General features: G+C 39.6%; 1 protein-coding gene across 3 annotated transcripts; it reads right to left on the reverse strand.

Annotated features, from left to right (window-relative positions):
- Nucleotides 1-7,148: 7,148 nt before the first annotated feature.
- Nucleotides 7,149-60,183, reverse strand: MAFK (MAF bZIP transcription factor K). Of its 3 annotated transcripts, none has more exons than XM_053694884.1 (3): nucleotides 60,057-60,183; nucleotides 44,670-44,749; nucleotides 7,149-14,078 (listed from the first exon to the last, which is right to left on the reverse strand). In XM_053694884.1, the coding sequence occupies exons 2-3, from the start codon at nucleotides 44,703-44,705 to the stop codon at nucleotides 13,644-13,646; spliced, it is 471 nt and encodes a 156-aa protein (XP_053550859.1). In that variant the 5' UTR covers nucleotides 44,706-44,749; nucleotides 60,057-60,183; the 3' UTR covers nucleotides 7,149-13,643. The 3 variants fall into 3 exon arrangements, with proteins under 3 accessions (XP_053550859.1, XP_053550861.1, XP_053550860.1); XM_053694886.1 differs by having other exon boundaries at nucleotides 59,994-60,067; XM_053694885.1 differs by lacking the exon at nucleotides 60,057-60,183 and adding an exon at nucleotides 48,552-48,641.
- Between the last annotated feature and the right edge of the window lie 11,906 nt (nucleotides 60,184-72,089).

The raw sequence follows: 72,089 nt of genomic DNA on the forward strand, positions 1-72,089 counted from the left end.
GTATCTAGTATTGGAATAATCAGAAAATTGACATGAGGCTATCCTGCCTGGAATTCGGATTGTAAGTAATTAATGTAAGAAATGATGATGATTCTAAAAAAATCAGGATATGGGATATTTAAAATCTAGCAAACATAAATGTTATAAATGGTTGAGTGAATCTGTTTGCCTTGTCTGCTGCCCCCTGATGGACAAAATCCGGTGTTGTGATGCAGGTATAACAACCAAAAGATGATTGGTTGTTACAAAGATGCATCTTCTTGACATACATTCACAAGGTGAACCAATCAGAAGGGACAAGGTTCCAAAGGGCCGCCCATATTTCTCACCTATGATTAAACAATATAAGTGGTAGGCAGGATAGGAGAAAGAGACTGGCTGCTAAGGATTTTTGCAAAACTGACTGAAAACTGTTGCGTGGGAGACAGTCAAACTATAAGCAAAGTGGGCCATACTTTTTCTTATCAATTGCCATTACACTTATTTTTATGAGGTGACATTATTCCTATTAAGAAATACTGGATATCGATTGGTGTTCATCTTGGTAATGTATTAAAAGATTGCTGTAGTAAATAAATTTAAAGAGCAGTTTGTATTTTAGCTCATATTCATAGCCTATGTATTGTTAAACATATATCCTTAATGCTAAATTGTTTCATCTGTGCAAATAGAGTTATAATTCAGAGTTTGGCTATTGGCACAAATAATATATATAATTTCTGATGTTTTAATATTAGTGTATATTGTACTATTGTTTAACTTAGCACTGTAATTGTATTGCTGAATGTAGTAGCTGCTACCGTAAGTCTCATTGTGATATTTTAAATGCTGAATGAAAGGCTATTGTGAATAAGATTAACGTGTATGAACTCTGCATAGCATATTTTAATAGTTTTTAAACACGTATAATATTGATTCATATTCTGGTTCCCATAAATATATTTAAATTTGTTCATAGATATTAACTAATAATAAAGAATTCAGGAATTTATATTAATTTTATTGTCTTAAGTATATGCATATTTGATTGTGGGTTCAGTTTAAAGAAAGATTGTTAAATATATTGTGTTATAACCCAGCCATATACTCAGATATTATTTGGAGAGTACTGCTAAGATTCTTATAAATATACTGACAACAGGATGCCAGGGATGCAGAATGATGCCACTGAACACCAAGGGTCAGATACCTGAGAGCAGTCAGAAAAGTCACTGAATCCAGGGAGAATCCAAAAGAATAGTCAGGGTACAATGCCAAGTTTGGTAAAACAGAAAAGCAGTTCAATCTTACATAAAATACAAGGGAGATCAAATATGGTAGTCAGAGAACAAGCCAAATTCAGGAACCAGACAAGAAATTCAGGCAAGGTCAGAGGCACTAACAGGAAAAAGATGAAAAACAATGTCAGGGCTGGGAGTGGTCTGTGAAACAGCCTTTTATAGGAGATCTGATTGCATAACTACCAGCAGCTGGCAAACAGGCGGAGCCAGAGAGCTATCCAAAAACTCTGACAGAATAAAAAGCCCTCTGTTGGGGCAAGAACAGAGAAATAGGCTGTGAATCAGGAGCCCAGGTTCAAATTCAGGCACTTCCAGAAAAATGTGATTGTATGAAGGAGGAAGATTTTTGGTTTCTTAATTGACAAAAAGGGATTAAAAAAGGACTTTTTGTTCTATTTTTACCATAGACTTCTTGTCCTGAATGAGAACGTCAAGACCAGCTCTGAATAAAATCTTCCTCAAAAAGGAATGATAAGTCTATGCTTGGACACTCTGTTTGCAGACAATCACTTAAATTAAAAAAGCCCTTCTGGTCAGCACTGCTAAAGTCATATAATTGAAATAAAACAGAATTATGTCAACAATGGGACCACGAATAAGTGCATACTTTTGAAAAGCTTCATCCACAGTCTTCTGAGATTTGCTCAGACAAATTGTAATGCCAAAGAGCAGACGCAACTGCTACAGAAGCAATGCTTGCTGAAAAAAAAGGTGTTTTGATGAAAGGTTACCAATTTCACGTTTATATGGTTCCTGAAAAATGTACTGTCCTCTTAGTGCGTTTAGCTAAAGCGAATAGCACTATCCACCACTGGAAACTTTCCCCAAAGCTCTACATTAGAAGTCAGACAAGGGAAATTTAGAGGACAGATAAAGAAAAGACCAGGCTTTATTTTAATAAGAGCCCCAGGAAAAGGAAAAAAAACTTTTGTAACTTAGCAGAAGGTATAAAAATAAAATCCAGTTGAATGGAAGGTTTTTCTGCAGATGATTTAGGGTCTTTGACACCTAAAGTACATAAAACATCTTTAAACAAATAACTAAGATGTTCAAGCTCAAACATTAGAGGTAGACTCTGTCCTTAACATTAAAAAAAAATAAAAAAAATCTCCTGTTCATCATAAAAACTCCCCTTCAAAAAAATAGCCTGAGATATCGAAGTCTGAAAGCTATAAAAGCTATAAGGGTATCCCTAATGTGCTCTGATTATATAGAAGAACCTGATATCGTAACTTTAGGATGACTTTCAGGCATAGAACTTCAACTACAGAGCGCACAAACCTTTAAATCCTGCAAAATAGAAAATAAAATTGTGCATACTTGGAGGAGGCATAGCCCTCACGACTACAGAGAAAACAAACCTTTAAATCCTGCAGCAAAAGCTGAAGCACTCCTTGTATTGAGGAAACAGAGGGAGGACATATTCCTTTAGAGGCAAAAGTAACATTACACTTTTAGAATGCATAATGAGATCCCTTCAGGTGAGCTGGTAACAATCCTGCAAAATAGAAAATAAAATGGTTATCAGTGGATATACCCTCTAATTGATAGTGTAAGGTAGTGGGGACAAATTTCAGTATGCTCCATGAAAGAAAACACAAACAGAAATAATGTTTGGAAACAATGTAACTGGAACCATATAGAATAAATTCCGAGACCTATGAGACAGACAACCTTGGGTAATAAATATTAAAGGACCACTAAGCACAGCAGAGTAGCATAAACACAACCACTTTTCTTTAACAAATGCTTAAAGGGACACTGAACCCAAAAATTTTCTTTTGTGATTCAGATAGAGCATGAAATTTTAAGCAACTTTCTAATTTACTCCTATTATCAATTTTTCTTCACTCTTTGTATCTTTATTTGAAATGCAAGAATGTAAGTTTAAATCCCGTACCATTTTAGGTGAACAACCTAGGTTGTTCTTGCTGATTGGTGGATAAATTCATCCACCAATAGAAAAGTGCTGTCCAGAGGTCTGAACCAAAAAAGAAGCATAGATGCCTTCTTTTTCAAAAAAGATAGCAAGAGAACGAAGAAAAATTGATAACAGGAGTAAATTAGAAAGTTGCTTAAAATTGCATGCTCTATCTGAATCACAAAATTTGGGTTCAGTGTCCCTTTAAGCACAGTTTGAATTTCACAAGTGTATATTTTTTTTTTTGGGACAAATTTCAGAGTGAGCTTAATTTTCCTTTCTATTGTATCATGGGGCAGCCAAACACAGAATGCATATATGTATATTATATAAATCATGCACATGCTCAGTAGGTGCCTTAGAAAGTGTGCATATAAAAGTGCATATTTAGATAATGAATGTGAACTGGAAAGTTGTTTAAAAGTGTGTGTTTAATTTTGACTTTAGTAGACCTGTAAAGAGAAATCCTCCTGGTTCAATATTCATAATAATATTGCACTGCATAAAAATATGGGCCATCCTAATACTTAATAAAAATATCTGACCCTTCAGTAATGAGACAAAAAGGAGCAGTTGAGGAATTTCAAAAGAACACAGATACTCCCCCTCACTTTGCCACAGTTAAATCCCAGGTCAATTAGCTGAATAGAAATTGCAGCTATTACTAGATAAAGTTTTAATAATTACCAGACTAAGTATAAAAAGTCTATGTAATAAAGGTCTTTTACATGTGTATGTCTCCTGGCTATGATGTACCTCAAAATTGGTGTACCTACTAATAGCCTGTGAGCTATGTGAGTGCAAAGAATGGCTGCACTTACCTCAGATGCACCCAATCTACCATGCTGCAGAAAAGATTGCTTCCAATAGAGAGCCCATCCAGTGCTGTGTACATCACAGCAGAGGGATCTATGTAAGGAGTATATCAACGACCCAACAGGAGGAGGTTAGGGGACCGGTCCCCAAGACACATGTGGCAGGCTTGTGACTAACTCGTTCCCTGAGAGTGATTATGTCACTACCCAATACTCCAATCTCCCATCTTTCTCTAAGTAACAGCTCTCTGAGGGGGAAAATGGGCCTCAAATCGGTCTGAGGACACCCCTCATTGAAGAATATGGAGCACCTTAATTCTTCTCCTTCCGCCTATGCAAAGAAAAGACTAGAATACCAAAGAGGTTGGATGGATTAAGTGCTTTTAGATGTTTGGTAATCTTTGCCTCTTCCTAGTTGTAGCACAGGAGTAATGGCTCATGGATTCTCACCCTCTTATGAAAGAAAAAAAAAAAGTTACAAGGGTTAGTTACAATCTGGTGTCAGGCAAACTCAACATTGAATTCAATAGAGGATTGTCTTTCATCTAATTTTCTAGAAGGCATTTATCAATTTGATCCCTGTACTAATTAATAAGGGCTTCAGGTTGCTTGTTCTCTCCTACTTATTGCTTGATGAGGACGCGGATGATTAGGTCTTGTAAGTTCATGACTAAGATAGGTGAGATGTTTTATTGCACATGTAATATGACAAAAGTGCCATTTATAACCACAGATCTCTCAAAAAAATAGTTTTTTGGCATGATTTTCCTTTCAGGAATTACTGGTTTTTGAATCCTTGTTCTGAACAATAGATGTTTTTTCCCGACAAAAGTTTATTTTGTCCCTAAGACCTATGGCTGCCATTGGACTTTTTCTGAAAATGGTGTGAGGCCAACTGCCTTTGTGTTTTCTTACTAGTTCCTCAGGTCTAGAAATTTGGAATGTACATTTGGATCCTTTGTGAGGATCCGAATGGAGACCTAGGTGGCTGCTCATGCCATTTGGATTTTTTTGTTGCAGAATTCTAGTGTAAGATCTATATTTTCACAGATCTTAGTGTGGTGATCTTTCACTAGAATCAATCTGGCTACGAAAAGATCCAAACGGCACGAGCAGTCGCCTACTTCCGAATTCAGATCCTTTGTGAGGATCTGAATGCACATCTCTAGAATTTCTTCTACGATGGCTTGAGAAAGTGGATTTGTTACTTCCATAATACACTCCTTTAGTGTAATGGATGTTTGGAATAGTAATCCAGCAGAGGTAGTGCGATATCCCAGCATTGCCAGGGTTAGCCTGAATTGTTTTTTGGTTTTGTGTAACATTCTGTCTGCTTCTAGCCCTCTATGATCAAAAGGATCCCCCTGCTGGGTATGGAGCTCAACGTTTGCTTTTGGTGGCTCTAGGATAAAGAATATGGCCTATAGGAATTCCATCTCTAGATCAAAGTAAGGTGTTGTAACGGGTCATGTGATCCAGGGGGGCTGGTTTTACTACACAAAGTAAAGGTTTAGGGTTATAGTTGGATATAACCTAGATTCAGGCAGAACTCTTTGGGATTTTATTTGAACAGTAACAAGGACTTAAGGAGTTCCCTAAGGCCTATTGTAAGTTTATTAGGGATATTTGCATAAGTGTAGGTTCTGTGTTTTAAGTCACATTTTATTTGCAAGAACTGTATTTTGCCTGTCATGTTTCATGCAAATTTGGCACCTTGTAACATTTATTCATCTTTTGTCATTAAAATATCAATAATCCAATTCTATCATTTTGCTCTAGTATCTGAATTCACAAACTCCTGGTGACAAGGTGGTAATCATATTATCAAACTGTTAATTGTGTAGGTTATTAGTAAATTTGCAGCATTTGCTTTTCTGAGTATTACTGGAGTGTAATTGGGGTTCCCCAAGAAGCCCTTAACTAAAGTTCTTGGGTGATGGCAGCATAGTTAATCTAGGGTGGCGCAGGCAGGATTTGGGGGTTAGTTTGGTGTCCCCTTATACCCTTGTAGAAATATAGGGAGATAAGGTAGCCAGGGGCTAAGTGCTTTTAACCACCTTCATACCTACACTCCACCCACAGTCACAGCTGGGCAGATAGACGTAGCCGTGACAGTTACCATAAAATTAATAATTCTGCACACAAGTATTTCTTACTTGAAAATATCCTTTAAGATACAACGTTCTTTGCTGTGGTCTCCATATTTTCTTCTTGATACATTGTCCTTATATATGTATATGGTATATGTAGCAGATCATGTCCGCCGCACATCGATAAATGCTGACAGCTTACAATGTAGACATTTATCATTGCACCAGCAGTTCTTGTGAACTGCTGGTGCAATACCGGCCCCTGCAGATTCGCGGCCAATCAGCCGCTAGCAGGGCGTGTCAATCAACCCGATCCTATTCAATTGAGTTGATTTCTGTCTGTGGCCTCAGAGCAGGCTGACATGTTATGGAGCAGCGGTCTTAATACGGAGCTTGATAAATTGACCCCATTGACTAAAATCACTTTTGTCCGTGGCTCATTTGTTTCAGAATTGAATAAATACGTTCTACTCTTCATTATCCGATACTCAGTATAAGACATTGGTTAGGTCTTCCTCCTTTTCAATCAGAGGTAGGTATTATATTAATTTTGACAATTCTTCACAGATTTTATAGAGCTCTTAAATACTACTCTTTTTTTTTTTTTTTTTTTTTTTTAAATATCAAAACACATTCAAATGCTTCTCTTCTCCCTTTTCCCCCCACTCTGATCATCTTACAGTATAAAAAGAAACACTCCACTGATAAATATAAAAGTGGATTCTGCTAGAGCTACAGCTTATTCTTCTGCTGCGTTGAACTCTCTGCAAAGCTACTAATTGTTCTCCGTTCTATACTTTAACTAAAGTTTATCATTTCCATGTCAGCGTTTCCACAGAACGTTTTTGGAAGATGCTTCAGATGCATCTTCAAGAAACATCGCTTTCAAAAGCATCATAAAAATGCTTAAGCTCTGTGACACTCCTAGGTTCCCCGATTTATCAAGAAAGCAATTATGTGGCAAGGTCAGCAAGTCTGCATACATTTTACCAACAAAAACACTCTTTATACATATAAAAAAACAAACTAAAAAACACAAATGTCAATGAGAACTCTTTATTGGAAAGGTACAAAAACCAGTCACAGCAGTATTATATACAGCAATAAATTACTTTGTGGCTGTCTGATAAGAAGAAATTGGTGCACACATACAGTACACAGGATTACGGTCTGGACATACAAACATAAATCCACAATTACTTGGATATATCCCAATAATTTATTTTTTATATATGTATAAAAAAGCAGCACAGGAAAAATAAATATTGAAATTAGCCTACTGAATTACAGAGAGAAAAAAAAGGTCAGAAGGCGTTCAACTCTAATAAAAACAAATATTTTCTTATTTAACATAAAAGCAAAATAAACTGCTCTTGTGGTTTGTCTTATTCTAAAAGACCCCCAAAAAACTGATATGAGAAACAAAATCTTGGTGTAAGAAAAAAAAATAAAAAAATAAATAAAAAAAATCACATTTTAAAAGAGAACAAAAAGAAACAACATTTTACTGTGAAATGCTTTTGACATCCATTGGTGTCGCACAATTTCACAACATGGGACAAAACAAATTAAATAATATAACAATGGAGAGAAAAGCAGATACAAAAAAGGTGCTTTCACTCTTACAAACATGTGCAATAAGTTATTATAGACGTTCTTTCCACCTGACAATCACTATTTCACTTTAAATAGACTTTAGAATATCTGTTAATAAACGAGCTGGAAGCCACATAGAGATACTGATGGCTAATTTTGATGTTGCTATATCACCTACTACTCATCATTTGTAAGCATTTAACACAAAACACCCAGCTTGGTGAAATGCATTATGCTTAGTTTAAATGAGAGAAGAGGGTAAAGCCATTACAAAAAAAGGTTTCCAGACAAAAAAAATAAATGAAAAATATTTTACTTTTTTCACACAGAGGCTTCATATTACTTACCAAAAATTCACCAACTATTACATTGAAACAGCAATTGAGTATGTTGGCTTAAATATGTACTTTTTGCCAATATTAAGGCAAACAAACCATTTAACAGTTGTATTAAGTGATATTACTTCAGATTAATAATAAATTAGCTTACAGTTTGTACTGCAGCATGAATGACGCATGTCAAAGTTGCCAAAACTCCAACATATTTGGTTTCTCTATGAAACCAGACAAAATAGTCTAATTCTCTGGCAATTACAGATTCTTACTACTATTAAGATCCACAACTCTGAAACAGACTTAAAGGGAACACCACATGGTTGTATATCAGGTTCAACAATACACGGTGGACAATGTAATTTAACAATATAAATTAAATCTGTCTTGAAACCGTTGTACACACATAGATTACTTGCACATGATGAACAGACTGCATTACAAATCACTTCTTGGACATTTCTGGACCCACTTTACTACAAAAATGTATGATTTGCAAAGGACGTTCAATAAAAACAAAACATAAATCACAGATATTTTTTTTTACATAGCTTTAAATGGATGTACAAATGATAATTTAGAGTTTTGTAACTGGGAATATCAAGTTCACTCAGTAGCTGAGGTATGCAGAGCAAAACAAGAAGATAGATAATTATATATACTTTTTTATTTTTATTTTAAATAAATGCCTAAAATAATAGTTTATGGAAAAAATGTATTGAGATGGGTTATATAGTCATAATCATGGTAGGTTAAAAGGGCAGTTAAACACCAAATACATTTTCTGAGCATAGTATTGAGGTTTTGCCCCGCCTCCCTCTAGTCAAGGGTGCCCCCATGTTGAAATCTGGAGAGTTGCTGCACATGTGCAGTGTAACCTAGCTTCCATGATGGTAGCACTGATGATTAGAGGGAGGTGCATGATATGTATTTAGTGAATAGTGTCCCTTTAACAGTTTCACCATTCAAATGGACTTTAGAATAAGTAAACTAGGACATGCTAGGTTTTCCAACATAGTAAATAACGGCTCTATCTTTAAAAGGCATTCTATGACGTATCCCATAAACAAGTACTACTCAAAGAACTGTTAATAAAAGTAATCACATTTTATAGTCATTATACCTAGTCTAAAAACAAACAGAAAGCACGCCAATTGTTCTATCCCTTTAACCAATCCCGTCAACAGATGTTTTAAATAACACAAATAATCTGGACAGTGAACATGAGTAAATCAGGGACTAAAGAATGAAAATGCAATTATAGAGGCCTTGCCTGTTTCTGTTAAACAATGGCAGGTGGGACAGTTTACCTGGCAGCTACATTTGTCAAATACCTATTCTGTTGTTCAGGGATGACATCTGTATTCCAGTTTATGGGTAGAGTTAAATGCTATGCACTAGCAGGCACACAAATGTAAAAAACAAAACAAAAAACAAAACACAACATGTTTGCACCAGTTGGCGTGTAAAAAGGGAAAAAAGATGAAAGTTCTAACATACTGCATTGTTGGTATCATCTGTACGTCCACAAAATGCATGCTCCCAATAAATTCTCAGATTAGGCATTTTTACAAAACTACAATTGATTTAGTTTATTCACCAAAATGCATTGATTTTCTTTGTTTATTGGGGCTTTCCCTTTACATTAACCTTTTGGCTCTCAGGGAGGTGACAGTTCGTTCAGCAATGGATGGGTAAATATTTTACCAAATCGAAAAGATTTATTCAGCATTATAATTAATTCTGTGAAACAAACAGGAAGAAAATGAATATCTCCTAGGAGTGCAAGTGTTTAACCATCTCTAGAACTGGATGTCCTGAGCAGCACACTCCTGTACAAAAAGACATGAGTGAAAGGGACACAGAAGATCAATACCTTAAACATAAAACAAAGAATCTTTAAATACAAATTACATATAAAATAACAAATAGTTAAAATACACACACATCTACAATAACAGAAAGAGAAAACGATTGAGTATTCTTAATCTCATCCATGCTACAGCACAGTGAATGTGGGATTCCGCAGAACGGAAGAATTAAGTTACTCTGTTTAATTTAGGATTCCAAAGTCAAATCTGGCTGGGGTTTAGAGATCAAGAGGGGGGGATTTGCTTTCTCCCTCCTGTCACTAAATAGCTTCACAGTAACCCATATGTTTGCATCATCTTCCAATAAAGAACTGCATTATTAAAATTTGTAAAATGATTTTTCACCCTTAGAAAACTTCTATGATAAAACTTTTTTTTTTTTTTAAATCTCTTTAAATATTTCCATATGTTCCTTATGGATATCCAATATGGATTACCTACCATTTCCATGGTATCAACAGCATAATGATGCCCAAGTCCCTGTTCTCCCTTTGTCCCTCCCCCTCCCATGAGCTATGACAGGGGAAGAGAAGTCACTGTTTTCCTTGGGCTAGCACTTTAGTAGCCAAATATTTGGCACACGTCAAACAAAAATACAATTTGAGGAAGAAATACATGCAGCAGATAGCGGCTACACGTACGTCTTTAAGTAATTTTAATACAAAAAAAAGAACAAAAATGAAGTTTGTTAAATTATGCAAAGGCTGATACACCTTTATTAGTACGCCATGTATCCTGATCTTTAGAGAAGAAGGCTGGCTCTATGGGTGCAACTTCCAAGGAGAGCAGGATTTTCTATACAGCTGTTAGTGTGGTACTTCAGTTATACAAAAACCTTAGACCTTTGTTTTAATGTCTTTTGAAGTCCACCAGCTACTTATGTGTTGACATTCCTTTAAAGTATATGGTATTGCCCAGGGAATTTGCTCCAATTCATGAATCCCTTGGCTACTATAGACAGCTGCACTGTGGCCATCTCTGGCAACCAAGAAGTAATAAGCTCAAAGACCTTCAGAAACATAGTTGAATGATTAAAGACCATAAAGATAATTTCTGACAACTACAAAAATATTAGCCCTTTTTTAATGGTGAGGGGAAGTACAGAATAAAATATTGTTGCAGACAAAATGTTAAGATTAATACTGTGGAGATTAGCAACTTGGGGGAAAAAAAAACAAAAAAAAACAGCTTTATGAAATTATATTTTAACTTGTTTTTTTCATGGTGTACTTGATATTACGATTTTTTGCAACGCTAAGTGAGGCAATTGTATACACTTTTCAAAAAAAGGTTAAAAATACTACCACCCTAAATGAAAAAATAAAATAAAAAAAAAAGATATATAAATATAATGGACAAGTGAATTATACAGAAACAAAATAATCACTGTGGTTAAAATAAAGGTGAATCAAAGTACTCCCTAAAATAAAAGCATGCCAATTGCAATCCAAAACGTCCTTTCCGAATAAGCTCAGCTAAATTGGGCTCCATAGTTTATGCAATTTCAGAGCATATTAGCATTCAGGAACATTTCAAACAAAACCTGTGAAATGCGTTAAATACACAATAAAATATTCCTTTTAATTATCCAGTAAAGTCCCTTTTCAATCAAGCCAATAGCCCTTTAGTTCCTCAAAAACATCTTTGGTCTTGGACAAAGTCAACAATGATACATAATTAATCCTCTCATTGGAAACAAACTACATTAAATTTTACAAGAACCACAGCCCACTGCATTGCAAGTACTGTAGTGGAAACATACTACTATTTATTACCCAAGTTATATTTGCACCTTCTATTGATGGAACAACATACAAAACGCCTACATATGCATATACCAAATGAAGATTGTAGAATGTTGATCCACACATTAAGTATATTCCCTTTATTCATACCAGCCTGCTGAAACAATACACTTCTAAAATAACAACCATACAAAACTTTTTTTTTTTTTCTTTTTTTTTTTATCTATAAGCCACCAAACACCACCATGTACCACATATTAGTCCTTCAAAAACCTGCATGAAACCATAAAATTAAAAAGGAACACTGGAACACTTTCTAGATCCATCACAAATCTATATATTCACATTCAGAAGAAGAAAATAGTATCAGACGTTCAATTCCCATGTTTCTTGCCATTTAGTGCACCAAATTGCCAAACGAGCAAAGACACTTTCAGCATATTGATGTTAATATTTTTATTAATTCTTCTAAAATAATGCTATTATTTATATAGCACCTATCTCACCACCCATGGTGGCTCAAAGCATTTAGCAGCTGGCTATTTGAATGTTAATCTGCATTTGACAAGTAGTTATTGCCCATCTTAAATTTAGTACCCTAGAAAGGGTGAAAGGCTGAGTCAACTTGGCTTTAAATCAAACTTGTAACCTAGAGCTCTAGACAGGTACTGAATTTCACCCCTACACCAATGTGCTGAGCAGCATAATAGAACACACATTTTATGTTAAAGTTCTGTCTTGAAACTACTACTTGAGTCATAAAAGCCGACTAATTGTAATAGTAAGAAACAAATTGGAATGTCCAAATTACATGAGTAAACTTCTACACATTTCCATGAAGGGCTTTTTTTGTGGTTTTCAGACTTACTGGAAAAAAACAATGTTAACTGATTCACTTTAGTTTTGAGAGGTAATTGGCTTACAGTGAAGCAACTTACAGAAAGTTCTGTTAGTGGTCTCTACTCTGTATGCTTTTAAAGCAATGGCTATAATGTAAACATAATAAAAACCATTTGCTTACGACAAATCCACTGCACAATCACTTTACTGCAAGTTACTGAATACAAGAAACAGTTAAAAACTGTGTTAGGGTCTATCTTTAATTTGAAGTGTGGTTAAGTGATAGACTTTGAAGCAGAAATCCTGGTACTAGTAAAACAAATTCCCTTAACTTGCCCTTGTCAAAAACAACAAAGTAGATGCATTATGTCATAAAAATGTAATGTACAGATTTGTACATAATCAATAATATATATTTATAAAAGAAAATAATATTAAAACATAATCCTGAGTTTTGCGATAAGACAAATCATTGTCAAAGTACTTGTAAAAACTTCCCTACAATGACAAGATGCATTGGCTGAAGGTTGTCTCAAGTTAAAACTGGCTTTTTAAAAGTAAGACTAGGCAACATGAACCACACAGTGGTTCCACAAGCCCATCAAATACAAGATCTAGCTCTTAAGCAATATATAAAATTTGTCTGCTCAACTGTAAACATTCATTTTATATTGCATAATATATTTCTCAAAAATAAAAACAGCTTTTTTTAACCTGGCTTCCCAACTCAGCAACAATAAGTGAATTTTAGAGAGCATTATTAATGAAGGTCTTTAAAAAAAATTTTTAAAAAAAAATATCAAAAGTTTGAGAAAAATAAATAATTCCACATTCTCTATTTAAATTTCACTTTTTGTTCAGCAATGAACTTATGTTTGCGAAGGTTTCAGCTTACTCAGAGACAACGAATAATCCTTTTTACATTAGAAAAGATATTCGTGTATTATTCAATAGGCAAATTCCCTGGAACAATTGCATCTTGGCCATAGAGCTCAGGTCAAGTGTTGCCTCTGTACTTCATGTTGGGATGTCTAATGGAATAAAAGGCAATGCCTAACATTAAATAGGCAAGAAAGGAATTGAGAAACTATGTAGGTGAATCCCATAATGTCCCTTTCAGAACAGGCTGCAAGTTCTCTCCCCTCCATGGGCACTAGGATGCTGCTGAGTATGGTATGGAAGCTGATGAAATGTCAGCTGATTTCACAATGGTGATGACACTGGTGGTGGCAACCTTGGTTGGGGTGATAGGCCCTCGGGCAACAGTACGTGCGAAGGTCTGGAGAGCATCGTACTTGGATCTCAGTGCATCCAACTCAATCTTCATACTGGAATTTTCCCGGGCAAGCTTATCAACTTCTTCTTGTAATTTCACACGCTGCCTCTCAAGCTCCTCTTTCTGGGTGACACGTTTAACTCTGCAACTGGCAGCGTAGCCGCGATTTTTGAGTGTACGTCTACGCTGCTTCAGACGAATGATTTCTTCTTTAGTGAGACCTCGGAGGTGCTGATTTAGCTCCCGCACAGACATTGACACGAGTTCATCGTCGCTTAACACTGGGGCGTTCTCTCCCGCCTCCTTCTTTACCTACAGAAATGGATCTTCATGTCATTATTATAGCAAAGGAGAAAATCATAGCTAAACCTTAAATACATGTTCTAGCAATCAGAATGTGGTAACAAGTCATATCAATAAAAAACACATTTAACATTTCATATAGAGTAAATATACTTTCATTCAGTATTCAGTTACAATTATTGCCATAACACAATACTGATATGTTTAAAGGGACACTGAATCCCATTTTTGTCTTTCATGATTCAGATAGAGCAGCAATTTTAAGCAAGTTTCTATTTTACTCCTATTATCAATTTTTCTTCATTCTCTTGCTATCTTTATTTGAAAAAGAAGGCATCTAAGATAAGGAGCCAGCAAAATTTAGGTTCAAGACCATGGACAGCACTTGTTTATTGGTGCTGTCCAATCAGCAAGGACAACCCAGGTTGTTCACCAAAAATGGGCCGGCATCTAAACTTACATTCTTGCTTTTCAAATAAAGATACCAAGAGAATTAAGAAAATTTGATAATAGGAGTAAATTAGAAAGTTGCTTAAAATGTCATGCTCTATCTGAATCACGAAATAATTTTTTTTAGGTTCAGTGTCCCTTTAAGCTGCTAGAAATTCATATTATTCTATGTTGAAGAGACGTATAGATAGGTAGCGTGCACGTCTGAACTGAAGCACTACATGACAGGAAATAGTGCTGCTATCTAGTGCTCTTGCTAATGTATAACAGTGTTGCAAAACTGCTGCCATATAGTGCGCCAGATATGTGCACACTCCCATCCCTGATTTTCAACCAAAAAATAACAAGAGAACGAAGAAAAATCAATTATAGTAGTAAATTAGAAAGTTGTTTAAAACTGTATGCTCTATCTGAATCATGATTTAGGGTTTTATGTCCATTTAAGCTGTCCCTGAGACAGAAACTGCTACCAATAGATAGAATACTACAGCTAACTCTGAAACATCAGTAGATAGAAAATTTTACATTCTCTTCATTTCTGCTGCACATGAAGATGAACAATAAATAGTGTAATAATGCAATATTTCATAAGCAGATGCACTAAACAACTAAAAACTATATGATTTTATGTTTTTGTACGCATATTTAAAGGGACAGTACTATAACTTTTTCCCCTTTAACGAGTTTTCAATTATCAATTTTAGCTGCTAGGGAATATTTTTTCCAAAAATCTACTTTACTTTAATTTGGTCATTTAAACAATAGCTGTTTTTACCAGTTGAAATCACCACTTACACTGGAAAAAAAAAAAAAAGAAAGAAAGATTAATTTACAGAAAATCTTTGTAAACAAGAGGCAGCAGCAGAGGTCGGCTGCTTTTGCCTGCTAAAACTGCCACCTATACTGAAAATGTCAATACAGCAGTATTGGTTATAGAAAAGCTATGTCAATAAAAAGCTAAAGACGAAATTACACTCCCATTTTAAATTGCAGAACATTGGCCTTTGTATATAGAAACAGAAATAATGTAGCCTTTGTGTATAGAAAGATAAAGCTTTCCTTGCAAGCTCCACCTATTTGAATGTGTTGTATTTTCATTTTTCAATAAGGAGAAGCAGCTCGTTAGCAAATTCACATTAATTTTTATAATCTGCAGCTGGTATAACAAGTCAATTGAAACCTATTAATAGGAAAACAATTTTATAGAACATTAACACTGATATCTTTAAGGGCCATAATACCCAAATGTTTAAACACTTGAAAGTGATGCAGCATAGCTGTAAAAAGCTGACTAGAAAATCTCCCCTGAACATCTCTATGTAAAAAAGAAAGATATTTTACGTCAAAAGTTCCTCAGTAGCCACCTCCCATTGTAAAGGATTTCTAAGCAGCATTTTAGTGTGTCTGTCCTGGGACAGCTGAAAGGATGAGCCTCGTGAACTCTCATATTATTTCACCAATCAGGTAAAGGAAGCTTACTATGAAATCTCATGAGAGTTAAGTCAAATCTCATGAGATCACAGTAAGAGTTCATGACCTCAGCACTGCTGATGCTGATTGGCTGCTGTTCATTTCTTCATTTTTTTTACCTGCAGCTGGGAGCAGGTGAAGTATAACTTTTTACACAGAACTTACTCTGCTGAGCTGAGGAAGTTGTGAGGTAAAATATCTTCCTTTTTTACATAGAGATGCTCAGGTGATATTTTCCTGTCAGCTTTTTACAGTTATACTGCATCAGTTTCAAGTGATTTAGCATATGAGTATTATGTCCCTTTAAGTAAACTGTCGTCATAAGTAAGCCATACAGTGAACTTATGTGAATTAACCTTAGAAGATCCTGAACTTCATGAGAAAAATCAATACGTAGCATAGTAAAAGTATTTACATAATAGCACAATAAGAAGTCAAATAAATGTAATTCAGAAGTGTAAATGTGCCATCAAGTGTAAATTAATAATCTGTTTATAGATCCAGAGAAATTTACCACAGTACTATGAGTACACAACCACATATTTCTAATTTACATGCTAAATGAACACCTTAGTATAAAAATGACATGCTCTAATTTGTTAGTACTTGTCATTTTTGCTCTACTCGCTATGGAACTTCATGTGTTTAAAGACCCACAAAAAGCGTTAAACACATAGGCAAAACCAACTCATGAGTCAAAAGCACTTCAGCTCCCAAATGAGACGATCTATGTATTTAACACATTTGTTGGCATAAGAGTTCCACAGCCAGTTGTGACAATCTACTTGCTCTAACAAATTATAGCATGACACAACGTCCCTTTAAAGATAAATAGCATAAATAACAAAAGGATATATTCTTTAGCAGGTGACAAGTTTAGGATTCTATTTACAAAATGTACAAACAATGGATACTTCTTTTTAAAATGAAGACAGCATAGGTATTCCAATAAGTCCCAGTATATTTATTAAATGGACAAAATACCAAAATTAAACTTTCATGCCCACCTGATTAAGTCCCTCCCACCCTTTCCCCTGTGGATAATCTTTTTTTCTTACTTATAGTATAGTTTAAGTTGATTTTGTCTAATATTTCTGTTAAATCACCTGATTTACAATCTTACTAGTGGGATATATGGTATACATACAAATTGTCAGGGTGGATTTGATTTAAATCACTAGCCAGTTATATCAGAAAATTACAGATTTAATTAGTTATATACCAATTATTGGGAGGTAAACATCCCCAATTGAATGGGTTAATTATTCATATTGTATCAACTTATCAGCTATACTTTATTGGAAGGAGAAAAATACCTCAATAATAAATAAAACAATTTAAATTGCTGTTTAACTAAAACATTATAGGTTTCACTTTCATTTTTACTACTCGCCCCTCCCTCCTCACACTAAGGTCCTTGTGCAGATCTCTTGCACTACAGACAATCCTCTATTTGTTGAGCTTCTTGAAACTTAGTGAGGGGTTGATTCTGTGTGCACTGGATTGCAGGGGAACAATGGGAGTAAAGGGACAGTAAAGTCAAAATGAAACTTTCATTATTCAGACTGAACATGCAATTTTAAATAACTTTCCAATGTACTTATATTATCTAATTTCCTTTGTTCTCTTGGTATCCCTTCTTGAAAAGCATACCTAGGTAGGCTAAGGAGCAGCAATGCACTACTAGCTGCTGAATGGTGGCTGCATATATATGGTTCTCATTGACTCACCCAATGTGTTTAGCTAGCTCCCAGTAGTGCACTGCTGCTCCTTCAACAAAGTCTGAAAGTTGTTTTAAAAGTGAATGCTCTACCTGAATACATACATACATATATACATACATACATACTTTATGCTTACCTGATAAATTTATTTCTCTTGTGGTGTATCCAGTCCACGGATCATCCATTACTTGTGGGATATTCTCCTTCCCAACAGGAAGTTGCAAGAGGATCACCCACAGAAGAGCTGCTATATAGCTCCTCCCCTAACTGCCATATCCAGTCATTCGACCGAAAACAAGCAGAGAAAGGAGAAACCATAGGGTGCAGTGGTGATTGTAGTTTAAAATTAAAAAATACGTGCCTTAAAATGACAGGGCGGGCCGTGGACTGGATACACCACAAGAGAAATAAATTTATCAGGTAAGCATAAAATTATGTTTTCTCTTGTAAGGTGTATCCAGTCCACGGATCATCCATTACTTGTGGGATACCAATACCTTGAATGATGGAACTCCGAGGAATTTGTTTAAGATCTTTAGATCCAAAATTGGTCTGAAGGTTCCCTCTTTTTTGGGAACCACAAACAGATTTGAATAAAATCCCTGTCCCTGTTCCTCCTTTGGAACTGGATGGATCCCTCCCATAACTAGGAGGTCTTGTACACAGTGTAAGAATGCCTCTCTCTTTATCTGGTTTGCAGATAATTGTGAAAGGTGAAATCTCCCTTTTTTTTGGGGGGGGGGGAGCCTTGAAGTCCAGAAGATATCCCTGGGACATAATTTCCAACGCCCAGGGATCCTGGACATCTCTTGCCCACGCCTGGGCGAAGAGCGAAAGTCTGCCCCCTACTAGATCCGTTACCGGATAGGGGCCGTTCCTTCATGCCGTCTTAGAGGCAGCAGCAGGCTTTTTGGCCTGCTTACCTTTGTTCCAGGTCTGGTTAGGTCTCCAGACCGTCTTGGACTGAGCAAAAGTTCCCTCTTGTTTTGCATTAGAGGAAGTTGATGCCGCACTTGCCTTGAAGTTTCGAAAGGCACGAAAATTAGACTGTTTGGCCCTATCCTGAGGAAGGGCATGGCCTTTTCCTCCAGTGATATCAGCAATAATCTCCTTCAAACCAGGCCCGAATAGGGTCTGCCCCTTGAAGGGAATGTTAAGCAGCTTAGACTTTGAAGTAACATCAGCTGACCACGATATAAGCCATAGCGCTCTGTGCGCCTGGATAGCAAAACGAGAATTCTTAGCCGTTAGTTTAGTCAAATGAACAATGGCATCAGAAACAAAAGAATTGACTAGCTTAAGTGCTCTAAGCTTGTCAAGTATATCATCCAATGGAGTCGCTACCTGTAAAGCCTCTTCCTGAGACTCAAACCAGAACGCCGCAGCAGCAGTGACAGGAGCAATGCATGCAAGGGGCTGTAGGATAAAACCTTGTTGAATAAACATTTTCTTAAGGTAACCCTCAAACTTTTTATCCATTGGATCTAAGAAAGCAGAACTGTCCTCGACAGGGATAGTAGTACGCTTTGCTAGAGTAGAAACTGCTCCCTCCACCTTAGGAACTGTCTGCCATAAGTCCCGTGTGGTGGCGTCTATTGGAAACATTTTTCTAAAAATAGGAGGGGGAGAGAACGGGACACCTGGTCTATCCCATTCCTTAGTAATAATTTCTGTAAACCTTTTAGGTATTGGAAAAACATCAGTGCACACCGGCACTGCATAGTATTTATCCAGTCTACACAATTTCTCTGGCACTGCAATTGTATCACAGTCATTCAGAGCAGCTAAAACCTCCCTGAGTAACACGCGGTGGTGTTCAAGCTTAAATTTAAATGTAGAGATATCAGAATCAGGTTGCATCATCTTCCCTGAGTCAGAAACATCACCCACAGAAAGAAGCTCTCCTTCTTCAGCTTCTGCATATTGTGAGGCAGTATCAGACTTGGCTCTTAAAGCGTTAGTATGCTCTGTATTTCGTCTAACTCCAGAGCTATCTCGCTTTCCTCTAAATTCAGGTAGTCTGGCTAATACCGCTGACAGTGTATTATCCATGAATGCCGCCATGTCTTGCAAGTAAACGCTATAGGCGCCCTAGATGTACTTGGCGCCATTTGAGAGTGAGTCCCTTGAGCGGGAGTCAAAGGGTCTGGCACGTGGGGAAACTTAGTCAGCATAACTTCCCCCTCGTCAGATTCCTCTGGTGATAAATTTTTTAAAGACAGAATATGATCTTTATTGCTTAAAGTGAAATCAGTACATTTGGTACACATTCTAAGAGGGGGTTCCACCATGGCTTTTAAACATAATGAACAAGGAGTTTCCTCTATGTCAGACATGTTTGTACAGACTAGCAATGAGACTAGCAAGCTTGGAAAACACTTTAAATAAAGTTAACAAGCAAATATAAGAAACGGTACTGTGCCTTTAAGAGAAACAAATTTTATCAGAATTTGAAAAACAGTGAAAAAAGGCAGTAAATCAAACAAAATTTTTACAGTGTGTATAATAAGCTAACAGAGCATTGCACCCACTTGCAAATGGATGATTAACCCCTTAGTTCAAAAAAAACGATAGACTTTTTTTAACAGTCACACCAAACTGCCACAGCCTTGCTGTGGGCCTACCTTCCCCAACAAACATTTTGGAAAGCCTAAGAGCCCTTTAGAGATGTCCTATAGCATTCAGGGGGCTCCTGGAGGAAGCTGGATGTCTCAGTCTGTAAAAGTTACTGCGCAAAAAAGCGCTAAATTAGGCCCCTCCCACTCATAGTAACACAGTGGAAAGCCTCAGGAAACTGTTTCTAGGCAAATTTAAGCCAGCCATGTGGAAAAAACTAGGCCCCAATAAAGTTTTATCACCAAAAGTATATATAAAAACGTTTAAACATGCCAGCAAACGTTTTATATCGTAAATATAAGAGTATTACCTCAGAAAGTAAGCATGATACCAGGCGCTATTAAATCCCTGTATTCAGGCTTACCTTACATACATTTGGTATCAGCAGCATTTTCTAGCATTCACATCTTCTAGAAAAAAATCTTTACTGCACATGCCTCATAGCAGGATAACCTGCACGCCATTCCCCCGCTGAAGTTACCTCTCTCTTCAGTCATGTGTGAGAACAGCAATGGATCTTAGTTACAACTTGCTAAGATCATAGAAATCACAGGCAGATTCTTCTATTTTTCTGCCTGGGACAAAATAGTACAACTCCGGTACCATTTAAAAATAACAAACTTTTGATTGAAGCAAGATAACAGCCACATTTCACCACTTTCCTCTTACTACCTCCATGCTTGTTGAGAGTTGCAAGAGAATGACTGGATATGGCAGTTAGGGGAGGAGCTATATAGCAGCTCTGCTGTGGATGATCCTCTTGCAACTTCCTGTTGGGAAGGAGAATATCCCACAAGTAATGGATGATCCGTGGACTGGATACACCTTACAAGAGAAAATAGGGATGTCTTTTAAAGGTCTATTCTTTAACTGTTTATTTTCTAACATATTGCTGTGAAGCGGGGGAAAGTTATTTCTGCAGATACAAATTCAAAGTTTTGAGAACTACAAAACCCAAGAATGTGATCAGATCTTCTAGATAGAAAACATGTCCAAAACAATCTTATAGAAACCTCTGGGAGAGCATAACATTGTGAATGTATTAACAGAATTAAAAAGGGACACCCAAAGTCAAAATGAAACTTTTATGATTCAGATAGAGCAATCAGTTTAAAACAACTTTACAATTTACTTCCATTAACAAAATGCACAATCTTTTTATATTTACACTTTTTGAGTCACAAGCTCCTATTGAGCATGTACAAGAATTCACAGAATATACGTATGTGCATTTGTGATTGGCTGATGGCTGTCACATGATACAAGAGGAGTGGAAATAGACATAACTTTAAAAAAAATGTTGGGAACAAATCTACTACTCATTTGAAGTTCAGACTCCATGCTATTGCAATGTTTTTTTATATCATGCATTTGTTGATTATGTATACTAGTCTGTGATTGGCTGATGTCAAATAAAAAAACATAATTTATGCTTACCTGATAAATTTATTTCTCTTGGATGATCCGTGGACTGGATACACCACATTACTTGTGGGGTATTCTCTTTCCCAACAGGAAGTTGCAAGAGGACACCCACAGCAGAGCTGTCTATATAGCTCCCCCCTAACTGCCATATCCAGTCATTCGACCGAAAACAAAACAGAGAAAGGAGAAACCATAGGGTGCAGTGGTGACTGTAGTTTAAAAATTAAAAAATACCTGCTTTAAAATGACAGGGCAGGCCGTGGACTGGATACACCACAAGAGAAATAAATTTATCAGGTAAGCATAAATTATGTTTTCTCTTGTAAGGTGTATCCAGTCCACGGATCATCCATTACTTGTGGGATACCAATACCAAAGCTATAGGACACGGATGAAGGGAGGGACAAGGCAGGTGCTTAAACGGAAGGTACCACTGCCTGTAGAACCTTTCTCCCAAAAATAGCCTCCGAAGAAGCAAAAGTATCAAATTTGTAGAATTTTGAAAAAATATGAAGCGAAGACCAAGTCGCCGCCTTGCAAATCTGTTCAACAGAAGCCTCATTTTTAAAGGCCCATGTGGAAGCCACAGCTCTAGTAGAATGAGCTGTAATCCTTTCTGGAGGCTGCTGGCCAGCAGTCTCATAAGCTAAGCGGATTATGCTTTTTAGCCAAAAAGAAAGAGAGGTTGCCGAAGCCTTTTGACCTCTCCTCTGTCCAGAGTAGACAACAAACAAAGCAGATGTTTGACGAAAATCTTTAGTAGCTTGTAAGTAAAACTTTAAAGCACGAACCACGTCCAGATTGTGTAATAGACGTTCCTTCTTTGAAGAAGGATTAGGACACAAAGACGGAACAACAATCTCATGATTGATATTCTTATTAGATACCACCTTAGGTAAAAACCCAGGTTTGGTACGCAGAACTACCTTATCTGAATGGAAGATCAGATAAGGAGAATCACATTGTAAGGCAGATAACTCGGAAACTCTACGAGCCGAGGAAATAGCTACCAAAAAAAGAACTTTCCAAGATAAAAGTTTGATATCTATGGAATGAAGAGGTTCAAACGGAACCCCCTGAAGAACTTTAAGAACCAAATTTAAACTCCATGGTGGAGCAACAGGTTTAAACACAGGCTTGATTCTAACTAAAGCCTGACAAAATGCCTGAACGTCTGGGACATCCGCCAGACGCTTGTGCAAAAGAATAGATAGCGCAGAAATCTGTCCCTTTAAGGAACTAGCTGACAATCCTTTCTCCAATCCTTCTTGGAGAAAAGACAATATCCTGGGAATCCTGACCTTACTCCATGAGTAGCCCATGGATTCACACCAATAAAGATATTTACGCCATATCTTATGATAGATTTTCCTGGTGACAGGCTTTCGTGCCTGAATTAAGGTATCAATGACTGACTCGGAGAAACCACACTTTGATAAAATCAAGCGTTCAATCTCCAGGCAGTCAGCCTCAGAGAAATTAGATTTGGATGGTTGAAAGGACCTTGAAGTGGAAGGTCCTGTCTCAGCGGCAGAGTCCATGGTGGAAAGGATGACATGTCCACCAGATCTGCATACCAAGTCCTGCGTGGCCATGCAGGCGCTATCAAGATCACCGATGCTCTCTCCTGCTTGATTTTGGCAATCAGACGAGGGAGCAGAGGAAACGGTAAAAACACATAAGCCAGGTTGAAGGACCAAGGCGCTGCTAGAGCATCTATCAGCGTTGCCTTTGGGGTCCCTGGACCTGGATCCATAACAAGGAAGCTTGGCGTTCTGGTGAGACGCCATGAGATCCAGTTCTGGTTTGCCCCAACGATGAACCAATTGTGCAAACACCTCCGGATGGAGTTCCCACTCCCCTGGATGAAAAGTCTGTCGACTTAGAAAATCCGCCTCCCAGTTCTCTACACCTGGGATATGGATAGCTGATAGGTGGCAAGAGTGAATCTCTGCCCAGCGAATTATCTTTGAGACTTCTAACATCGCTAGGGAACTCCTTGTTCCCCCTTGATGGTTGATGTAAGCCACAGTCGTGATGTTGTCCGACTGAAATCTGATGAACCTCATTGTCCCTAGATGAGGCCAAGCCTGAAGAGCATTGAATATCACTCTTAGTTCCAGAATGTTTATTGGAAGGAGTGACTCCTCCTGAGTCCACGATCCCTGAGCCCTCAGGGAGTTCCAGACTGCATCCCAAGCTAGAAGGCTGGCATCGGTCGTTACAATTGTCCAATCTGGCCTGCGAAAGGCCATACCTTTGGAAAGATGGACCCGAGATAGCCACCAGAGAAGAGAATCCCTGGTCTCTTGATCCAACCCTGCTTAGCTTCCGAAATCAGACTAGATTGGGTGCATGCAGGGTGGAGTGGCCGCAGGCCTTGAAAAGAAACGTCAGAAGCGTGGATTTGGAGAAAACATAAAATATTGAACTTCCAAGTGTAGAACTATAAAGTCTAGGCTGAACCACTAACCCCCAGGTAGGCTTCTCAGCTGTCACAATGCCCGGCAGGCAAGTGCAGCAAGTCTAATAAGACAAGGCATTGTTCTAACTATTCATCACTGTTGCTAAACCAACAGTACAGAAACAAACATTTTAATCTCAAAATGCTCAAACTGAGATGGACATATCTTACAAAAACCACAATTGTTCTTTAAAAGCATTAATTGTGTAAATAGGAACAGGCATTAAGAACAAGCAATGTTTTAATTTCATAAAAATCACTAAAAACTATGATAAACTATTATATATCAGAGAGAAGAATCATATTACAAAATATATAGCTCTTAAGGGGTTCAACTCTCTAACCTATCCCAGACAAGGGAGCTACTATAAAGTTAGGAAATAATTTATAATAAAAACCATAAGGTGGGGATGAGAAATAAAAAAATAAAAATGGATCATTCTTATCCATGGATCCATAAAGGGCAGTTACCAGAGGGCGGAGCCAGCAGCTGAGGCAGACAGACGCATGTTTCAAGAGCTCTTAGGCCTCTGCTTAATAAAATAGTTTATTTCTCAGAAAAAAGTCTGCTAACTGGACATAAAAACTCTCTCTGACTTGTACAAAGCCAAGATCTGAACTACAGCTGTGAATACCTCAGAAAAGTGCCAACTTAATCCATTGGATACGGGACCCTGCTGCCTTCACTCCTGTAACACCGCTGATCGCTTGCAGCAGAGCCCCCATAGAAGACTAGTGCCCCCAGCTTTTAAGTCCCCGGAGGGTCGGGGCTCCGCTCCGGGGCACCTCTCACAAAAAGACACCCGGTGACCCTTCCGGACCCGATACTCTTGCGCAACAGGACAGCCTAAGTCCCTACCGCACATATAAAGAAAGGCCGCGGACGTGGCGGGTCACCGGTGAATTTATCAACCGGACCGCAGAGCATACTTGCCATCCAGAAAAGCCGAGACGGAGCCGAAGTTCACTACCGCTCACATCGACTGACTTGCAGCCACCCTTTCTACTTGCACCTTGCGATCCGGAGGGTCGGGGCTCCGCTCCGGATCGAACAGCAGACAACGGTGCTCTCAGGTGAAAGACTTCTTGTTCTTACATGCGGTAAGGAAATACCCCCATGACCTAACTCCCCTCCCGATCACCAGACTAACCTGTATCAGGGGCATAATTTCATTACGGGAAGATAGGGGAGAGACTTGGGACCTGAACTGTACCACGCTGACATTTTTGGGCGCGAACTCGCGCCATCTTGGGGCCTTACCTCGTCCCTGCCGAGAGCCATAGGAGAAATCTCACAGTGCAAACCCACCCAATATAAAGTGTGAGAATCTTACACAGGGATAACGATTCCCCCCTCACAAGGCACTCCAGTATCCCACTAGCTTTAGGATAACGGTGCCTGGAAGATAGGCCCAAGCTTAAGCCCTGCTAGTCTGCATCACTTGTGAACCCACAGACCACAACACCGTAGCAGGAAAAGATAAAAGAACAATACCAGCAAAGCCCTAATAAGCTACAGTTTTTTCTTCTAGAACTACATACTCAAAGGGCTACCTAATCTGCACTAGTACCTTAAAATAAATAAGCAGATCCCACATACCCCGGCTGCGCCACAATACTGAAAGTCAGAGTTAGAACAGACCATAATATTTTTTTAAAAGCAGACTCACTGCTCATGGCGTATTAATAACAAGCAAAACCTACAGTTCTCCTTTTCCTTTTCGACCCTCCTTGGGAGAGACACTCTTGCTGCCTGCCTTGTTTGGAGGTGCAGTTAGCCTTGGAACAGGACAGTCCAGGTGGCCAGAACCGGAGGGCTCAGTTACACAACGGAGGAATAGGAGCTGCAGGGACTCACAAGATTTCTCAGAAAATCTTTATCTCACCCCCTCAGCAGGAAAGATAGAGATATGTAGCACATCACTCTGAATGAGGAAAGTAATGGCAAACTAAAGATCTACTTTATCTATACCGACATCACTAAAGATTATGAGCAATTCCATCTAATGTAATTTCCCTAAGCTACTCCAGATCCCGAGTACATATTCCAGCTAGATTAAGCCAATAAACCTTCCACCTTTTGAATAGCAATTGAAAAACACACCGTCCCCTGGACACAAGAAAGCTGCATTACAATGAAAAATAAAACGCAGACAGTCAAAGAATGCTTATCAAAATCTCAAGCAAAGCAAAAAACCCTAGATAAAAGCATCACAACTCAAACCGCTAGCCCTACAAAAAACCCACAAATGGCTATTGAGCACCCCACTGTGTCGATATCCAATAAAGAACTTTTAACACAGATAAAATCATTATTCCAGGAGTAACTAAAATCCGCTATTTCAGAATTAAGACTGGATATCAGAGAAATTGGAGGTCGCACGGCTGAACTAGAAAACAAACTGGATAATATAGTGGAAGAAATCCCCCAGCTACGCCACTCAATACAGGAGAACTCTACCTATATTACTAAATTAGAGGATCACATCGAGGATCTTGAAAACAGATCCCGCAGATCGAATATCCGCATCAGAAACCTTCCGGAATCCTATAAAAACTTAGATGAAACTATCACAGATCTTTTCCATCAACTAGTTCCTGAAGTGGAAGTAGACATGCTACTTATGGATCGTGTGCACAGGGCACTGACAAAGCCACAGCAATTCGCCTCAAGGGACATTATAACTAAACTTCACTACTTTCACATTAAGGAACTCATAATAAAAGCTGCAAGAAATAACCAGACTATCACTTATGATGGACATGATATCCAAATCTTCACTGATTTAGCCCCCATCACACTTCGGAAAAGGAGAGACCTGAAACCCATAACAATAGCCCTCAATGCGGCTCACATCAAATACAGATGGAACTTCCCATTCAAGTTAGTCTTCTCCATCCAAAACACCATGTATAGCTGCACTACTAGGGAAGAAGGCTTTTCATTATTGGCCAAGCTCAAAATTCCAACTGAGAGTTCCAACACACCTGCACCCAGCAAGACTACAAAGAAAAATTCTCAAAGAGAGTGGACGCCGGCCCGTGAAATGGGAAAGACCAAACGAAGAAAACCTACACCAAGCGACCCTAAAGAATCAGAATCTTCATCAGAAGATGAAGACCCGGAGTGAAGTGCTGTAACAATAAGGGACGGTACTGGTAATAACATTGGTGGAAGCAATTAGGCTTCCAGATATCTTAAGGGGCACTGATTAAGTTAACAGTTAAATAAGAGAAGTTCCAGAGACTGATTACCACAGTTTATTGCAATATATGGAACTCATTTATTAGCACCATGTTTGAACTTTTATCTTTGGTTGATAAATAATCAGTGCCCCACTATTTTCTATTTTCTATTTTTGCAGAATGAGATGCCGTCTAGTATCTCGGGATCCCCCCCCCCCCTCCCCATCCATCATCCCCTACCCCCCCTTATTCCTTCCCTGTCCTTACCCTCCATGCATATACCTTCAGCTTCTCCTGCCTCCCCTTCCCTCCCCAAGTTAGAATTGTTCAGATTAATGTATACATTGAATGCATGCCATGTTTCGTTCCTCTACTAGGAATACTTAAGTTAGAATTGCTGACATGTTTATTTTTTTGTTACTTTTACATGTGTTTCTCAAAACTGCTTTGTGTTACAGGATGAGCTTCCCTTTGAAGCCTACATCATTATACGATTACCGGCTGCATAGCTGGTTCCACTTTCTAAGTACCCTCAAAAAATCCTCTTGTCTCCTACCGAGATATACTGTAAGGGCTATCCCACAGCATGGTATCCCACAGCAATCCCACGAGGGTCCCGGCTCTTCGAGTGGTAAGATTCAGCATCAATATGTGAGCATTAAGGTATTCTGTGAACTCCATTCAGGGGGTAAAGATAAGGAAACAATAGCAATATGCCTATCCAGCTATTATGTCCATTAAAATTATATCACATAACGTCAGAGGATTGAACTCTGACATAAAACGCAGAAAGGCCATTAATGAATATAAGTCCCTAAAAGCGCAAATAGTAATGCTGCAGGAGACACACTTTACCAGATCTTACACACCTAAATACTGGGATAAAACATACCCTACACAATACCATTCAATTAATCAAAACAAAAAGTGTGGAGTTACAATTCTCCTCCACTCCTCATTAAACTTTAAAGAAGAATCAGTTATAAGGGACAAAGAGGGGAGATTCTTAATCCTAAAAGGCCTTATACAAGACACCCCGGTCCTACTGGTAAATATCTATGCCCCTAACGAACATCTATCTCCATTCATGTCTAGACTTAGCAAACAACTTACATTCTGGAAAAGGTACAAAACAATTATTGGGGGAGACTTCAATACAACCATGGATGATAATGTAGATAGATCAGTAGTAACTATCTCACAACAAAAAGCACGCAGACCCACTCAGAAAGTTTTAAAAGACTTCACCTTAGATCATAACCTAATAGATAGTTGGCGAACACTCAACACAACAGTAAAAGACTATACATATTTCTCCCCAGTACATAATTCATACTCAAGAATCGACTACATTCTCCTAAGTCAAGTTATGGTGCCCTTATTGATTAAAGCTACAATTATAAATTGCGTTTGGTCAGACCATTCCATGGTGGAAATTACGTTATCAGGAATGATTAACCCAAAGAGAATAAAAGCCTGGACACTCAACCCCAATCTATTACAAGATAAGTTGACACTAAATACAATCCAACAACACATACAGGAGTTTATCACACTTAATAAAAACACTACCTCCAACCCTATCTATGAATGGGGGGCATTAAAAGCCTATGTTAGAGGTCTCTTGATCACAGAATCAAACAAGCGACATAAAATCAAAAACACCCAAATTGAGCAACTGAAATCAGAGATTAATCTCTTAAGAACTAAAATTTTAGATAAGTCAACGAAAGGATTAATGAAACAATTAAAGATTAAAACTGACAAGCTAGATCATCTCTTAAATAAAGATGCAATTAGGACAATCAAAATGATAGACACACAGTACTATATCTACAGCAACAAACCCGACAAAATGTTGGCTAATAAATTGAAAGAAATTACCAGAATTACTACTGTACCCCAATTACAACTATCGGATAATAAAACGACTAATGATCCCCTGTCTATTGCAAATACATTTGCTGAGTACTACCATAAATTATACAATCTCACGCATAACAAAACCGATATAGACAAAACTAAAGAACTCGACACATTCCTAGAAAATAGTTCCTTGCCATCCATAACTGAACAAGATAGGGATTCCCTGAATAGTCCGATCACCCACGAAGAAGTAAAATTAGCCATAAAAACTCTTAAAAGTTCTAAGGCACCAGGGCCAGATGGATACTCGGGAATTTTCTATAAATTGCTGCAACCTATTCTAATACCACAACTAACGAATGTATTCAACTCTATTCTACAAAATAAAGTAATACCCCCCGAGATGTTAACAGCCAGAATCACAGTAATCCCAAAGCCAGGTAAAAATAAGCAGCACTGCCAAAACTACAGGCCTATATCACTGATAAACCAAGACATAAAGCTATTCACCAAAATATTGGCAAATCGATTGAACCCTCTACTTACCAAGGTTATACACTTAGATCAAGTGGGGTTTGTCTCCGGTAGAGAGGCTCCAGACAACACCCGTAAAGTGATAGACTTGATTAATCTCGCCTCAGTCAGAGGGATGCCTTCTCTGTTTCTAGCCCTGGATGCAGAGAAGGCGTTCGACAGAGTTAATTGGCAATATATGTTTGCGGTCCTCAAGAAAACAGGTATTAGGGGTGAATTTCTTGACGCAATCACCAATCTTTACTCAGCCCCAACGGCATTCATTAGGCTATCTGGCTACCAGTCCCAAGCAATACAGATTAAAAACGGCACCCGCCAAGGCTGTCCACTATCCCCCCTATTATTTGCCCTCTGTATTGAGCCTTTGGCAATCAAAATAAGAGATGATCAGAATATAGCAGGTATTAACGATGGAGTAACAGACCACAAATTATCCCTATTCGCGGATGATATCATCTTGTCACTGACTAAACCAATGTTATCTCTTCCCCCCCTATATCATATAATGCGACAATTTAGTAACCTTTCAGGCTACAAAATAAATGAAGACAAGTGCGAGGCCTTAAGCATTAAACTTCCACAGCATACAAAAAAACTACTGGAACTCAATTTTGCATTTAAATGGGCCAAGAAAACTATTAAGTACTTAGGGATAAATCTTCCAACTAACATACATAGTCTCTATCAATCTAATTATACACCCATGTTCAAGCATATTAGAGATTTAATCAGTAAATGGATTAAACTTAAAATCTCTCTGTACGGCAGAATTATTACCACTAAAATGACATTATTACCCAAAATATTATACTTGTTTAGAGCCCTCCCCATCTCTGTCCCACTCTCAGAATTACACAAACTACAAAGAGATTTACTAAAATTCATTTGGCAAGGGAAAAAAGCCAGAATCAATAGAAAAGTTATGTGTACGACTAGAAATGAAGGAGGGGTAGGAGTGCCTAATTTAATCTCATACTACCATGCCGCAAGAATGTCACAGACCATACACTGGTTTAAAGATAATAGTAAGAAGAGTTGGACCCACATTGAGTCGAACATTCTAGAGACAAACCTCCTATCCCGAGCGCTCTGGGCCCCACATCTCTCAAAGCACAAACATAACAGTAAATTTATTGCGATTGAACACACTATCCACATTTGGAAATACCTAAATTCGAAATACACTCTTATCAGAGATAGATCCACACTAACCCCTCTAGTAACGCTTGACACCTCAATAGACATAGAGGTTCAGCAGAAATGGTCCAATAAAGGGCTTTATAGAATAGCAGACGTGATCACAGCAGATAAAGTATTATCTTTTGAACAATATCATAACCTAGATGTTAGTGACAAGAACATATGGTATCATTATTTACAATTGAGGTCGAGGGCGATTGAGATACTAGGTACAGCGAAACCCCCCCCAAACACAAAACTAGAAACACTATGCCTTACAGCCACTCAGGTATCGGGAGTGATATCAACCTTATACTCAATCTTTAATTCCACAGAAAACAAAGGAAAAACACAAACCATCAGTAGATGGGAACGAGACATAGGTAAAGTCTGGCCACTTGAAACATGGTATACAAACCTTAAAAATGGTGATTCCTTTACGCAGAACGCTCAACTTAGAGAAAATTTCATAAAAATTGCATTCAGATGGTACCTCCATCCCACAAGGACACACGAAACAGGGGGTTCACTATCACAGCTTTGTTATAGAGGATGCGGGGAAAGAGGCACATATATCCACATGTGGTGGGAATGTGAGCAAATTAAGGAAACCTGGGACTACACCTCACGACTTTTAAGTGCAATCTTCCAAAAACAAATAACATTAACGATAGAGCAAGCCCTGCTTCATTTCCCAATCCCAGGAATTCCAAAGACCCACCTTAAACTAGTCATGATGGTTTGCACGGTAGTTAAAATCAGCATAGCCCAATTCTGGAAATCCACTCCACCTGATGTATCCTTTATCTATAACAAATTAGAGTATCATTACAATATGGCAAGTGCAGCAGCCGAAACCCTTAACGATACTGAAAGATTCCTCACTAGATGGGAACCTTTTATAATGTACCATGAGTCAAAAAGAAAAACTACCCAGAATAATACTCATGCTCCAGATCCCACAACTTAAAAAAAGAGCCGGGGCCCATGATGAGGACAAACGTAAGGATGGTGTAGAGCATATAAATTCCCTGTTTTCACTGAATTGTAAACTATGGATAGATTTTATTTATGCCGAGGTTATATACTGTAAAATATGAACATTATGAAGAAAAACGATTGACACATGTATTTTATTTTATTTTATTCTATATGATTTAATTTTATTTGTTTTGTTATATGTAAAACTTCAATAAAAACAATTCAACATAAAGTGCAGTTACCGTCCATAGGGATTGAAGGTCTCTGAGCCAAAGTAGAAAAACTCCCTTCTACTTAGGACACTGTGCATTTTAATGAAGTCATTATATAAAAGGACGGGAGACAGGGAGGATTATATCCCTAGCTTCTCCTATTCCTGTGAAAATATACAAGGCACAAAATCATATAGTTTACCAAAAATGTTAAAGGTTGACGACAGGGGTATCGATGTCGTCCAAGAAGTCAAAACCTCCTATAACAGTACACAAGGTGTGCAAGCATACATCTGACGGAGAGGACTTCAGCATCAGACAAAGGAATTATATTGTCCAAAACTGAGATTTCACCTTCAGAAATTAATGCGGATCAGAAACCTTACAATCTTAACTTTAAATGTCCTCTTGCATTTTCCCTATAGTAAGGAAAAAACAGACCAAGCTGCAGATACTTCAGGGGAAATCTGAGCTGTCAATTCTATATGCACAAACACTCCTCCTGGAGATAGTTAAGAACCGCAGGGCACTGCATGTGACGCCATAAAGGTTTGGGATGTTTGAGAAACTGTGGTATAGCCATAACAGTATAATCCTGTGAGACATAAAATTCATAGAAATTACCTCTTGGTACATAAGCCTCTCTGTTAAACTTTGAATAAGAGACAGAATCTGTCTCCCTGTTAACTCCTTCCTGTCCTGAAGGATATTAACCTTTAGTCTCCATGTCACAAGTTATATAGTGCCTGCTCACTGCCATAAAAACCTTCTGCTGAAGGATTATGTGTCCCAAAGAAAATGCAGATTAAAGCAATAGAAGCTTCTTACAGAGACCTCTAGAAACAGAAAGATCAGAGTAAACCTACTCAGGCTTCCTAGTCAAGGGCAGCAACAGGTCAGGAAAAAAAAAAAAAAAAAAAAAAAAAAAAAAAAAAAGCAGTGAGGCCCACCTCACAAGTTCCTAACTACTTAAAAGCTACCACTGCCCTACTGAAGAGACTAACGTGGAGTACGGCTAGAGCCAATCTTGAGAGGAAAGATCAGAGCAAACCTACTCTGGCTTTCAAAATAATAAAATCTTGATTGAAGTGAAATAAATCCAAACTTCACAAACACTAAAAACTTCACCTCCTCATTGCACCAAAGCAAAGAGAATGACTGGGGGTTGTGGAAGGGAAGTGATACTTAACAGCTTTGCTGTGGTGCTCTTTGGCTCCTCCTGCTGACCAGGAGGAACAGTAATTGATGATTCAGTGGACTCGCCGTGTCTTAAGAAAGAAAAGGCCCCCACCAGATGGAGAATTAGATGTGCCGCAGGGAACTGCATGTGAAGCAGTTTGAGTAGACAGGGCAGAAATCTCTTGGGTCATAGAATCCTGAGAGGTTGATGGCTCAAAGGGACTAATTGCACTATTGATATTGGCAGACTTAGCTCCCTTCTTAGACTTTAAAACAGTGCTTAGGCAATTGGAACAAAATTGAGCAGGCAGGCAAATCACAGCCTCCTCACAATATAAACAAGTATTATTCACTATAGAAGGAGTGGAACCCTCTAACGTAGTATCAGAATCCTCCATAGCTATGGTATGTAATTCCAGAGATGGAATAAAAAAAATTAAAAAAAAAGCACATTACAAAAACAAGCGTTTTTTAAATTAACCATGCACCTTTGCAATCCCAATGGCTGGGGCACTCACCACCTCCTAGACCCAGACAAATGATCAATGAAACACTCTCCTCAGGAGTGCTGTCTGCAGCAGGATCGCAAGGAAGTGAAAGAGGCCGCACCCAGTCACGTGGTGCGCAAGACAGGACTTCCCCTGCTATGCAAAAGAGTGTTAAGCTAATATGAGCTGTGCAACACTCAAAAACAAAAGTGAAACCTCTCTGTTCCCAAGCCAAAAGCACAGAGTCTTATGAGCTCAAACCTAATGCAGAACATAAAAATCCCCATAACTGTTCCCAATAATCTCCCTAAAGGAGATATTAACCTTTGATCCTATTGAAGTATAGAGGAGTCACACTGTGACCCTATAGAGGAGTCCCTGCTATAACAAAGCAGACTAAGGGCTAGATTTATCAAGCCCCTACGGCAGCAAGTTCTCACAAGAACTTGCTCGCCGTGATTTATCAAGCAGTGGTCACCAGACCGCTGCTTCCCTAAGCTCTTCGCCACCTCTAAGGTGGCGAAATTCAATCTCCTCGGTCGAGTCCAACCGAGGAGAATGACAGCTCCTGCCCGCGCGTGATTGGCTGTGCGCGGGCAGGATTGCACGCGAGCGCAAAATTGCGCTCGTGTGCAATATTGATTACTTACGGGTAATTTCGCTCCGCCACAGGCGAGCTGAGGCGTACAGGGGCGCGTATACGTGCCCCTGTACGCCTCAGCTATGATAAATCTAGCCCTTAACCTCTAGGATCCATGCTGTGGAACAGATACAGCCTCTCAAGTGTGACAGTTTTGTAGCGACGCTCTGACAGGGACCTGAGTGATTAAAAGCAAGCAGTGAAACTCGTCAACAACACGAATTCCTCAGGAGTTGTTAGCTAACAACCTGGATGGTTTCGCAGTAAAACTTTCTCTGTATCTCCAGACTAACTTATCAATACTCTCACTGAGAGGTTTATATGATTACTTAAAACTCCAGTCCTCGGAGGCGGAGTTTGCCATACTAGGAAGTGGTCGCACTACAGAAGAGCTCTGCAGACCAACTTTGGTTTTTCTATTTTTTTTACCCTCTAAAAGCTGTTTATTTATTCCACCCTACCTCTCTAAACTTCTCAGGACTACCACCCTACAATTTGTGAACTCAGATTTCGCACAAATCCCCGGAGATCCTAATTTATTTGGGAAATTTTTTGCTGCGCCACACGCCGCTGTGGTGCTCTTCACTATAAACTTCCGGATCTATAACTCCTGGGAGCACAGCTTGTATCCAGCTCTCCGGTGTTACCGCATTTGATCTGCGACTCTCATCACAAGCCCCAGGGACTCTGCTAACAAATACCGGTAACTACGACCGACTACCCACGGTCATTAGCAAACCGCAACCACCCGGAGCAAGTCAGAAGGCGGCACTCTCTCCTGTACTATCGACCGGGTGTCTCCTTGTCTCCCGGTGCAGCGCTAGTACCTCACACATCTGCCCTGCTTCATCGGACACACGGAGTGTCCCCACTCAGACTGAGACACATCTCTGAGCCCATCGACCCGAGGAGCTTATTGGAACGATCGCAGACTAAACACTTAGGGTAAGCTGTACTCACGTGGGGCAATCCCATTACTCCCCATACTAGATACCAGGCTATATACCCCGCTAGACAAAACCAGGCTACAACAACTATTGAACTTTTACTGAAAACACTGCTGGAATACCCCCTGTAAAATCTCCAAACTTTACACTACCTGGCAATTTCATTACAGTGTGACTTTATTGGTTATCCACACCAGTTAGACTTCAGTTAAGGCAGCAGATCCAGCCTGTGTGTTTAGATGCTTCCACGTGGGACAGTTTTACATCCTATACATACCAGATAACAGATTATATACCTTACATAAGCTCAAGGTTCAACTATTGCTCCTTTCTGAAAACTCATTTATAAGAGCTGCTAACTCTTTATTGACTAGTAAATAAATTGGAGTGGGACTTTATACATTATTTATATCTGCACTACTTAATATCAGCACTCAGTGCCGGGAGACAGGGGCCAGAAAACCCCACACCTCCAGCATTGCTGGCTCCTATACAGATAGCTGGTTTGTTTATCACCCTTCAGCACCATCTTAGGAGAGATACTATTCTCTTTTCATCCCTTCTTGCTGCTGCAAGTACTTCACTTGCTCTGGAAGTGCAACACTCACAAAAGTATACCTACTGCCAATTTCTTTTTTTTTGTATTTGGAAGGATCTTACTCTGAGGTCACCATTATATTTGGCTTCATTGAGGACTGTTTGCTCTTCTATACCTGACTGAGTAACTGGAATCTTGTCGGCTGTATTGCAATTCCTAACTGGCCCCCCCCCCCTCCTATACTCCATAAGGTTAAGATAACCGCTGCTATACACCTCAGACCTCTCTCCCCCTCCCGTCGGCCCACTGTGCCCACGGGTCATACCCCATACTTCCCTTTCCTTACTCGCTCGGCAGAGAGCAATCCCCCGGGGAGAGAGCCATCTGACAAATTGACCCCTCACTGGGCGCCTTCAATCAAAATCTGTACGAAGTCTGGTGAGAAATAAATTAGTGTCAGTGAGAGATTCACACTAACCAGCGCTCTTGACTTTTTGCTAGCAGCTCACTCTCTCATGTTGGGCTAGGCACCACCGCCAGGAGGGGTGCCTGACATATACTCTCTGCTTCACGATACGTTACTGCTCCCATAACCAGAACCTCTCGACTATATCTCTAATTTGCTGGCTCTATTATGAGTAAGATGGCCCACACAGAGAAAAAAGCAGAAACATGGGGACATGCCAAAACGGACTCTCTCAGACCATTTCCCACACAAGAATACTTTTGACCAGGATCTATCAGATGATGACTCAAGAGACTCCATTATTTCCACTAAGGATTCTTCCCGACCTCTCTCCCTCTCTGCAGAAAGGGTTTCTCACTCCTCCTCTTCTATTCTCGAATCCATTAAAGACCTCTCAAATAAAATGGACTCACACTATACCTCTCTGAAGCAAGAGCTCAAAGCCTCGGTCTGTGAGCTAAAGAGGGATATCTCTCAATTGGGAGAGAGAACAGATTCTCTGGAAAAGAAGCAAGAAGATCTTCATGTCGACCATTCCAATCTGTTATCCTATGCCCAATCACTAGCTGAAATGATATCTGGTCTCGAGACCAAACTGGCAGATCAGGAAGACAGATCACGCCGGAACAACCTCAGAATACGAGGTATCTCTGAGGAAGTCAATCCGTCGGAACTACCAACTCATCTACAGTCCCTCTTCACAGAGCTTCTGGGTCCTACCCCCCCTCAGGAATACCTCATTGATAGAGCTCATAGGGTTCTTAGACCACGGAACGCACCAATGGGCTCTCCCAGAGATGTAATTGTGCGGTTACATTATTTTACATTTAAAGAAAAAGTCCTCAGGGCTTCATTCCTGAATAAGAGTCTGAAAGATCCATTCCAGGAAATAAAGATTTTTCCAGATCTTTCTACTCATACTCTGTCCAGAAGAAGACTCTTCCACCAAGTCACTCAATGCCTTTGTAACAATGGCATCAAATACAGATGGGGCTTCCCTGTTCGCATATTTTTTCAATACAATGATTCCTCCTATACCATCACCACTCTTGAACAAGGCTTCCAGGTTCTACAGTCCCTGAAACTTCTTACGGCTGACAACCCTTCTTCTGCCCCCCAGGATACCTCAAAAGAGCTTAATCCCACAGCAGCTACCTGGCAATCTCAACAACAAGCTTTCAGTCTTCCAGGGGAGGACCCCCACCTCCTCCACCTCCGAAGAGACTCCAGATGTGAAGACGAAGTAGCAATCCGCAATATGCTGAGACTCTCCTTGACGACTCTTTCAAGGTACTCTAACTACTGGACTGCCCCCCCTTTCATTCATTGCCTTCATATGGTATTTTCACCCCTCTCTCCCTATGGATGATCCCCCCTCAAAGACACTCTCTATTTCCCTTGGACTCTTAGTAAACAGAGACTTGAAGAAGATGGATGGGTAACGTAAATGTACCTCATATTTGTTGATACCTAGAATTCTCCACCTAGCTTACATGTCTTGATTTTTATTGTATTGTTACACCTAGCTACTCTGCACTACCTACCATCTGCTTATTCAACCCTCACCTCCATTCTTGGAGCTTTCTCTCAGACCAAACCAGAGTATGTCTACAGATTACACATACTTATTAATCTAACCTACCCGTTTTTTTTTTAGGAATACACAGTAAACATTCCTCACGTGACACATCCTCTAGGTCTAACAACCCACCGAAATTTAACACCCTATTTTAATCTCTGGAGATGTTTCCCCCCCTTTTAATATTAGCAGGCAACCAAGTTTATGGTAGCGGTCTCCCTAGTCTCCTATCATCTAACTGACTTTGACCACTATTTACCATAGAACACATATATATACTTCTTATATTGATCTACCTGAAAAGTAGCTTATGCTTACATATCACCCCCATATCCGCATACCCCATTCACATTCCCTCGCGTCACGTATCCCACATTAAGATAAACTAAATAGCATCCAATAAATTAATACACGCCTCACCCCCTATATAGTAGTTCTAACTTTAAGTTGTCATTCCAACATCACTGGAACACACTAGATAGAGCTACTCTTCTGAGCTATAAATCTCTCTAATCCTACTCTTATAGTCTTTTTTCTTTTCTGTTTAGTTCAGAAATGTAGTGGATGCTTTTAAGAAGCCCTCCTTATGACATTATTGTTTGGTGTATTCTCACCCTGTTTTATATGTTATACTTAAAATGTTTGCAATGTTTGAAATGTTATTTATGGTTATTGTATCGTACTCTGTTAGTGCTAGACACCCTTACTCCCTTTCATGGTTACAGTCTCCACTCAACATTGTTATCCCTAGATCATCCCTTTCCTTTCGCTCTTCAACCTTTCAAGTGTAGTAGAGCCTCAGTCAGGCACCCCTCCCCCCCCTCTTGGCTTTCCTTTTTCTTTTATTATTATCTCTATTTTTCTGTACTTCACATACACTAATCCCACCCCCTTATCCCCCTCTCGCGGGCCCATATCCCTCTCGCTAGAGACTTTTTAATACCAGATCCTTTTCACCTATAGTCTTCGCTACTCTTACATCACAGTATTTAACCCTAAGCCCCTTCTTTCTATTAACCCCCCCCTTCAGATTTTTCTTTATTTTCCTCCTTATCCCTTTCTTATACTCTAAGGTCTGCATCTCTCTCCCTTAGCCACGTAACATTTCCATTAAAAGTTTATAAGCTAAGCAACTCTAGCCTCCCGTTGCTTTCCCCTCCCACCTCCCCTTTATCCCCCAATTCGAGCGGCTCTCGCCCGCTGCATCCCTTTCCCTTAACTTGTTTAAGTGGGCTCTTCGTAATTAATAAGAATTATTTTTCTCCTTTAACATTACTCTCCCGTAGTTTCTTAAACTTGAAGAAACATAATCTAACCTCTACAATGGCAGAATTGAAGTTAATAACTCTTAATTCCCAAGGGCTCAACTCCCCGACCAAACGTAGTTTACTGCTCAACATGCTTGCACGTAACAAAATTGACGTAGCCTTTATTCAGGAGACACATTGGATAACTAACACAGATTTCACACATACATACAGGAAATTTCCTACAGTAGTCACCTCGTCATTTCACTCCAAATCTAGAGGGGTCGCTATTTTGATTAGCTCTTCTATTGTGTATGAAGAGATTTATGTAGAAAAAGATACCCAAGCACGCTTTTTAATTTTAATTTGTAAACTTAATAACAAATTATTTACATTGGTAAATATCTACGCACCCAACTCAGGACAAATTCGTTTTCTCAGATTACTTCTGGAGTCGGTCTCGGCTGTGACCCAAGGGGAACTGATCCTGGGAGGAGATTTTAATCTTATTTGGAACCCCCTAGTTGATAGAATAGGCCCCCAGATTTCCACCTCGGAGAGGACACTACGTCCGCTTGCGCATGCCTTCCAAAACCTAATTAAACAGTATGACCTCTATGACGTCTGGAGAGCGATACATCCCAACAGACGAGAACACACCTTCTACTCAGCTCCCCATAGATCCCATACTCGGATTGATTTCTTTTTCTTAAGTTCACGCCTCTTATATTCGGTCTCAGACGCAACAATCTCAGTCTTCTCGTGGTCGGACCACGACTCTCTGACCATCGAAATAGGTAACCCGCCCTCACATACTGTGGGCATCACATGGCGCCTCAGAGACTTCTTAGTCACCATCCCCTGGATCAAGGCGGAGACTCTATCAACCCTCACCACCTTTCTGAGTATCAATCGCACTCCTCTTATATCTGAGGAGGTGCTTTGGGCCACTCTCAAGACATATCTCAGGGGTTTCTTTATTGACAAGCATAGCCAGATTAAGAGAGCACGAAGAAACTCTCTTGCATCTCTTAACTGTCAATACAGAACCCTGAAACTGGAACTCTCTAACTCTTACTCTGCTACAGTAAGTGATCAACTCTTAGAGATCTCCAAACAGATAAAAGACTTGGAGGTTGATGAAACTCAACGTTTGTTAGATAAACTCAAACAAGTTTATTATCACAATAATAATAATAATAATAATAATAATAATAATAAAGTCTCTACTTTACTGGCCAGAAAACTGAGACATAGGACAGCGCAAGCCAAAATCACCTCTATAAATACCCCTTCTGGCTGTGTTACGTCTCCAGCTGATATAGGAGAGGCCTTTAGACACTTTTATCACCAACTATATAATTTAGATTCCTCAGACTCTACAAAAACTCTTGATCCAGCTGGTATACGCAGATACCTCGCTTCCCTAGACCTCCCTCAAATAGCCCATACGGATTCAGTGGCTCTTAATTCTCCTGTTTCTCTTGAAGAAGTTACCTTAGCCGTCAGAGATCTTAAAACGGCGAAGTCACCGGGACCAGACGGTTTTACGAGTCAATTTTATAAATCTTTTTCCCCCCAAATCTCTCTGATTCTTTGCAAGGTATTTAACGAGGTGTTCAACAAAGGACATTTCCGAAAGGAGTTCCTTGAGGCCTCCATTACCACTATATTAAAAGCAGGTAAAGACCCCCAAGACTGTGGGAGCTACCGCCCAATCTCCTTGCTTAATATCGATACTAAACTTTACGCCAAGATATTAGCAAACCGGCTTGCCTAAATTACCCCCACTCTGATACACCCGGATCAAGTGGGCTTTATCCCTCGTAGGGAAGGTCCTGACGCCACTCGGCGCATTTTAGACATACTGCTGGAAAGCGCTAAGGGAGATGCCCCCACGTTAGCCCTGTCATTAGACGCTGAGAAAGCCTTTGACAGGGTGAGGTGGGAGTACTTATGGGAAACCCTACGTGTCTTTGGAATTCCGGAAAAATTCATCATCGCGATTCAGGCTTTATACTCCTGTCCATCGGCCAGGGTTAAGGGATTAGGTTTCCAATCCAATACTTTTGATATTACCAACGGGACGAGACAGGGCTGCCCCCCCTCCCCGCTCCTGTTCGCCTTTTCCATTGAGCCTCTAGCACAAGCCATAAGAATTGATCCGAATATCTCCGGCTTCCCTGCCAGCTCCCACCAACACACCATTTCTTTATATGCGGACGATTTAACTCTCCTACTTACTGACCCACTTAGGTCGCTCCCAGCTGTTTTCAAACTCATCTCTAAGTTCGGAACCCTAAGCCACTATAAACTAAACCTAGCTAAAACTCAAGCTCTATACCTTAACATCCCACCTCAGGATTTCAGCATTCTACGCGAAAGATACATGTTCCAGTGGTCCCCCCATTCTCTAAAATTACTAGGTATTCATCTCTCCCCCAATGTCTCTACAGTTATCCTAAAGAATTTTACAGAGAGACTTCCTGATTGGAAAAAGCTACTAGATTCATGGGATCTTCGTGATATCTCCTGGACTGGTAGAATTGCAGCCATTAAAATGTCTTATATTCCTAAACTCGTTTACCTATTTCGCACAATCCCACTTAATCTGCCTCGCCCACTCCTAAATAAACTCCAGAGCCTCATCACCAACTATGTTTGGAAAGGCAAGAGACCTCGTACGTCGAGACAAACCCTTCAAAAGACCCTGTGATAGAGGAGGCCTGGGCATGCCTAATATTCTCTACTACCAAGCTGCTCGCTTAGGCCATTTGATTGAATGGGGTTGTACTGATAGCTCTGCCCTATGGAGGGATATCGAACAGTCTCTTCTCCCCCTGGGAGTGAGATTAATAGATCTTCCTTGGATTCCCTCCCATTACTGGGAAAATCTCCTTACTTCACACCCGGTCATCCTGGACACCCTTAAATTCTGGGATCAGACTAGACATTTGACCTTGATCGCTCCTCACCCTTCTCCGTACCAAACCATAGCTAGTGTTCTTTTTTGTTTACCTGATATCCATGTCCACTCCTGGTCCTCCTTTGGAGCTGACCGTATTTTGGACCTCTATGATCATTCTAGTAGTATGTCTCATACTTCGATTTGTAATAAATTCCGGATCCCAGCTCAGTTACAATTTGAGGCCTTCCGACTCTCTTCCATAATCAGGTCATGGGGATTCCCTAGGGAACACATTAGAACTGCTACGAAATGGGAACAGCGATGGTCCTTATCTCACAAGACTAAAGGAACCTTGTCATTCCACTATGAGACACTATTAGACCCCTCCTCTCTACCAACAGTCTCACAATTCATAGCTTGGGAAACTGAACTTAACTTCACGGTTGAGGCCGACTCCTGGTATAGAGAACTGAAATCCACTAGAAAGTTATTACATTGTACATCCCTTTGGGAACTCCATTACAAAATCTCAGTCCGTTGGCATCTAGTTCCAGCAACCCTCCACAGGATATTCACTTCTCACTCTCCCTCCTGCTGGAGAGGCTGTGGTCAACTAGGAACCCAGGCACATATCTCGTGGTTCTGCCCCCGACTCACCTCTACATGGCTCTGGGTAACTAATCTACTACACTCCCTGGGCATAATTTTACAACTTAGTCCCCAAATTGCCTTGCTACACCTCAACTTTCCAGCACTCTCACCTACACATAAAGCCCTATCCATCTATCTCCTGATGGCCACTAAGTTAGAAATCGCTAAAGCATGGAAACAACTTACCCCTCCCAGTACCTCGCAGATTATAGCTACAGTCAACTACGTATCGAGAATGGAAGCTTACTCCCATTCAGCCCTAGATAAACTAGATTTTTACCACGCCACTTGGGCTCCCTGGTGGGAAAAATTTTCCTTCTAATCCAGTTTGACATTAACTTCACCCTAGCCGCCTCCTTCAGAGGCATCTTTCCACTAATGCAGCATTTAACTAATTCTCTCCCACTATATACTCCTATTCAGCACCATCCTCTTTGACTCAATATCCTACTTATCTATTCATACATTTCTTTATTTATCCTCTTTTAATGCGTTTCTGTTCCTTCACTCATTACCCTACTGTTCTATTTGAGACTACCCTATGAGAGCATATATCCCCACTTACCTTTACTGTTATTGTAATGATCTTTATTAATATAAAAACGAGGAAAAAGTTAACTGAAATGCCATGCTACATTGGAATAGGGTTTACAGCGATACTTCTGACTCTGCATGTGTTGTTATCACTATTGCCCTTTGTCTGTATTCTTGAAAATGTCACATCTGTATGGTATCTTTGTATCTTGTGTTTCTTTTTTACTTTTTTTTTTCCTCAAATAAAAACTTATTTAAAAAAAAAAAAAAAAAATAAAAAAAAAAAAAAAATAAAAACTCCAGTCCTCTCTTGAAGGGAACATACCCATTACAGGACTATCCAAATATGACACTTCTCTGCCACCTCCTCTAGTGATGAAAGGCAAAGAATGGGAGGATAGGGGAAGTGGGAGGGATATTTAAGCCTTTGGCTGGGGTCTCTGCCTCCTCCTGGTGGCCAGGTGTTGTATTTCCCAACAGTAAGGAATGAAGTCGTGGACTCTCCCTGCCTTATGGAAAGATAATTATCTGTAATAACAATGCTTTTTCTTTAGTTTTTTTTTATGGTTGATTTAGTATAACCATGAAAAAATATATGTCACCCGTATCCCTTTCAATACTCTCTACTGTTAGTAAATACTGGGAAAGGATATCAAGTATGGAGAAAATCTACTGAGCCTACCTAGGAGGGCTTTTCAACAAAGGATACAAAAAAAAATTAAGTTTAACATAAATGGAAAGTTTCTTAAAATTGCTTGTTTTATCTGTAACTGAAATATATGAAAAAAGTCCCTTGATTGCAAATAATTTATTCATTTTGGACTATTGCCATTATAAATAAAGTTTTAAATATTAAAAATTAACACAAAAATTATCTATACAATATGCAAACTTTTGTATTACCTAGTCAAGCAATTTTTGTTAGTCTTTATAGCATAACATTACTTAAAAATTAAAAAAAAAAAAAAAAAGAAGGGGATTTAGATAGAGCATACAACCAAGAAAAAGAAAAAAAATCCCATACATACACACACATCCACAAAAAAAAAAAAAAAAAAAATACACATACACACACATATACACATATACACATACCTGCATTACAAATGAGACATTTGGGATTTTTTTTTTTTTTTTTTTAAAAAAGGGAGGTCGGTCTAACTTGGTTAAAAGGATTTCAGAAAATGTTTGCATTGCAGCAAAGTGATTTGTCTAGAGAATAATGGAACATACAGGGTTGATATTATTTCCAGCATTTTGGAAGTGACAATTGAATGATAAAACAACATGATGTAGAGATAAGACTAGTTTCTCACCTTTAATGCCTTGTTTGGTTTGGGATTAGTCGTCATAACCTGTAAACAATCACCAGGACAGAACGGTGCAGAAAAAGCAACTAGAAAATTAAAAAACACAACAAAGATCTGATCAACACTATATCATCAAGATATTAAAAATATTAAATAAAAAAAATAAAAAATATTCAGTGTCTGAATTACAAGTTACTATCATTTATATCTACTTACTATAGAATTAAACAAAATTCTAAAAAAATAAAATACAAGACTAAAGCAGATATTATTTACACAAGGAAAAAAAAATAATAATACACCTTTAATATCCGTCAAGGTTATAGAAAAACAGGTTTCTAAGCTTATCAAGATATGAGAGCACGTAGCTGGTTGGTGTAGTTGCCAGACACATTAAATATCAGAGGTAAGTGACCCTCCCCAGCACCGTAGACACATTCATTTATTTGCGAAAATAAGGGACAACACTGCTTATTACAAACCCGGCATTTAAATCATTGATGAAAAAGAAATGTAGCGGAGACACTACAGATTTCCCAAGGATGGCTGCCATGGTTACCATAAAAAAAAAAAAAAAAAAAAAAAACAACCAACTTGGAGACTGTAGCCATGGAAACAAAAAAGTGTGTGTGTGTTGGGGGGGGGGGGTAGTGTAAAGCAATAAGGTCTTGAGGGCAATTCTAAAAGAATCAAAAGGGGGGAACAAAACGTTTTCAGTGATTGTAAAAGTATGTGTGTGATTGAAGAAATAAAGTAGAAATATGTATTTGCATCACAGCGTATGAAAAATGTACAGAGATGAATTGTGGGCACTTGAAGTCTGGCAATTCAGGAAAGAAAAAGAAAAAAAGTGTAACAGTAGAATAAAATTGAGACTAGTAGACTACTATAATATAAATCGGCCTAGAATGTGTAAAGCACTGCCTTCTACAAAACTCATGGAGCTGAATATAGGTTTAAAAATATATATATATGTTCAACAAGTAGCCAGACACAAGTATTGACAAAAACAGCTTGCATGATAGCTCTGCAGAAGTACAAAATCATGAAAGTAAGGGAATTTACCAATGATGCACAAGTACCACGTGATATTTCATAATGAATGAAAATGTATAATAAGCATATTTAAATGTAAAAGCTCTGATAGAGACCAGGGTGGTTAAAAATCAATTATCTTAAAAAAAAAAAAAAAAATTGGATTTTTTTTTTTAATTTAAAAAGGATTTTATAAAATAATGTAGCACGAGGCTGTATATTCATGGCTGTAAAGATTATTTTTGTTGGTAAATTCATTCCATTTACAATGTCATGCTCCCCCAGAGGTTTCTGTAACATTAGACATCTTTTTCTTCTATCTATAAGATATCGCCTATTCTTGGTTTTGTAGTTAAATAACATGCCCCTTCTTCACAACAAAAATGTTCTAAAATAAAACATAAAAAGTTGAGACAAAGTGACATAAACCCCATTTTCTTTTTATGATTCAGATAGAACATACAATTTTAAACAACTTTCCAGTTAACTTCTATTTTCAAATGGGTTCATTCTCTTGGTATCCTTTTTTTAAAGGAGCAGAAATGCACTACTGGTAGCTAGCTGAACACATATGGTAAGACAGTGACAAGAGGCATATATGTGCAGCCTCCAATCAGCAGCTAGCTCCCAGTAGTGCATTGCTGCTTGAGACTACCTAGACATGCTTTTCAACAAAGGATAACAAGAGAATGAAGCAAAAGAAGTACATTGAAAAGGTGTTTTAAACTGCATGTTCTACCTGAAAATTTAATTTTGTCTTGACTGTCCCACTGTTCCCCTATGTACTGTACACAGAATGAACCCCCTACTAAGTTTCCAGAAACTCAATGAATAAAAGATTGTTTGGTGTGGAATAGATTTGCATATGGACCTTAGTGTGAGGAGGGAGGGACAAGCAGTAAAAATGAAAGTGAAACCTATATTGCTATTGTTTTGGTTTAAATAAACAATTTAATGGTTATCATTAAAAGGTAATTATTTGTCTTTAGTTAAATATGACTAAATTGTTATTATGGCAATGATTATTTTTCTCCTTCCATTAAAGTACAGCTGAAAAGTTGATCAAATATGACTGATTAGCCTAATAAACTGGAGATAAGTATGAAATTATTGGGAGGTGATCTATGTATGTCTAATGGAATAAAGCTAAAATCAGTAATTTTCGGATAGAACTGGAAAAATTATCTGAAAAGTTATTCTAAAAATTACATTTATGTAGAAAACCATGAGGCTTACTGACTAGCAATCAGTAGTCACACACCCCCCCAGTAGACACTGATAACATTTACAGAAAGTGGTTATATCAACCAATATTAGCTTAAAAGTAGATGCCTATGTACTTTGCTAATTAAATAAAAGAGCACTGTTTTCATTGTAAAACAGTTTTCATTACAAACACTTACAAATTTGAGTACATAAAATACATACATTATAATACAATTTAAAAAAGATGTCAAATACATTTTTAAAGTAATTGTACAGTAAATAACCACTTACACTAGACAAAAGTATCACAAATATTCAGGTCTAATAGTTGTCTGGGCAAATCATTTTAATGCAAGAATTGTCTGTCTGGAATAGCTTTTTTTGGAGACTGAACGTTTTCTTTATTAGGTCATCTTTGGAATACATTACAATTTTAACAGAAAAATGTAGAAAATAAATTTCAATTCAAGGTACAAGTATGAAAGTACAACTCCACACACTACTTTACAGTACAGAACATTAATGTGTTTAACCTAATGCAATTATGACCCTAAACTAAATTTGATCACATTCAGCATGTTACAAGAGCTACACTTAAAAGGGACATTATACACTATTTTTTTTATTTGCATACATGTTTTGTAGATGATCTATTTATATAGCACATAGTAGTTTTTTTATATGTATAGGTGTGCTTATTTTTAAATAACATTGCTCTGATTTTCAGACTCCTAACCAAGCCCCAAAGTTTTAGGAGAATACTGACATATACCTACTCCAGTTTGCTTCTGTTTATGTAAAGGGTCTTTTCATATGCAAAAAAAGGGGGGGGGGGGGGTCTGATATTTTCCACTTGCAGTGGGTTTTCCACCTACCTTTTCATCAGAGCTAAACTGAGAGCTTCTAAGCAGGTTTTTAAACAGTTTTATACTGGATTTTTATATCAGTATCTGTGCATCTTATTCTTTATAGTAGTGTCTATTAAATGCAGTTATATGAAAATTGGTGCATATTATCCCTTTAAAAAAGGCACTAAAACACATATGGATGAAAAAGATGTGCTTTGTCCCACACTCCCTAGAGTGGCCAAAATGCCACATCTGTAACCTAGCTTTTCAAAGTGCTGCAAATTACCTAAACCAGCTGTTTGATTAGCAGCAGGTTACAGAATTTGCTTTATGGCCTCTCCAGGGAGAGTGTTTAAATGTCCTTTTAACTTAATCCAAAAAGTCTCGCTAAATTTATTTAAACACAAAATTAAGAAATTGGTGTTTTCATAAAAAGATGCAAATCCAGTTTCTCCTAATTATGGAATAAACATACATAACAGCAATTTAGAACTGACCGTCACATTTAGAAGCCGGAAGAAAAATAAAATAAAAGCTACAGTGCTGTGCGGAATGCAATTTTTATAAGCTAGAGTAATATTTCAAGACCTGTGGACTTCTTGATGCATGTTAGTTATATACACATAAAATACAAAAATGAAAACCTGAAAATAAACAAATACAAAAAAGGATGAAAAACATACCACCGGCTTGTTGTTGGACCTTGTACTAATGCACTAACCCGCTATCTCCTCATTGAACCACTCAAATAAACCCAAAAACAAGACACGTTTTGAAATCCAGAAAGGTCAATGCTCACCTGTTAGAGGACTGATAACCTGGTAGCAGGTAATGTGTAAATAAGCTGCTGGGGCCCTGTTCCCTGTGAAGACATTGCATGAGTACACCCTCTCTGACACAGGAGGAAGCTACACTAAGGGAGGCCCTCCAATCACTGGGTGACATAGCAATGCTCTGAGTCATCCGCTGTTTACAGGCTGTGCAGAGAGCTCACATTCCCACACAGCCAGACCAATACTCCCCCATCTTCCACGTGCAGTCAGACTATAGTAACATTAAGGGGAAATCTCTCAGTGCTTTAAAACGGTTTTAAAGGGTAAACTACACTATAGTTGGAGTATGCAGTGATCAGCATGTGTGTGCGTAATCTTATTAAAAACAAAAATAACTCTACTTTTGTTTCATTTTCAAATTGACTTGGTTTCCTTTAATCCATACTGTTTGTGACCCAAACAGCAAATTAAATGAGAATGGTTTATAATCAACATTTTAAATGATGCAATTAATCGCGATATGAGGCTATGCAATATCTAAATCGCACAAGGCTGTAATTTTTTTTAGCAAAACAACAGAAAAGGTCAGTAATGTCTACGAATGCTCCAGTCCAGCCCAGCCCAGCAACAGCACTGATCACTTCTCTAGGGGGTCAGACCAAGAAGTGACACATCTGTGTCACAGCACATAACACAGTCCTAAGGTGTGCACAGATATAACAGGTTGCAATGGGAACAAGCCACTTTTTTGAATATATAATTGCAATTTTTAATGCAAAATATTTTTAAAAACATACGGAAGTTGCAAATGTTTAAACAATGTGTCGGGGGTGGCTACCTCGCTGAATTAAGGAGTTTTACATAAATCCAAAAGAAGCTTTACATAAGTCACTAATTCCTTGAATGAAACAGTCATTTGCACATTGACTACATCAGTAAACACAATCCATTCAACATATATAGCCTTCACCATTTGAATTAACAAAATAAAAAAAAAATCTGACAGCTTTAGAGGAAATGCTATAACATATTTCTCTTCTGACTCACTTAAGGGACCTTGCCAGAAAATGAGGCTACAGCAACAAAGAGGCATAGAAGGGAAAAAACTAAGAAGTCTCATGCAAAGCTCTCAGAGTACATCTTTATTGTTTATTATGCCTAATTGTGGGAGGTAGATGTTGCAAAGATTTAGTGCAAATAAAGTTATACAAATTGTAACAAATCTAAAAACATAGGAAACTGCATACAGCATAAAGGAGAGATTGTGCCCCAACAAGCTAATATTTTATTTTAGGGCAGAGAGTAAAACATACTATGGACTAGTAAGACACTTTGCTGTAGAAAAAGCATAAAAGTGAATCATTGGTAACCGGTTTTAAAATATATACAATCTTGCCAAAGCAACAAATGTTATACAGTGCACTGTTTATTTCAATTTTACAGTAATGCTGCAAGAATGTCAATTCATGTGTATAGTTTACTTTTAGTGATGTCGCGAACCTAAATATTTGGGTTCGCAAACGTCGAACGTGAACTTCTACAACTGTTTACTAACGGGCGAACCGCCATAGACTTCAATAGGCAGGCAAACTTTAAAACCCACAGGGACTCTTTCTGGCCACAATAGTGATGGAAAAGTTGTTTCAAGGGGACTAACACCTGGACTGTGGCATACCGGAGGGGGGATCCATGGCAAAACTCCCATGGAAAATTACATAGTTGATGCAGAGTCTGGTTTTAATCCATACAGGGCATAAATCACCTAACATTCCTAAATTGTTTGGAATAACGTGCTTTAAAATATCAGGTATGATGTTGTATCGATCAGGTAGTGTAAGGTTACGCCCGCTTCACAGTGACAGACCAAACTCCCCGTTTAAAGGGACAGTCTACACCAGAATTTTATTGTTTTAAAAGATAGATAATCCCTTTATTACCCATTCCCAAGTTTTGCATAACTAACACAGTTATAATAATATACTTTTAACCTCTGTGATTATCTTGTATCTAAGCCTCTGCAAACTGCCCCTTTTTTCAGTTCTTTTGACAGACTTGCAGTCTAGCCAATCAGTGCCTGCTCCCAGATAACTTCACGTGCACGAGCACAGTGTTATCTATATGAAATACGTGAACTAACACCCTCTAGTGGTGAAAAACTGTGAAAATGCAATCTGAAAGAGGTGGGCTTCAAGATCTAAGAAATTAGCATATGAACCTCCTAGGTTAAGCTTTCAACTAAGAATACCAAGAGAACAAAGCAAAATTGGTGATAAAAGTAAATTGGAAAATTGTTTAAAATTACATGCTCTATCTGAATCATGAAAGTTTATTTTGGCCTAGACTGTCCCTTTAACGCACCGCAAACAACCGCAAACAGTCCATTTGCACAACCGCAAACTCCCCATTTGCACAAGGTTAGATACCAAGCTTGCCACGTCCCGTTCCTTGTCCTTACTGATGTCATTGAAGGTCTCTTCCTCCACCCAGCCATGTACAACACCAAAAGTCCCCGAAAGGTGACAACAAGCCCCCTGGGACGCCTGCTGTGTTTGGTCTTCCACCTCTGACTCCTCTCTCTGCGTTATTATAAGGTGTGTTAAGTAGTACTATTCCTATCAGTTTAATCCCTGTTACGTCCCCTATCAGGGGACGTGTATATGCCATCGATTTTAGGAACCGGGATATGGAAAAAGATGCTTGGTCGGTCCTCCTACTTCAAATTTGGGGCACTGCGCGTGCAATCTAATGTGCCACCAGATAGGAATAGTACTACTTAACACACCACTCCTATCAGTTTAATCCCTGTTATGTGCCTTTTTTTTTGGTTTGTTTTTTAAAGCCACAGTGCAGCACCAGAAGCCAGAAAAATTAGGCATGTACACATGCCTGAAAAATTAGGTATTGTTGCAACCGCTGCTGTAGCAGCGGCCAGAAAAATTGATGTTTGTTTCCCAGGCAGAAAGTGCTCTAAAACATTGCGGCTTGAACCCTAGTTGGTGGCGGATAAGTCACGCAAGTCATCCGGCATTCAGAGATAAAATACAGCAGCGTGTGGACCATTTTTAGCCCAAGGCAGCTCATCTCATCAGGCCTTTTTTAGTAGAATGTATCGCCCACTGTCAGTCCCTTCTGGATCCATCCCTCATTCATCTTAATAAAGGTGAGGTAATCTAGACTTTTTTGACCTAGGCGACTTCTCTTCTCAGTGACAATACCTCCTGCTGCACTGAAGGTCCTTTCTGACAGGACACTTGAAGCGGGGCAGGCCAGAAGTTCTATCACAAATTGGGATAGCTCAGGCCACAGGTCAAGTCTGCACACCCAGTAGTCAAGGGGTTCATCGCTCCTCAGAGTGTCGAGATCTGCAGTTAAGGCGAGGTAGTCTGCTACCTGTTGGTCGAGTCGTTCTGAGGGTGGACCCCGAAGGGCTGTGGCGATGCGTAGGACTTAAAAAGCTCTGCATGTCTGTAAAGCGTCCTGTCCTTGCCGGCGTGGTCGTGGGAGGAGGAGGATTACTTTCACCTCTTCCCCTGTTAGATTCCCGTTGTGCTGTGACATCACCCTTATACGCTGTGTAAAGCATACTTTTTAATTTATTTTGGAACTGCTGCATCCTTTCCGACTTGCGGTAATTGGGTAACATTTCAGGCACTTTATGCTTATACCGGGGGTCTAGTAGCGTGGACACCCAGTACAGGTCGTTCTCCTTCAGCCTTTTTATACGAGGGTCCCTCAACAGGCACGACAGCATGAAAGACCCCATTTGCACAAGGTTGGATGCTGAGCTACTCATGTACCGTTCCTCGTCCTCAGTGATTTCACTGAAGGTATCTTCTTCCCCCCAGCCACGTACAACACCACGGGTACCAGATAGGTGACAACGAGCACCCTGGGATGCCTGTTGTGGTTGGTCTTCCTCCTCCTCCTCCAAGCCACATTCCTCCTCTGACTCCTCTTCCTCACAATCCTCTTCCAGCGTTGCCGCAGGTCCAGCAAGCGATGCCGATAAGGCCGTTTCTGGTGGTGATGGTGACCACAACTCTTCCTCTTCACGCTCATTTACGGCCTGATCCAGCACTCTTTGCAGGGCACGCTCCAGGAAGAAAACAAATGGTATGATGTCGCTGATGGTGCCTTCGGTGCGACTGACTAGGTTTGTCACCTCCTCAAAAGGATGCATGAGCCTACAGGCATTGCGCATGAGCGTCCAGTAACGTGGCAAAAAAATTCCCAGCTCCGCAGAGGCTGTCCTAGCACCCCGGTCATACAAATAGTCGTTAACGTCTTTTTCTTGTTGGATCAGGCGGTCGAACATTAGGAGTGTTGAATTCCAACGTGTCGGCTGTCGCAAATCAAGCGCCTCACTGGCATGTTGTTTCGCCGCTGGATATCTAAAAAGTGCGCCATGGCCGTGTAGGAACAACTGAAATGGCCACACACTTTCCTGGCCTGCTTCAGGACGTCCTGTAAGCCTGGGTACTTATGCACAAAGCATTGTACGATCAGATTACACACATGTGCCATGCACGGCACATGTGTCAACTTGCCCAAATTCAATGCCGCCACCAAATTGCTTCCGTTGTCACTAACCACTTTGCCGATCTCCAGTTGGTGCGGAGTCAGCCACTGATCCACCTGTGCGTTCAGGGCGGATAGGAGTGCTGGACCGGTGTGACTCTCTGCTTTCAGGCAAGTCAACCCCAAGACTGAGTGATACTGCCGTATCCGGGATGTGGAATAGTACCTGGGGAGCTGGGGGGTGCCGTTGATGTGGAGCAAGACGCAGAAGACTCCTCAGCCGAGGAGGTTATGGAAGAGGATGGAGTAGGAGGAGTAGAGGAGGTGGCAGCAGGCCTGCCTGCAAGTCGTGGCGGTGTCACCAACTCCTCTGCAGAGCCACGCATTCCATGCTTGGCAGCCATCAGCAGGTTTACCCAATGCGCAGTGTAGGTGATATACCTGCCCTGACCATGCTTTGCAGACCAGGTATCAGTGGTCAGATGGACCCTTGCCCCAACACTGTGTGCCAGACATGCCATTACTTCCTTTTGCACAATCGAGTACAGGTTGGGGATTGCCTTTTGTGCAAAGAAATTTCGGGCGGGTACCTTCCACTGCGGTGTCCCAATAGCTACAAATTTTTTGAACGCCTCAGACTGCACCAGCTTGTATGGTAAAAGCTGGCGGGCTAAGAGTTCAGTCAAGCCAGCTGTCAGATGCCGGGCAAGGGGGTGACTTTGTGACATTGGCTTCTTACGCTCAAACATGTCCTTGACAGACACCTGACTGTGGGCAGATGACCAGGAACTGCTCAAGGCGAGACACGGAGTGGCGGATGGTTGAGAGGGGGCAAGGAGGACAGCAGTGGTTGACGTGGCTGAAGATGCTGGACCAGGAGGAGGATGGCGGCTTTGAGTTTGTGTGCTGCTTCTACTCATGTGTTGATCCCATAGGCGTTTGTGATGTGCGATCGTGTGCCTTCGCAAAGCAGTTGTACCTAGGTGGGTGTTGGACTTCCCACGACTCAGTTTCTTTTGGCACAGGTTGCAAATGGCATCGCTGTTGTCAGAGGCAGACACACAAAAAAAATGCCACACTGCTGAGCTCTGCAAGGACGGCATTCTGGTGGTGGCAACAGCATGCGTGAAATAACCATGAAATAAACATCCGATCTTAATGAAATTTTCACCACAAATGCTTTGAAAAGATTGCACACAAATTTTCAGATCAATTAACCCCTTAATGCCCAAACCGGAGCTAAAAACAGCAGTTAACCGGTTATAAACACTACAGCACGATGCCACAGCCTCTACTGTGGCTTTTACCTTCCTTAGGGATTAATTGAAGAAGAAATGAGCCTCTCTGAGGTTTCTGGACTCCACACGTGAAGCTGCATGGACTGTCTAGTAAAAACAACTGCGCAACTGAGGAGCGAAAATGAGGCCCCCTCCCTCTTCATTCCAGAGTGATGGGGCCTTTGAGATAGGTTAGGTGTCTAATAAAGTGCCAGGCGAAATAACAAACCCCATAAGTGTTTTATAAGTCTAAAAACACCAGATTCATTTTGAAATCATGCTAATAAAGCAATCGATTAAGCCCAAAATAGTGTCAACCAGAATTAAGCCCTTAATCTAAGCCATCATTTTATACAGAGTCTGAGAAAAATGGCTTACTTACCCCCGTGGGGATTCCTGTCAGTCTTCTAGCATTACTGGGTCTTGTTAGAAAAATGACTGATCATACCTGAAGCAGTTAAGCCTGCAAACTGTTCCCCCCAACTGAAGTTCTCCGGTATTCAACAGTCCTGCGTGGGAACAGCAATGGATTTTAGTTACTGGTGCTAAAATCATATTCCTCTCAGCAGAAATCTTCATCACTTTCTGCCTCAGAGTAAATAGTACAAACCGGAACTATTTTAAAATAACAAACTTTTGATAGAAGAAATAAAAACTACAAATCTAACACCACAAACTCTTTACCCTCCCGTGGAGATGCTACTTGTTAGAGCGGCAAAGAGAATGACTGGGGGGGGCGGAGCCTGAGGGGAGCTATATGGACAGCTCTGCTGTGTGCTCTCTTTGCCACTTCCTGTAGGGATTGAGAATATCCCACAAGTAAGGATGAAGCCGTGGACCGGATACACCAATGTAAGAGAAATGATATTTTATTAGCGAAATCTGCATTTTTAGGTCATGGCTGGGAAAAATCCCTTTAAAAGCCTTGAGTATTTTATCTTATTTAATTTGCTGTGGCTAATTAGGGACAGATAAATTAACCCATGTACCAACCACAAGCAACACTGTAGGACGCCAGAGTTCTGAATTCCACAGAATGGACTCAAGCTTCTAAAATATCTACTACAATTTTCAGATTTCGGGCTCCATGTACTAAGCAGCGAATGCTGCTCCGGAGCCCTTGCGAGCCTGCTTCCCGCAATGTAAGAAGTGGCGGTCATTAGACCTATTCGTCTTACACCCTACCCACCTCTGAGGTGGCAAAGGAAAATCATGAGAGCTTGCTCGCTCTAGGCGATTGGCAATCCCTTCTCTCACGCGAGAGAAGGGACGTCATTACACACTCCCTTGAGTGTGTAATGATACATATGGGCTGCGGATCCTGTTGGTCCGCTGCCCGTATGTAGTGAAGGCGAGTGGACAACTTCTCGAATTGAGAAGCTTGCCCACTCGCTTTTTCGTACATGGGCTCCGAAAAGTTATGTTTTCACTGTGTATAATTCAACAGGGAATTCAGTTTTGAGTTTATAGCCCCTTCGATCAATATTGACAAACCAAATTACACTTTGTTTTTGTTTTGTTTTTACAGTGAATAAAAAACATCAGAGCTACACTGGTGAAATTTGACAAATAAAAATTTGCAACATAAATGTGACTTTGACCAGGAGCTATGAAAACCTCTCTGAGTGAGCACATTACTAGTGAAGTCATCACCAGGGGTTATCACATTTATTTCAAAATTAGGAGACATAAAGGATAATGGATTCAAGAGCTAGTCCTAAAACTTCTGACCAACAGTCCAAGAGGAAAGGAAAAGGTTTAAAACCTTCACCTATTTAATATGAATAATTTACCTATTTTAACGTCTAGATCACAGGCATGAAAACACCAGAGCTTCTCAAAAGGTAAATTTGAAAGGCTAAAGGGACGGCAAAATGTAACTTTCATGAATCAGATAGACCATGCAAATTAAAAACAATTTTCGAATGTACTAATATTATCAAAATTGGCTTAACCCCTTGAGTGCTAATGACGGCTCTGAGCCGTCATTAGCACTCAACTACTTTTTTCCAATCTGGGGGCCCCCACCAGCTCCTACCCCGGCAATCAGGCCTGTATAGTGACAGGCATCGCCGGGGCTTCCCGTTATGTGTGGTGACGCCACTGCACAACTTTATTTAAAATTGTTCATTCAAAGTATAGAGAAAGGGGGCATGCTGCTTAGAAACCCTGTATCTCAGGGATCTAAGCAGCTACAGACCCCCAAGACCTACCATTGGAAAGGTAATCGCTTAACCTTTCCAATGGTATAAGTCTTGGGGATCTGGGGGAAAAATTAAAAAAGTTTTTTTAAAAATAGTAAAAAAAAAAAAAAAAAAAAAAAGTATAAAATTCAGCTTAGCACTCAAAGAGTTAATTGTCTTGGTATCCTTTGTTGAAGAGCAGCAATGCACTACTGGGAGGCAGCTGAATACACTGGGTAAGCCAATAGCAAATGTGTGCAGCCAACAATCACTAAACTTGTTTCCAGTAGTGCATTGCGGTTCCAGAGCCAACCTGGGTATTCTTTCCAGCAAAGGATATCAAGCAAACAAAACAAAAATTGATTATAGAAATAAATTGGAAAGTTGTGTAACCTCTTGATGCCATTATGACATTACATGCCGACCTAAGAGCGCTGAGCTTGAACGCCATTAGAACAGCATGGCAAAGTTCGGCCTGGGGGGCGTCCCTAGCAGCTTAGGCAGTCCCCCATGATCCAAACCCAGCCTTTAAATCACATGATCGCATCAACAATCGTGTGATTTTATTTTCACCAATAGTGTTCCGATGTTAGCACTATTATACATGAATGAAGGTTAAAATGGCATACTCTGTATCATAAGAGGAAGGTATGCTCAACAAATAATCCTTTAAAATGAAAAACACAGATGTGTGAACATCCTAGAAAGTAATACAATTTTAACAAAATTATTATTATTACTACTGCTACCTGTACTTAATTTAGATTCAGTCAATTAAGCGACCTTTGCTTTCAGTTGCTTAACCAAATGCGACAATAACAAAACAAAAAAAACAAACACATGGGTGTGGTGCAAAACCATGACTAAGCGTAAAATGTACAAAACTGACGCATGTGTCTGAAGCCACAACTCCCAAAACACATGTTTATATATTTAGCATAGGCATTTATATTCTCATGCATGATATTTACATTACACAAACATAATATAGCACATGCATGTTTTACTACACATATGTTGTTATATTGTTTTGTTCTCCAAATAATATAGCATAGGAACAAAGGAGGCTGTTTCAGTGTTAGGTTATAAAGGGGGATGATATTAATGAGACATTTTTAAGCAAAATATTTTGTGGCTTTATATCTTCAGAATAGGTTTGCTACATACACTTTGCAACATACACTGTGTTAAGAAGGTTGTTTTGTTTTTAAACCGATCACAGTAGTTTACAATTTTTATATGCATATAATATACACCTTATGAGAATACGCAGCCACCAATAGGAGAGTATGCTCATTGCTAAACTTGGTTGACAGACAAGAGCTGTCATGGTGCACGTGCTCCAATCCAACTCTTACAAAAGCAATGAAATCAGTATTTTTCTTTAACACAACAATGCTGGGGCTAGATTGTCCCTTTAAAAAAATGCCTTATATTCAAAAGTTTATAAACACAGTGGCAAGTTACTGGCGCATAAAGTCCCTAACATAGGAAGGTGGGAATTCCTTTAGCATTAAAAAGGGACATGAAACCCAAAATGTTTCTTTTGGGAAACAATTCAGCCCCTAGGGTTCTTGCAAATGTATAACAGTTATAAAACGGATGCCATGCATTACTCCATTCCAGTTTTAGGGATATGAAATACAATTTTAAAACATTTCCAATGTACTTCTATAATAAAATGTGGTTCATACCCACGGTATTCTTTGTTGAAGAGATACCTAGGTAGACGTCAGCAACACTACATGGCAGAAAATAGTGCTACCATCTAGTGTTCTTACAAATAGATAACATTCTTGCAAAACCGCTGCTGCTTTTCAACAGAAGATACCAAAGGCGTAAACAAAATTTTAGTCATTTAGAAAGTTGTTTAAAATTGTATACTCAATCTGAATTATGAAAGAAAAATGGTGGTTTTCGTGTGACTTTAATTTTGACAGTTTACATGAACTAACAACCTTGCAAAACAGTTAACTGTGCACTTTATCTCTGCTTCCCATTATATAACAAGTAAGCAACCAACCATATATTAGCAGCCAGTTTAGGATGCAAAGTCTACAATTTACTCCCGTAGTGCAATTATGCAGAGGGTGTAAATGTAAGGCTAAGAGTGCAGAAGCAGTGCTTACATAATATTACATAACAGTGACATAAATGTTACAAACAGAAAAATAAGTCAGAGAACCACAAACTTTTTAAGAATAAAAATTCCTTTTTGTAGTAAAAGGTGAACGTGGCTATAAATAGAGATATATTGTTACAAATAAGTGTGCCATGAACTGCTATTATAAATGTTTTAACACTCTCACTGCACTATTGACCCATATTGTGTTGGAGGTTTCTCTCACTTAAAGGGACAGTATACACTCATTTTCATATAACTACATGTAATAGACACTACTATAAAGAATAAGATGCAGATACTGATATAAAAATCCAGTATAAAACTGTTTAAAAACTTACTTAGAAGCTTTCAGTTTAGCTCTGTTGAAAAGGCAGCTGGAAAGCCCACTGCAAGTGGGAAATAAGACCCTCCCCCCTCTTTTGCATATGAAAAGGCCCTTTACACAAACAGGAGCAAGCTGGAGAAAGTAGCTGACGGTATTCTCATAAAACTTTGGGGCTTGGTTAGGAGTCTGAAAATCAGAGCAATATTATTTAAAAATAAGCAAAATTATACATTTAAAAAAAAAAAAAAAAACGAACTTTAAGGGCTTTATAAATAGATCATCTACAAAACATTTATGCAAAGAAAAAATGAGTGTATAATGGCCCTTTAAAGGGCTGATAAACGTAACTTTTGTTTTGTGATTCAGTTAGAACATACAAGTTAAAAAAAACAAAACCTTTACAAGTTACTTCTATTATCACATTTACTTATGATATTCTTTGTTGGAGAGCATACCTAGGTAGGCAGTGTGCATATATATGGAGAACTATATATGACAGCAGTTTTGCACTAGATGACAGCAAAATGTAAAACATTATTAAAAGCATTCTTGCAAAATAGTGCTCCAGATCCATGCATGCTCCTGAGCCACCTACCTTATTTTCAAAGGATAATGAGAGATCAAAGTAAATTTGATAAGTACATTGAACAGTTATTTATTTGGTTTTCATGTCCCTTTAAGCATTCCTATTCAGGTTATCGGAGTTTAAAATGTATATCAAACTATATTAATATAAACTCAGCGAGTAAAACAATCTAATTACTATGAGAATGGATCAGTAAACTGTGTATATTTGTGAGTCACAGATATAGCAAAGCAAGCCATTCTCTGACAGGAATCCCTCCTCAGTTCTGCTGACTTCGCCCTGTCATTCTTGCTACGTCACCACACGTGTGTTCTCGGCAGTCAGGACCAGCTTGTTGTGTTGCCGTGAGCGGCCCGTCAAGCCGTGACAGTGATATAGCCTATGTCACCCCCTGACATCCCCGAGGCCTATGCTCTGACAACTTAGTGACTCACACACACATATCACATCATACCCAGGGGGTCGGAGCTGTCATGTGGGGGGATAACACCAAGCAGCCCACTTTTTATCTTCTCACCTGCGGGGCCGCGCGAGGACTCGGCGTATTGTGAGAGGAGCACGAGCCTGGCTCTCGAGCCTTCTCTTTTACCACCACCACCACAACAACAACCACCGATTACACTCTATTATTTCCGGGATTTGACGTCACCAGTGACGTAGTGTCACATCACCGCCCCGCCTACCTACCTCGGCTTTCCATTCACTCAACTCGAAGGCTATCGGTGACGTCAAGTGGCGGGAAAGGAGCATAACAGAGAAGGACTCTTGAGTTGTGGAGGTGGTCTGAGGAGGAGCTCAGTTAACAAATACTCGCTCTTGTGTTCTGGGAAATAAACATAAACATTAGGCAACCACACACTAATAAATGGTGGTATTATATAAATTAAATGTAAGTTGTACATCCCCTTTAGGTAAAATAAAAAGTTCCCTTAAAACTTACAAATTAGTGACTGTTACAATATAAGTTTGACTAGAAACATTTTTGTAATAGGCACATTTGCAAAAATAAAAAAGTCTAATATTTTAGCTATATGTGCAGTAAGTGTAGAAAACTAAACACTTGATTTATTCTGGTCAGATGTATAATATGGATGGATGACAGCACTTCCAAGGCTGTGGATCTGATCTATAATCTGACGTCTGATGTTAACTTATGGCTGATGTGATTCAGGGCCATAGATCTGATCTGAGGTCTGATGTGGTTATATATGGTTGATGGGAATCAGTGAAAAGAACCCAGGTGGGGATCTTTGAGAGGTGCGCTCCGTGTATAGTTTGTATGAAATGTTAGTGTTACCAAAGTTCCTTTTCCACAGGAGGCAAATAAAGATTCAGCTGTTTGGATCTTTACAAATGTTCAATGTGGTTAATCAGACCAAAGCTGCTCCCCTTGAACCCAGTGTTAGGGAATATCTAAAAGAATAAAGCAAAATGAGGGCGCCTCATAGTGTAATGTGCCCCATCTGTGTATATATGTGTGGTAATAAAGGCTTACCAGATTCCAATGCACCGTACTAAGACCGGTGCTAACAGGCGAGCTAGCACTTAAACAGTGGCTAGTATACTGCTCCCCAATGACGTTCGGCAACTGGATATCAACCAAGATCTAATCCCAGGAGAGATTGGGTCAGAGTGATGCAAGCAAACGGACAACTTCCAAAAAGATTAAAAAGTTAAAAGAACGCTTTATTGGCACGCAACGCGTTTCTTGACCGCAACTGGTCATTTCTTTAGGCAGTTAGCACCAGTCTTAGTACGGTGCATTGGAATCTGGTAAGCCTTTATTACCACACATAAATACACAGATTCATATGGGACACATTACACTATGAGGCACCCTCTTTTTGCTTTATCCTTGATGGGAATCAGGCCCGTGGGTATGATCTAAGGTTTGATGTGGATATATATGGCTGATGGGATTCAGGGCCATGGATATGATCTGAGGTCTGATGTGGGCATATGGCTGATGGGATTCAGGGCCATGGATATGATCTGAGGTCTGATATGGGCATATGGCTGATGGGATTCAGGGCCATGGATATGATCTGAGGTCTGATGTGGGCATATGGCTCATGGGATTCAGGGCCATGGATATGATCTGAGGTCTGATGTGGATATATATGGCTGATGTGATTCACGGCCATGGATCTGATCTGAGGTCTGATGTGGGCATATGGCTGATGGGATTCAGGGCCATGGATCTGATCTGAGGTCTGATGTGGATATATATGGCTGATGTCATTCAGGGCCATGGATATGATCTGAGGTCTGATGTGGGCATATGGCTGATGTGATTCAAGACCATTGATCTGATCTGAGGTCTTATGTGGGCATATGGCTGATGGGATTCAGGGCCATGGATATGATCTGAGGTCTGATGTGGGCATATGGCTGATGTCATTCAGGGCCATGGATATGATCTGAGGTCTGATGTGGGCATATGGCTGATGTGATTCAGGGCCACTGATCTGATTAGAGGTCTGATGTAGGTATATATGGCTGATGTGATTCAGGGCCATTAATCTAATCTGAGGTCTTATGTGGATATATATAGCTGAGGGAATTAAAGGGACACTAAACCCACATTTTTTTCTTTCATGATTCAGATAGAGCATGCAATTTTAAGCAACTTTCTAAATTACTCCCATTATCAATTTTTCTTCGTCCTCTTGCTATCTTTATTTAAAAAGCAGGAATGTGATGCATAGGAACTGGCCCATTTTTGGTTGAGAACCTGGGTTATGCTTGCTTATTGGTGGGTAAATGTAAGCCTCCAATAAGCAAGCGCTATCCATGGTGCTGAACCTAATATGGGCTGGCTTCTACGATTTATATTCCTGCTTTTAAAATAAAGATAGCAAGAGAACAAAGAAAAATCGATAATAGGAGTAAATTAGAAAGTTGCTTAAAATTTCATACTCTATCTGAATAATGAAAGAAAAAAAAATTGGGTTCAGTGTCCCTTTAAGGGCCATGGATCTGATCTGAGGTTTGATGTGGGGATATGGTTGATGGGATTCAAGGCCATAGATCTGATCTGAGGTCTGATGTGGGCATATGGCTGATGGGATTCAGGGCCATGGATATGATCTGAGGTCTGATGTGGGCATATGGCTGATGGGATTCAGGGCCATGGATATGATCTGAGGTCTGATGTGGGCATATGGCTGATGGGATTCAGGACCACTGATCTGATCTGAGGTCTTATGTGGGCATATGACTGATGGGATTCATGGCCATGGATATGATCTGAGATCTGATATTGGCTTATGGCTGATGTGATTCAGGGCCATGGATCTGATTAGAGGTCTGATGTAGGTATATATGGCTGATGTGATTCAGGGCCATGGATCTGATTAGAGGTCTGATGTAGGTATATATGGCTGATGTGATTCAGGGCCATTGATCTAATCTGATGTCTTATGTGGATTGATGTGATTCAGGGCCATTGATCTAATCTGATGTCTTATGTGGATATATATAGCTGAGGGAATTAAAGGGACACTAAAGAGCATGCAATTTTAAGCAACATTCTAATTTACTCCTATTATCAATTTTTCTTTGTCCTCTTGCTATCTTTATTTAAAAAGCAGGAATGTGATGCATAGGAGTCGGCCCATTTTTGGTTGAGAATCTGGGTTATGCTTGTTTATTGGTGGGTAAATGTAAGCCTCCAATAAGCAAGCGCTATCCATGGTGCTGAACCTAATATGGGCTGGCTTCTAAGATTTACATTCCTGCTTTTAAAATAAAGATAGCAAAAGAACAAAGAAACATTGATAATAGGAGTAAATTAGAAAGTTGCTTAAAATGTCATGCTCTATATGAATAAAGAAAAAATTGTGTTCAGTGTCCGTTTAAGGGCCATGGATCTGATCTGAAGTCTGATGTGGTTATACTGTATGGCTGATGTGATTCAGGGCCATGGATCTGATCTGAAGTCTGATGTGGTTATACTGTATGGCTGATGTGATTCAGGGCCATGGATCTGATCTGAGGTCTTATGTGGATATATATAGCTGAGGGAATTAAGGGCCATGGATCTGATCTGAGGTCTGATGTGGTTATACTGTATGGCTGATGGGATTCCGGGCCATGGATCTGATCTGAGGTCTTATATAGCTGAGAGAATTAAGGGCCATGGATCTGATCTGAGGTGGGTATATGAACAAAAAGGGTTTCAGAACCATGAATCTGAGGTCCAATATGGGCATATTTCTGAGATAGGCTACAGGTATGGTGGCCACACAGAGCAGTTATTTAACACCTCTGTGCCAGAAACACACAGAACAGAGTATGCACAGTGTCACTTTCTGTGACTTTTTTGTGATACATAGGAGGCCTTTTACATTTAGCCGAGAGCCTACATTTAACAATTTGTCCATTTACATATCCAGTATTTTTATGTAGGTTTTACTGGACAGCCTGCTGAAATACTGGACTGTCCAGTTAAATGCTGGACACCTGGCAACCCTAGCTACAGGCATGGGGTTAGCTCTGAGGCATAATATGCGCATATAGGCGACTGAAACTATGGAACCATGATGTGTGATGTGCAGGTCTGATCACAATACAGTTAGTTAGCTCCCATCTCCTAGGCCTACCTAGGTATGCTTTTCATCTATAAATACCAAGAGAATTAAAGGGACACTGAACCCAAATTTTTTTCTTTTGTGATTCAGAAAGAGCATGCAATTTTAAGCAAGATTCTAATTTACTCCTATTATCAATTTTTCTTAGTTCTCTTGTTATCTTTATTTGAAAAAGAAGGCATCTAAGCTTTTTTTGTTGGTTCCGAACTCTGGACAGCAGTTTTTTATTGGTGGATTAATTTATCAACCAATCAGCAAGGACAACCCAGGTTGTTCACCAAAAATGGGCCGGCATCTAAACTTACATTCTTGCATTTCAAATAAAGATACCAAGAGAATGAAGAAAAATTGATAACAGGATGTTGCAATATTGTATCCAAAAAAGTATATATTTTCAATGTATAAGCAAAACTGTTACAACATATAAATATTAATTTAATAATAGAAAAAGATACAAATATTAACAAAAGGTCCCTGGATATGTTTGGATCACTGAGCAATGATAAAAGAAATGGTCCAGGAGGGAGGAGAGAGATATAACAAAGATATGTATCAAAAATATAAGCTAACATCACACCCTTAATTCATACCTTGTGGATGCCGTGTTTGCAAAGTAAAAATCCTATATACTTCTCTGCGCTCTCTATCTCCCCCTAGTTGATTTTTTTATGTACCCATTCAATCACTTGAAATTCAAAGCTTGAAACATCACAGTTTTTAAAATGTATTGCTACAGATATTGTAATAAAGGGATCTTCAATGTCACGTAAGTGTTCTAAAATTGTGATCTTCAAGGGTCGAGTAGTAGTTTACATGTAATCAAGTAAGTAACATATTTACTACTGCAATTCATATACGCCTAGATTACGAGTTTTGCGTTAACAGGGGTGCGGTGCTAACGAGCAGTTTATGCTCACCGCTCACTTACTGACAGCGCTGGTATTACGGGTTTTTACAAACCCGGCATTAACCGCAAAAAAGCGAGCGTAGAGCAAAATTTTGCTCCACATCTCACCTCAATACCAGCGCTGCTTACGTTAGCGGTGAGCTGGTAAAACATGCTCGTGCACGATTTCCCCATAGGAATCAATGGGGGAGAGCTGGCTGAAAAAAAGTCTAACACCTGCAAAAAAGCAGCGTAAAGCTCCTAACACAGCCCCATTGATTCCTATGGGGAAATAAAAGTTATGTCTACACCTAACACCCTAACATGAACCCCGAGTCTAAACACCCCTAATCTTATACTTATTAACCCCTAATCTGCCATCCTCGACACCGCCGCCTCCTACATTATACTTATGAACCCCTAATCTGCTGCCCCCAACATCGCTGACACCTACATTATATTTATTAACCCCTAATCTGCTGCCCCCAATGTCGCCGCCACCTAACTACATTTATTAACACCTAATCTGCTGCACCCAACGTCACCACCACTATAATAAAGTTATTAACCCCTAAACCTAAGTCTAACCCTAACCCCCCCTAACTTAAATATAATTTAAATAAACCTAAATAAAATTACTACAATTAACTAAATAATTCCTTTTTAAAACTAAATACTTACCTATAAAATAAACCCCAAGCTAGCTACAATATAACTAATAGTTACATTGTATCTATCGTAGGGTTTATTTTTATTTTACAGGCAACTTTGTATTTATTTTAACTAGGTACAATAGTTATTAAATAGTTATTAACTATTTAATAGCTACTTAGTTAAAATAAAGACAAATTTACCTGTAAAATAAAACCTAACCTAAGCTACAATTACACCTAACACTACACTACAATTAAATTAATTACCTAAATTAAATACAATTAAATAAAATTATCTAAAGTACAAAAAAAAACACACTAAATTACAGAAAATAATAAAGAAATTACAAGATTTTTAAGCTAATTACATCTAATGTAATCCCCCTAACAAAATAAAAAAGCCCCCCAAAATAAAAAAAAGCCCTACCCTACACTAAATTACAAATAGCCCTTAAAAGGGCCTTTTGCGGGGCATTGCCCCAAAGTAATCAGCTCTTTTACCTGAAAAAAATTTACAAACCCCCCCAACATTAAAACCCACCACCCACACAACCAACCCTACTCTAAAACCCACCCAATCCCCCCTTAAAAAAACCTAACACTAACCCCCTGAAGATCACTTTACCGGGAGACGTCTTCACCCAACCGGGCCGAAGTCCTCAACAAAGCCGGGAGAAGTCTTCATCCAAGCCGGGCAAAGTGGTCATCCAGACGGGCAGAAGTCTTCATCCAGACGACATCTTCTATCTTCATCCATCCGGCACGGAGCGGGTCCATCTTCAAGACATCCGACGCGGAGCATCCTCTTCTTCCGACGGCTAAACACAGAACGAAGGTTCCTTTAAATGATGTCATCCAAGATGGCGTCCCTTCAATTCCGATTGGCTGATAGAATTCTATCAGCCAATTGGAATTAAGGTAGAAAAAATCCTATTGGCTGATGCAATCAGCCAATAGGATTGAACTGGCATTCTATTGGCTGATTGGAACAGCCAATAGAATGCCAGCTCAATCCTATTGGCTGATTGGATCAGCCAATAGGATTGAACTTCAATCCTATTGGCTGATTGCATCAGCCAATAGGATTTTTTCTACCTTAATTCCGATTGGCTGATAGAATTCTATCAGCCAATCGGAATTGAAGGGACGCCATATTGGATGACGTCATTTAAAGGAACCTTCATTCTGTGTTTAGCCGTCGGAAGAAGAGGATGCTCCGCGTTGGATGTCTTGAAGATGGACCCGCTCTGCGCCGGATGGATGAAGATAGAACATGCCGTCTGGGTGAAGACTTCTGCCCATCTGGAGGACCACTTCGCCCGGCTTGGATGAAGACTTCTCCCGGCTTCGTTGAGGACTTCGGCCCGGTTGGGTGAAGATGTCTCCCGGTAAGGTGATCTTCAGGGGGTTAGTGTTAGTTTTTTTTTAATGGGGGATTGGGTGGGTTTTAGAGTAGGGTTGGTTGTGTGGGTGGTGGGTTTTAATGTTGGGGGGGAATTGTAATTTTTTTTCAGGTAAAAGAGCTGATTACTTTGGGGCAATGCCCCGCAAAAGGCCCTTTGAAGGGCTATTTGTAATTTAGTGTAGGGTAGGGCTTTTTTTTTATTTTGGGGGGGCTTTTTTTATTTTGTTAAGGGGATTAGATTAGGTGTAATTAGTTTAAAAATCTTGTAATTTCTTTATTATTTTCTGCAATTTAGTGTTTGTTTTTTTGGACTTTAGATAATTTTATTTAATTGTAATTAATTGTATTTAATTTAGGTAATTAATTTAATTGTAGTGTAGTGTTAGGTGTAATTGTAACTTAGGTTAGGTTTTATTTTACAGGTAAATTTGTCTTTATTTTAACTAGGTAGTTATTAAATACAGTAGTTAATAACTATTTAATAACTATTGTACCTAGTTAAAATAAATACAAAGTTGCCTGTAAAATAAAAATAAACTCTAAGATAGATACAATGTAACTATTAGTTATATTGTAGCTAGCTTAGGGTTTATTTTATATGTAAGTATTTAGTTTTAAATAGGAATTATTTAGTTAATTGTAGTAATTTTATTTAGATTTATTTAAATTATATTTAAATTAGGTGGAGTTAGGGTTAGACTTAGGTTTAGGGATTAATAACTTTATTATAGTGGCGGTGACGTTGGGGGAGGTAGATTAGGGGTTAATAAATGTAGGTAGGTGGCGGCGATGTTAGGGCCGGCAGATTAGGGGTTAATAATATTTAACTAGTGTTTGCGATGCGGGAGTGCGGCGATTCAGGGGTTAATATATTTATTATAGTGGCGGCTATGTCTGGTTCGGCAGATTAGGGGTTAAACAATTTATTTTAGTGTTTGCGGTGTGGGAGGGCCTCGGTTTAGGGGTTAATAGGTAGTTTATGGGTGTTAGTGTACTTTTTAGCACTTTAGTGAAAAGTTTTATGCTACGGCGTTGTAGTGTAAAACTCTTAACTACTGACTTTAAAATGCGGTACCAGGCTTGACAGGAGAGGGTCTACCGCTAACTTTTTGTCAGACTCGTAATACCGGCGTTATACAAGTCCCATTGAAAATATAGGATACGCAATTGACGTAAGTGGATTTGCGGTATTTCCGAGTCTGGCCAAAAAAGTGAGCGGTACACCTGTACCTTCAAGACTCGTAATACCAGTGGGCGTTAAAAAGCAGCGTTGGGACCGGCCAACGCTGCTTTTAAGAATAACGCAAGACTCGTAATCTAGCCGATAGTTTCTAATTGTAAAATGTTTAGATGTTACTGAAGAACAAAAGGTCTGGGCATATGTACACAACTTGCAGATTCGACTTCCACAATGGAAAAACACACACTTCTGTAACCAATTGGTGGACCTACAGTAACTGGCAACAAAGGGAGACAATTTATTCCCTAAAGTTGTAGCTTGTCATGCCACTAATCTACAGCCCTGACCTGATGGATAATAGGAGACAATTTAGGGCCATTGCATAATATAGGTAATGCATTCATAACTATATTTCTGGTTTTATTCAATTTCTGAGAATACGTTGTCACAAAATACATTTTTCGTTCTATCTTCCTTTTCTTTTCCATATTACTATAAAGCAAACTGTGTCTAGATATTTTTGCAACCTCAGTTTTTGCGTTTTGAAGTTCATATAATATCCTCGCTGCCATAACATAGAGGTCAATTCGTCAGCAGATCGTGAATAATACTCATTTTATTTACAATTTTTCCACAATCTGATGAACAGACCCCCAGGGATGGCTCTAATTACATGTCTGGGATGTGCTGATCTACTCTCAAAATATTGTTACATAAACCTTTTTTTGTATGTTACAGTCTCTATATTACCATTACACCTAAATTCCAAATCAAGTTATGAAATGTTGTCTTTGGCCATATGAGCTGTAAAGTTAAGCCCCAAACCTTGTTTTTAAGTGATTCCATGAAGATCCGTGCTGCTGCATCAATAACTCCATCCCATATGAGGATGAGATCATCAATATAGTGTGCATAGAATTTTATTGATGACCTATGGGGTTTATCTGCATAGATGAAGCACCGAGGTTGGCATACGAGGAGGCAAACTTTGCCCCATGGTGGTGCCACATCTATGGAGATATTTTTCTTTAAAGAGAAAAAAATTATGCATCAACAAAAACTGAATTGATTGCAACAAAAAAATCCTTTAAAGTATCTCTATAGTATGATTATCTATAATTACTTTGACTGCTCGCAATCCAATATTATGTTGGATGCTCGTATATAATTATACTACATCTACAGTACGCCAAACATAAGATTGTTGCCCTTCAACCTCAGATATTTTCTTTATTAGGTTATCGGTGTCCTAATATAGCTAAATTAATCTTGCATAAGGACTTCAAGTAGTAGTCATCTAATTCTGACAACGGTTCTCCAAGTGATCCTATACCGGCGGCTACAATGGGTCTACCTTGTGGGTGTCAGGATTTTTTCCCTGTTTTGTTTGCCATGTGCTGCTGGCAGCCATTTTACTCACCTCTCTTGCTGACTATGGTGCATTGTGCGGGATGCTGCTCATTTCCTGCACTTCCTTTTATGGCCAGACTGGTGTGCATCATCTGTGTGAGACAGGATGCAGTCTCAGAATTGTGATGTCATCACTTTTTATTTAGAGGGCCTCTGTTCAGTATGCTTTGCCTTTGCGTTGTCTCAGACCTGTTTGTGAGAGTTCCTGTGTATTACCTGGCTGCCTGACGTCCTTCCTGGTTCCTGATCCCTGGCTTGTTCCTGACTCTGCTATTTTCCTTGTTCCTGATTCCGGCTCGTCTGACTATTCACTTTGGCTGCTGACTCGGCTCGTCTGACTACCAGCTCTGGTTTTGACTCCTGGCTTGTTATTTGACTTGTGGACTTTTTATTATTTTTTGCTATTAATAAAGGTGTGATTAATTTTACACTTCTCGTCTCAGTCGGATTCCTGGCATCCTGACATTACGCAAAGGCCATGAATCCTGATGGTGCTAAAAATTTACCTTTATCTGCCATCATTTCCAGGATGGATGTACAGGATCACCGCTTGGATCAATTTGCACTAGCCCTGCAAACCCTGCTGACTCGCACTGCACATTTGGACCAAAGTGTTCCGCAAGTTATGGCTGCTCCTGTTTCCGCTGCTGCACCTATGCCTACCAGGAGCATGTCCGGTTCTGCACCTCTACCTCAGCAATATGGAGGCGACCCTATTCAGTGCAGAGGGTTTTTGAATCAGGTGGGCATTTACTTTGAGATGTTACCTCAGGCGTTTCCCTCTGACAGAGCTAAGGTGGGATTTCTCATCTCGTTACTCTGTGACACAGCTCTTGCCTGGGCTAATCCCTTGTGGGAGACTAATAAACCTGTGATTTCAAATTACCCTGAATTTGTGGCCTCCTTTCGAAGGGTATTTGATGTTCTGGCTCGCTCCTCCTCTGCTGCTAAATGACTCATGTCCATTCAGCAAGGTACAAGATCTGTTGCTGAGTATGCTATTGAGTTCCGTACGCTTACCACAGAGGTAGGTTGGAACAATGAAGCCCTTGTTGCCGCCTTCTTTCATGGGCTCTCTGATGCGATTCAAGCCGAAGTTGCTGCCAGAGATTTACCAGAGGATCTCGAGGCATTGGTGTCTTTTTTGATCCTAATTGACATCAGACTCAGAGAGAGGCCCTCTTTCAAGGAGCGCTTGCGGAAGCCTCCTGTTCTGTTGTCTCCTACGTGTTCGTTCCCACCCATGCCTCCCTCTCCTCCTATGCCTCCTGGTCCCGAGTCACCAGGTACTGCTGAGCCAATGCAGTTGGTATTCACGCGTCTCTCTGCGGAAGAGAGGGCCTTTAGGAGGAGGGAGGGGCTCTGCCTCTATTGTGGGTTACAGGGCCACCCTTTGAAGTCTTGTCCTACACGGCCGGGAAACGCTATCACCTAAGGTCCTGTCGGGGGCAGACATTGGGTGTTTTATCCTTGTCCCCAGAACCGCTTAAGGAGAAACCTTTGGTCATGGTTGTCCTTTCCTCCATAGTTACTCAGGCTCTTGTTGACTCCGGTGCTGCGGGCTATTTCATTGACAGTGCTTTTGTATCTAAGCACTCCATTCCTGTTTTGCCTCAGTCCGTTAAGCTTACTATTGAGGCCATTGATGGCAGGCCCCTTCAGCCCGCACTCGTTACTCACAAAACTGCTCCGTTGTCCATGGCTGTTGGGGCTCTCCATTTTGAAACCCTCCAGTTCCAGGTGATAAACTCTCCGCATTTACCGGTTGTTCTGGGTTATCCCTGGCTCCAAAAGCACAATCCCAGTCTCGACTGGCACAGGTCCGAAATTTTGTTGTGGTCCCCGCAATGTATTTCCACTTGTCTTCGGAAACCAGTTAAAGTCTTGTGCACTTCTTCGGTATCTCAATTGCCAGAGGAGTACCGAGAGTTCCTAGACGTTTTTGACAAGGTGCATGCCGGTACGTTGCCTCTCACCGGTCTTACGATTGTGCCATAGACCTGCAAACCGGAGCCATTCCTCCTCGGGGCCGGGTGTACCCTCTGTCTGTTGCAGAGAATTGTGCTATGGAGGAGTATGTTGCCGATGCTCTGTCGCGGGGGATCATCCGCAAACCCTGCTCTCCTGCAGGGGCTGGCTTCTTCTTTGTGAAGAAAAAGGGTGGCGAGTTAAGACCATGCATCGATTATAGGGGTCTTAATCGTCTTACCATTAAGAAAGCTTACCCTATTCCGCTCATTACGGAACTCTTTGACCGCCTCAAGGGAGCTACGGTCTTTACTAAACTTGATTTGAGAGGAGCGTACAATCTCGTTAGGATTAAGGAGGGCCACGAATGGAAAACAGCATTTAACACCAGGAGCGGGCATTATGAGTATCTTGTAATGCCATTTGGCCTATTTAATGCTCCTGCTGTTTTTCAGG

This window comes from Bombina bombina, chromosome 11 (assembly GCF_027579735.1).
Source record: "Bombina bombina isolate aBomBom1 chromosome 11, aBomBom1.pri, whole genome shotgun sequence".
NCBI classification, from domain to species: Eukaryota; Metazoa; Chordata; class Amphibia; order Anura; family Bombinatoridae; genus Bombina; species Bombina bombina.

What these genes read in the sequence shown, in the direction of transcription:
- MAFK (XM_053694884.1), bottom strand. Translation starts at nt 44,705, where the DNA reads ATGACGACTAATCCCAAACCAAACAAGGCATTAAAG. An exon ending in AACCAAACAAGGCATTAAAG is followed by an intron (nt 14,079 to 44,669) that starts GTGAGAAACTAG and finishes CCATTTCTGTAG; the next exon opens with GTAAAGAAGGAGGCGGGAGA.